This window comes from Dipodomys merriami, unplaced genomic scaffold (genome assembly GCF_024711535.1).
Source record: "Dipodomys merriami isolate MVZ:Mamm:240054 unplaced genomic scaffold, mDipMer1.0.p SCAF_4, whole genome shotgun sequence".
Lineage (NCBI taxonomy): Eukaryota > Metazoa > Chordata > Mammalia > Rodentia > Heteromyidae > Dipodomys > Dipodomys merriami.
Window position 1 is genome coordinate 21,786,755 of NW_027205603.1, and position 72,089 is coordinate 21,858,843.

The following is a 72,089-nucleotide window of genomic DNA, read 5'->3' on the forward strand; positions in this document are numbered from 1 at the left end:
GGCTTCTAGTCTATATGAGAAGGACTGACCACATAGGAGCTTAAGGTAGGGATTTCTTATGTTTTGGGGCTAAAATCCCCTAAAACCAGAAAAAAAGTAAAGACAAATATATAGAAGAATTGTTTAGGATAATGAAGTGAGCATTTGGTGAAGCAAGAATCCTACACACTCATGTCTGTAATCCTAGCTACTCAGGAGGCTGAGGTCTGAGGATGGCTGCCGGAAGCCAGCTGGAGCAGGAAAGTCCAATTAACCTTATCTTAAATTAATCACAGAGAAAGCAGGAAGTGGTGCTATAGCTCTACTGGTAGAATGCTGGCCTTGAGTAAAAGGAGCTTAGAGCAGTGCCCAGGCCCAGCGTTCAAGGCCCAGGACTGAAAAAAAAATCCTACAGAATACACGCTTGAGGATTCATTTGGGGGTTGAATATGAGGACTTGTTTTTACTTACACAACATATTTATTTATTTATTTATCTACTTATTTTCTGTCCATTTTAGAGAGGAACTTATACTTCTTACTCTCTAGGGAATCTGGTCTGTAGTCAAGCTGTTCCTCCTGAAAATTGCAAACTATTAACTCTTCTCTTCCCAAGTAACGTTGGGACAGAAATAATGATGTTTCATAGTTACTAGCCATAACCAGTTAACCCTCATTTCCTGTACTGAATGACCCTGGTTCCCAAAAATAACTCCAGTGCTGTTCAACTGCTTATATTTGGCATAGTCTGTATTCTTATTTGGGAAGGCACATTCCCTTCTGCAGCTGAAGGAACTCAGGGTTTGAAGAGAGCTGCCACCAAACACTGTTCCATGTAGGCTTTTAAAAATGTTCAGCATGTGAGAGCTGGCAAAGAACACTCTCACCCTGTGGAGACAACACCGTGTGGACTGGGTTTGCACAGAAACTGGAATGGGAAGCAGTCTCCTTCCTATGTGACTCATACCGAAGTCATCATCCAGCTACTAACCTCTAGAAAAGGAAAAGACCTAATGCCTCCTCTAATCTATAAAGGAGTCATTGCAAATCAGGTCAGGATGCTCTGGCATTTTCCACTTTTCATTTTCTTTTCTTATTTATTTATTTATCTATTTATTTATTTGTTTATTTTTGTGCCAGTGATTTGACTTGAACTCAGTGCCTGGGTGCTGTCCTGGAGCTTTTTGTTCTAGGATAGCACTCCACTTGAGCCACAGCTCCACTGATGACTTCATTGGTGATTAATTGGCAGTAAGAGTCTCACACACTTTCCTGCATGTACTAGGATTCAAATTGAGATCTTCAGATCTCAGCCTTCTGCGTAGCTAGGATTACTTGTGTAAGCCTTGTGTGTTCAGGGCTATTTTTGCTTTTAAATAAAGGAATCAAACACTGATTACAATCTTAGGATAGTCAGATGTATGCTACATACTCAGTTGGTGGCTGCTTTGTTGCAAACTTAACACTATAGTTCCTTTGGCAGAGTACTTAGGGGTGTTGCTAAATGGAAGCCCCCTCAGTCGAAACTCAAAAGTTGCAATAAAGAGCTTCCAGTTTCTCTATATGACTATTAATATGCTATTTACATATTTGGAGATAGAAAAAGGAGGAACTACAAGGACTGTCTCACCCTTTCTTGTTTTTCAAAATGTCAGTAAATTCCCAGGGCTACTTCTCAGGGAGGCACAGTTCTATGTATGTCTTTGTTTGCTTGAGTGCTGGGCATGGAACATAGGGACTCAAACATTGAGCTATGCCTTATCCAGACATTAGCCCTAGATTTGCATCTATAAAACAGTTTTTAGTTTCATAAGATGCTATCAGTTATTCCTTTTATTGTCCCTTCCCTCCCCTTCCCTTGTCTTCCCCCACTCTCTCCTGTTTAAAGGAGATACACTGAAAGCCACTGCACAGTCATGAGAATTGTTTATCTACGTTATTCAGTAGAAACAGTTTTTGGAAACGTCATCAAAGGCTTACCCAACCTTTATCACCCAGTTTGCACTGGAAGTCATCATACCTAAACTTACAGCATTTGTTATACCCAACTCTTAAAACCTAAGTCCTGTTGAGCTATTTTTGAGACTTTTTCCTTAATTAAATCTAGTAGAGCTTTCTTCATCACACAAAAACTACCTAATTATGCTCATTTTTCTTACTTTATAAATGTTGGAATTGGACTGAACCTATAAACCCCATAATTCATCCCTGTGAATTTGCTTTGATTTTTCTAAAGTCTCTCCTATTGCCCATTTATATGGTGAACATGTAAATCATCCAAACCTGAACATAGTTTTTGTGTGTGTGTGTGTGTATGCCAGTCACTTAGCTTGAGTGCTGTCCCGGAAGCTTTTTTTTTCTTGAGCCCCAGCTTTACTTCGGGTCTTTTTGATACGTAATTGGCGATGAGTCTCATAAACTTTATTGCCGAGGCTGGCTTCGAATTGCCATCCTTGGATCTCAGCTTCCTGAGTGTCTAGGATTATAAGCATGAGCCATCATGCTAGCTCAAACATGGATATAATTTGAGAATGAAAAGGAGTACTACTCATAATTATATTTGAACCACAGACATACTATGGCTATTTTGTGACCTCAGAATGCCAGTTCACTCTGCTTGTTTTTATGGATTGTACCAATTAAGGGAAAAACTTGGTGTTAAGTATACATCTATTATTATAATACAGGTAATTATCCTTAGTTTTAGCCCCATGGGGGGTCTTTCCTTCCAATAGTTTATATTCTTAAATAATTATTTATAAATAAATGTTTAACCTGCATGCCCCCCAAAGTTTATATTATTTCCACTTATAAGACTGAAAAACTAAATAACTACTGTTAGCGAAATAAGTCCCTTCCATAGCTTAGTCCACTCCTTCCCTTCTCCATAGCTTAGCATGCTCCCTTCCTAGGCAACACTAGGCCCAAGTAGTAAAGGCAGTAAATAATCAACTTCCAACCCCCTTTACCTTGGGATGCCACTTCTCTGGGGCAGCTACCACCATATAAGGTAACAAGAGCCCCTTAGAGTGACCTTTAGGTCTGGGCAGTTGCAGGATCCTTATCTACCATTTGGATAGCAGCCATAAATCCTAGTCTGACATGATGAAGCCCCTGGCCTGCAGGTCCAAACTAGGGTCTCTACCTCCTAGCCCCTTCTAGCCCTTCCTAAACCCCCTCGGTTATATAGGTCACCCCAGACAGTGCTTCTTCTCATTCCTCCCTTGTGAGAATGAGTCTTGCCCGCCTCCTTTCCCCAGCAATAAACCTTTCTTTGTTCTCTATACCTGGATGTCTGTGTGGTTCTCTGGCAAAGTCTAATTAATCTTAATTTGCTATCATATGCAATGATTTATGGCGTGCTAAATGGGTCAATATTTGAGGGCCTAAGTTCCAAGAATGCTCAGGCCAGAAGTGACACACAGCTAGCCATTCCTGCAGTCAGCTTTGACTCACCCTCACTCCCAATCCTATCTTCCACAAGCATGAGATTAAATTTAACTCACCACATCTAAGTCAGTAATCAACTGTCATCCAGTCTGAAGGAGATAATCAGTTTCCTATTAAAGTTTTACCCTCTTTTATACCTGATTAAATATTAATAGTTTCTATAAAAAAGTAACTTTCAAGATCCAGGTTGCTCCTCCTTGCCCCAGCATCTTGACCTCACAGGCCAAAACTAGAAGCTAAAGAGACACTGTTTTGGAAAAACTTGTCTCTGCCCCTTCCCTATCCCCTTCTAGTCCTGATAACCTTCCCTGATCCTGGTGAGAGGTTTTGTAGAAGGAACCTCAAAATTAATTCTAACAACCACTCAAAATGTTGTAGGACCCAATCAATAAAGTGTTCTATTCCAAAATACCTAATTACAATAGGGACAACCAATCAAGGCATAGCCTATGGTATAAGAATCCCTAGATTTGGAACCACAGGTGAGCAGAGAAAACTACAGAGATAGAAACAGGTACCTGAAGAGGAGATGGACAAATGGTAGAGGGGAGGCAATGGCCTTCAAATCGGATACTTCTATTCTGAATAAAATTCTTCACATTTGACTACATCTGTAAGCCTAGTTATGCAGGAGGTTGAATTTTTTTTTTAATTTTATTTTATTTTATTTGAGAACATACTGTACAGAGGGGCTACAATTACATGGGCAGAATAATGCATACATTTCTTACCAAGCATTGCAGCCTCCTCCTCTGTTTACCCTTCACCTCCCTTCCCAGCCTCCCCCCTCCCCCCACCCAATTATACTCCCCTCCCCCCCCCACACCGACATTGTAAAGTTGGTTTTGACATGACATTTTGTACTTCTCATTGTTGCAACAGGTCCACCTGAATCCTTAAACGACTTGTTTGAATTTTGAGGATCATGGTTCAAAGCCAGCCAAGGCAGGAAAACTTGAGAGACTCTTATCTCCAATTAAGCACCAAAAAAGTGGGGAGTGGAGCTGTGGCTTGTGAAGCACTAGCCTTGGGCAAAAAAAGCTCAGGAAGAGCTCCCAGGCCTTGAGTTCAAGCCCCAGAACTGGAACAGAAAAATATTATTCACACTTATTCTCCTTTGTCCTCTTGGACTTTATTCCTGAGACATGAACCCAAGGATGCCACAACAGCACTGGCCTTTGTGTTCTGGCCTATGGTCTCTGCCAGCTGCTGAAACAAAAAGTTATGTGGGTTCTTCCCATCCAGAGCAGCAGCAGAAAATTCTGTATCGTTTTCATTATGGAAAACTGTTTATAATTACAAATAGGCATTAAAAGCTAATTGAGACAATCAGGCAGCTGCTGATTGGTGAGCAACTTTGAAAGGTTAAAATAGTAGGTTTGAAGAGTCTTCCACATTTTGAAGAGCAAGCAGTAACACTGTGCAAAAAACTAAAGGTTAACTTTACTTGACATGATGACTTGTGAGCCAGAGACAACAATAACTGGGAACTAGTATAGACAAAGTATGGATTTACCTTGGATACAAGAATACCTGTTCTCTCATGACGATCCAGCAATGTAATCTGTACTATGCCTACTTACTAGGATTTCTCATTGAGCATGGAATGGCTGGCCAACTTTTGTTGGGAGTAGTCATAAATTATATAGTTAGCTAACGGTCTACCTATTAATATTTGTATGAAATCACAAGATAAACATACTGCTCAGGCACAACTTTTCTCAGCAAATATGTCAATCTTTTTCCATACCCCCAGGCAATGTTCTAACCTAGTTTTGGCGAAGCAAGATGACTCATTTGCTCATTTACCAAATCTTAGCTGAGTCCTTATTATGTACTCTGGTAAAGTGTTTGCTACTGGTGTTAAAAACATTCAGTGGTTTCAAAGTCCTTTTAGTTTAAAAGTGGATAAATGTGAACCTAATTAAGGTTCTTGTGGCAACGATTGTTGATGACTCCTCAAATGACAAAGAGGGAAAGAGAGATGGAATAAAGTCAAATACGGATAAATCGGGCTTTTTAATTTACACGGTTTCATGTGCAGTCATCGGGCTAATTCTGAACAACTCTAACAATAACTTTAAAGTCAAGAGTGTTCTGAACTTTACTTGGGCTGTGAATATAGAAACGATTTCCTCAGCTTGGTCCTCTGTTAATTGGGAAAATAATGTTCATTTCCTAAGAAATGAACTTAGCTAACGGAGAAGTTGGATTTTGCTGGAGAGTACCGAGCAAACTTTCCATAGATGGTATTAATTTATTTTCTCTTGTATTTGTTTAAGATTGGCCATCAAAGGGGCATTCGAGTCTCTAAATCTCCCACAACAGAAACATGACTTCTCAGGATGATGAACCTGGAAATCTGAGCTGTCTTCCTGCTTGAGTGCCACAGTTTTTCCGGTGACTGGGAGACAGCATGCCAGCCACGTGCGTTCTGCAGTCCTGGGTTTCATTATGATGTGGTTTGGGGTCGATTGCAATCCTCTAATCCAAACGTGCCCAACCAATCTCATAATGCGTATTTCGGGTCCCTTGGTCTTTTTACAGCCCCCAAGTCCTCCTCCCCCAAAACCAAACCAAACAGCTGAACTCCTTCCTTGTCATCCACAATTGGACTTTCCACGATCACTTGGTCAAAAGCAGCTCCCTAAGTCACTCGTTCCCGTACCCCCTCTTACCCCCCCCCCCCCCCCCCGGCTCCCACTTTCCCCAAGCCTTCATCGCCCTCACAGCCCAAGTCAAGCACTCCTGGGAGACTAAATGGGCTTCCTCTGATTTCCTCCCCTAGGGGCGGCGCGATCTCGGCCCCGGGAAGGCCTGGGTGGTGGGTTACCAGTCCACTCCGCTTGGGGCAAAGCTGGGCTTCCAGGGCCCACGGCGCCACGGGACGCTCCGGGAGGGCAGAACTACGTGGCCCGTCAAAGACGCGCCCTCTGCCGCCCGCGGGTGCCCACGGCCCGCAGGTGCCCTCAGTCCCCGGACTCGCAAAGAACGGAGCCCGGCCCGCCCGGCCCGCCCGGCCCCGCCGGCCGCCCCCGCCAGCTCCGGCCCGACAGCCAGCGCCGCCCCCGCCCGCTCCCGCCGCCCCGGCCCGCCCCGGCCCGCCCCGCCCCGCCTCGAGGGCTCCTTTGTCCCAGTCCAGCTCTTCCGCCCCCAGCTCCTCCTCTGCGCCCCGGGCGCGGCTGACGCGGCCCGGGAGGAATGCGTTTCCGGAGGGAGAGGGAGAGGGCGGCGGCGGCCCGCTCCAGAGCGGGAGCGGCCGCGCTGGGGAGGCGGCGCGCCGGGGTTGTTTCCTGCTGGACGGCGTCACGAGCGGCCCGGGCTCCTCGTCCCGCCCCCGGGAGGAGGAGCCGCCGCCAGCCGCGCCCGAGACCCGGAGGCCGCGCCAGCCCGCGGAGAGGCCCAGCGCGCGGCGGAGCAGTAGGCGCCGCGGGAGAAGGTAGGGGCGGCCGGGGTGCTCCGCAGGCGGGGCGGGAGGTGGGGGTAGGGGGGGACCCCTTCTTCCGCTACGGGCATGTTGGCCGACCTCCCGCCGCGAACCCACGTCCCCTTCCCGGCGCCGCGGCCCCGGGACGCTGAGCCGGCCTCGGCCCGGTCCCCAGTGGGCACTGTCAGGTCCGGCTAGGTTGCGGCGGTCCGCGGCCTGCGCTCCGTGCGGCCTGCGCTCCATGCGGCCTCCGCTGCGGGCCAGGCGCGCCTGGGACCCGCGGGCGCAGCGCGTGCGGAGCCGGCGAGATGGGGCCTCGCCGGGGCGGTCCGGGGCGGCTCGCCGCGCCCCCACCCCCGCCGCGGCCTGGCCGGGACCCAGCCCGGGACCGCCTTCCTAAGTGGGGCACACGCGAGCCGGGCTCCGCTAGTGGGCAGCCCGGGGAGCAGGCCTGGGCAGGCTTATTCCTCCCGTCTGTTCCCTTTCTTAGGCTTCTGAGTAACAGTGTCGGTTGGTCGGAATTCTACATTTAATGCCTTCACAAAGTGTCACTAAATTGTCGTGTCCCAGTAACTCACACTCTTTCCTTTTTCTCATCTACAGTAGGAAAGAGCGCCTACACTAGTGATAATGCTATTAGGTGTGTGTAGGTAGTATATAATACAATACTAGAATAATGTTATTGAGAGCCGCCGGGCTTAGCCTTTGGCCTGAATGTACAAGCGCTATTTCAGTTTAAGTCTGGAGCTGACTCAATCACTTGAGGTGTAGGGACTGTTTTTTAATCCCCTTTTTACAAATGAGGAAACTGAGGTAGAAGGAATGTACATAATTTTCCTGTGGCGATCCAGAGAACTTGAAGATTTCCTGTGGTCAAGCTAGTTCCAGAGCCCACGTTTAAATAACTTTCCTCATTTTTGCACTAGTTTGAAAATTAATTGTGATGTGAGCCGGGCGTGGAAGTGTACTAAAATAAACTGTCAAACAGTTAGCTGTAGGTACTCAGTATTGGCTCACTTTCACCAATCGTTGGCATATCGAAAGATGATAGGAACTTTTCAATATATTTTGGTTGCTAGTAAGATTGGTTTGGGTCACTTTGTGGTTATTTTGTTGCTCTTTTCCACCTATAAAAATAAATGTTACATGAATTTGGATCTCGCTCACCCTCTTGCTCTCTCGCTCTGTGTGTGTGTGTGTGTGTGTGTGTGTGTGTGTGTGTGTGTGTGTGTATGTGTATGTGTGTGTAGGTGTATGTGTTCTGAGCTTGAACTCGAGCTGTGTTGTCTTTGATCTGGGTTCTTTCTGTTGATTGATGACAGTCTACCTCTTGAGATATGCCTGCAGTTCGGTTTTTTGGGCGGTGAATTGGAGATACTCCTTATTGTGATTTCCAGATCTTGACTCCTGAAGAGCTATTATTATGAATTTCTTTCTTGAACACTTTATAGTCCTTTGTATGTATTAGACAACTTTTAGAGGAAACAGGACAGGACTCCCGCTGGTATTTTGTTCTAATTTTGGCTTACTGGTCAATATTAAATAAATGAAGGTCAAGTGTGAGAGAGGGAAGAGATGCAACATCAGTATTTTATTTGGGGAGATGTTATTAGAATGCTAGCTAAAAAGACTTTGTACTGATGTGAACCGAAAGCAAATAAATTCCATCTTAACTCATGGGTGGCTTTTCACAACTACAATTTAATTATCTGATTTTTTTTTCTTTTTCTAAAAGACTGTGAAGTTTTACAAAAATCTTAAGACAGTTAACTTAGAGTCTTCTGTGTAGTTCAGGGGACCTCGAATGCCTCAAAAATGTTTTCAGTCCTCAACATTCTATGCATGAAAATTACTGGATTTAGTAATACTAATGATAATGAAATTAACTTCATCATTCCCTGGTCAACATAATTTAAATCTGCCCCAAATTAACATCACTGAATACAAATCTAGTTCTTCATTGAAATTGATGAAACGCCTAATTCTAGGAGGGACACTGGGTCAGCTCCTGAGATAGTCAAAATTGATCAAGTGCTCATGAGAGTGCTTGCTACTTAATATAGTATCCTTATTGTTTGGTTTCTTGGGACAAGAATTGTGGCTTCTAGGTGAGGAGGAGAAGTGTTAATATTTCTCTGTGTGTGTGTGTGCACGTGCATGTGCATAGGCCAGATAATAGAATTGAACAGTGGCCTCAAGCTCTCATTTGGGTTTCCTGTGCATTCACAGCTGGCACTGTACCAACTTGAGCCCTATCTCTAGTTCGGCATTTTACTGGTTAATTGGAGGTGGATTCTATAGACTTTTCTTTCAGGACTGGCTTTAAATTAAAATTCCCCTACATCTCATTCCTGTGTAGCTAGGATTACAGGGGTGAGCCACAGGCACCAGCCTTGCTAATTCCCTTTTAAAGTGAACTGCCTTGCTCTTAACTATGGTGGTCTTGTGAGCTGAAATAAACATGTTGTAACTGGTAAAAGTTTAAGAGAACTTTTGAGTTCTGAGAATTTAAATTTAAATTTCTGATGTGTAACAAACCAAATTTATCTTAGAAGATTCATTGTGGGTAGAATCCTAGAGGATTGTATAAATATGTGAGAATCTGTATTAGTAAATTAGTAGTGTTCTTTCTGACTTTGGTTGTGTTTTTGAGTGTTCCATGTTGGAAGGGGAGAGAGGGTAGGAAAGAGAGTAAGTCCTAATCCTCTGCACTGAAGGAAAGTAGCAGGCTCCGTAGCTGCAGGTTATAGTTACCAAGGTTAGAAGAGGGGCACTCCATAAAACTCAATACCTGCAGCTTCAAAATAGCTAACTGAGAAGTATGTATCTCGTTTGTTGGGATCAGTACATAAAAAGGGCCAAATTATATTTCATATATCTCTCATTTGTTTAAAAATGACCTTTTACTGATTCAGCTTTTATTTTACAAAATGATGTGGGTTTTTCAGAAGTCAATTGACTTCAAAGTTTATTTTTCGTTTGTGGCTTTAGAAGATAAGGTTAAATATCTTTGGCATTATGCTTACTGTACATACACCATGAAATGTGTATGAGAAAGGAACAGTGTCAGATATAAACAAATGTACAAACATGCATATATATCTGCATATTCACACACACTTCCTACGCACAGGACCTCTCCCATTATACAGGCCTCCAGAACTCATATATCTGATGCCATGGAGGTGGGGAGGTAAACACTTACACTTTGTGATGGTTGTTTTTAGACAAGGGAGAGCAGGAATTTGATTGTAGTAAAGGATTCTTGATTGGAGGTCTTGCCACTGAATGTCTGTGTGGCTTTTGTCAAGACACTCCACCTTTGGTTTTTCAGATCTGTCCTGTAAAATGGTCTACATGTCCCTCATTCTGTGGGCAGAAAGATAGCCACTGTCTGATCTAGGTACTTACGTAGAGTGCATTTCTCTTTCCATCATGAGTAGCTATGGGAGCCAGAATAGTGTCCCACCAATACATTCAGTCAAACTCTTGTCTTGTGGTCTGGATATAGCTCACCTGTACGTTATAGTTTGTTAATATTAATTACAGAAAAAGTATAGACTTTGTTGTTTGAGTCAATTGTCTAATTGGACCAAGTCGTATTCAGTTCAGGAAAATGTAAGAAAAGCCAAAGAAAATCTTAGAGTGGATACTCCTTAATGGTTTTTGAGGAAAAGAACAATGAGCATTATATTTTTCCTTAGCAAGTATAGTTCATTGGAGGGATAAGGGGAATATTTACATTCAAGTCAGATATGTACCATTTGAAGTCTGGAAGGCTCATTTCAGTGTATAAATGTTCATTGAATATATACATATTGAGTAAAGATGTACTCTATGAGATTAGGAATAGTGAATTTTAGTAGTTTCCATTGCATCCAGTATATTATGGCTGATATATGCGCTATTTCCTATTTTGATTTTATTTTTTGAAGAGTAGCAATGGGGTCCTATTTGATTATTGGGATGGCAGTGGTTTAAGTTTGGAAAAGCAGGACATTTCACATTTCATTTGGAAAATAACAAAATTATAGTAGGGAGCAAGTTACACTTATTAGGAGGAATGGCTTATAAAAGATTGCTGAGTTTTTAGTTGTAGCTCAGTGGTAGAACCTTAGAATTCTGTGCTTAGGATCCTGGAGGCTCTGATTTTAGTCCCTAGGACATGTACACGTGTGTGCATGTTTACACCCCCTGCAAATTAGAGACCACTTATTAAACATTCAGGTTCTTATTTTAGAAGTCCATTACCAGCAAACAGCTTGGTGTTACAAAATGAATTCAGGTAAATTTTGTATTGTAGATCATTGTAAAGGTGTTTGTTGCTGAGAACCTTTATATGCTAATGTCATATTTTATTCTGCCAACTACATGAGATACCATTTCCAGTTTACTGATGCAAAGGTTCCCCCCCCCCCCCTTTGGAAGTGGCGCTGTGGCTCAAGTGGTAGAGCGCTTGCCTTGAGCTGAAGAGCGCAGGGACAGTGCCTAGGCCCAGAGTTCAAGCCCCACGACCAACCAAAAAAAAAAAAAAAGAAAGAAAGAAAGAAAAAAGAAATAAACCAAAGGTTTTCCCCCATATTTAATTTGGTTTTAAAGTGTTATGTATTTAAGGTGAGGAGCAGAGGGAGTCGGGACAAAAATCAGTAGTTGTTGTTTAAAATTTGAAATTATTTCTAGAGTGGGTATAATTATTCACTCTAAACAGTGAGTTGATACTTTCTCTACTCCTGAGTTACTATCCAGCCTGGTTTTTGAATCACTATAACCATCTAGTTTTTCTACATTTGAGGAGCATGATAAATTCTGTATATTTTCTTGTATTTTTCAGAGAAAATTCTTCACTGACATTCATTTTTTTATCCTGTTGGTATTTTTCCTAGGTATTACTTTGCATGCATTGGAGCATATGGGTTCTTTATAGTTTTCCCTTGTAGTATAGTACACTGGTTGGTGATGAAGGAGTTTCTCTATGTATTCTCATTTTTCTGGGATTGTGGGTAGAGTAGTCTTTAGTGATAAATTTAACTTTAGCCTGTTTTTATGCAACTTTCTTAAAGTATCCTAAGCTGTGTTGTAAACTGTTCCCAAGTTTAAAAGTATTTTCTGAGTCTACAGCATTGGATCAAACAAGTCTTTGTTGCTGGAGTTAGTAGCCTCAGGCTAATATTATCTTGTATATGAAGTTCCTTCAGCTGGCTTTTTTTTCTTGCTGGGTGAGAGCAGTGAGTTTGGTTAAATGGTTTTCTAGTTCCTAATACTGTTCTGAGTGTGTGTTGAGGGGGAGGTTAGGGTAAGGAGGAGTGGAGGTGATTGAAATTAGGTGTTAGTTACATCTTAGCCTTGGGTTAGAGGCATCTGCATCTTTTTTGGGGGGGGGGTCCCGTCTTAGGGCCTGAACTCTGGGCCTGGGCACTGTCCCTCAGCTCTTCACCTCAAGGCTAGCACTTTACCACTTGAACCACAGCGCCACTTCCGGTTTTTTTTCTTTTTGCTTACGTGGTGCTGAGGAATTGAACCCAGGGCCTCAGGCATGCAAGGCAAGCGCTCTACCACTGAGCCACCTTCCCAGCCCCTCTGCTAAATTTTTAATTTCATTTCATCTTGCTTGTTATTTGAGTCATGACTACCTCCCTAGTTACCACTACCCCTCTTCCTTTTGGATTGAAGCAAAGAAATTTTGAGTTTTTATTTTTCTTCCTGGAAGGTAAAGGTGTTCTTGCCCTGGCACAGCTTTATTCCTGCATCTCACCCTTCAGTGGTATAGATCTCAGTACACCCCTTTTTCCCTTCCTCTTCTCACATTGTATTACTCACTGTGGGAGACAAGTAGAAGCATCCACATGTTGAACTTGGAGATTTCAGTTTCAGTGTTTTCTTTTTCTGGAATATATTGATTTTTTTAATATTCAAATCTCTTATTGGCTACTCATTTTTTTCCTTTAAATTCATATACAAGAAGTACTAATTGAAGAGATTTGGGGGGGGCTGGGAAGTTGACTCAGTGGTAGAGTGCTTGCCTCATATATATGAGGCCCTGGGTTCAATTCTTCAGCACCATATAAGCAGAAAAAGCCAGAAGTGGCGCTGTGGCTCAAGTGGTAAAATGCTCATCTTGAGCTGAATAGCTGAGGGACGGCACCCAGGGCTGAGGGACAGCACCCAGGCCCAGAGCTCAGCCCCCACAACCAAAAAAAAAAAAAGATTTGGGACAGATTTAACCTCATTACATTTTTGGAAGCCATTGTTATTCCTTAATATAGGTATCAGAATCTTCTGTCATCAAGGCAAAAATATTTTAAAATGCTGTGATGGAGAAAATGAAGTATTTGAGTGATGAGAATGTTTAGCTTTTCATTAAGAAACGTAAGCCTGGGCTTTTGACACAGCTGTCACTTATGTGTCTGGCACATGGTAAGTATGCAGTAAATATTTGTTAACTTGAACTTAATAAATGATTTTGTAGAAAAAGCCAAGCATGTATGAGGTGGCTCGTCCTTATAATTCTTGCTACTCAAGAGGATGAGCTCTGAGGTTGAAGTTTCCAGGCCAATCTGGGCAGACAAATCTGCAAGACTCTCTATCTCCAATTAACTAGCAAAGAACCGTAACTAGAGCTGTGACTCCAGTGGTAGAGTGCCAACATTGAGTTCAAACCCTCCTATCCCTCTAAGTATATCCTTCTCTCCCCGCCCCCTGCCCCTCTTTTTTTGGACATGGGGCTTGAATTTAAGACCTGGGCATTGTTCCTAAGTTTCTTCTGCTGAAGTTTAGCACACTTCCACTTGAGCCACAGTGTTACTTCCAACTTCTCAATAGTTTATTTGAGAGGGGAGTCACCCTGACTTTCCTGCCCAGGCTGGCTTTGAACTGCCATCCTTGGCTCTCAGCCTTCCTCAGTAGCTAGGATTACAGGTGTGAGCCACTGGCGCCCAGCTACAAAAAATGTTTTATAGAAAGAAATCTGGTAGCAATTTCTTATGTGAATTGGCTTCGAGGCACCTTATTTTAAAACTGATTTAAATGTAAATTACTAGTTTTTGTTTTTTTGTTGGTCGTGGGGTTTGAACTCTGGGCCTGGGTGCTGTCCCTCAGCTCTTCAACTCAAGGTGAGTGTTCTGCCACTTGAGCCACAGCACCACTTCTGGTTTTCTGGGGTGGTTAATTGGGAGATAAGAGTCTCATGGACTTTCTTTGCAGAGGCTGGCTTTGAACTGCATTCCTCAGATCTCAGCCTCCTGAGTAGCTAGGATTTACAGGCATGAGCCACTGGTGTCTGACCAAATTGCTATTTTTTTAAAATAATTTTTTTCTAAGTATGTTATTAATTTCTTTGAAGATAGTATAGATTGAGAACATCCCTGGTCTGAAAATCTCAACTCCTCACATGTGGAGTGTGCTATCAGTTGAGTCATTTTATACTTGGCCTCACGGGTCAGTCATTTACAGGTGTACTCAAAATTACTTCAGATTTGTCAGTGTGAAACATAAAATGAATTTTATGTTTAAATGTGTGTTCTATGCCTAAACAACCTCATATATGCACATATATTCTAAAGTTAAAGCTCTTTTAGTCTCAAGAGTAAAGATTATTCTTTATATCAAAAGTTTTTAGAGCTTTCATCTGTAAATGCAAAAGGAAATGCAAAAGGAAATGGCACATGAGTTGTTTATAACCTTGTTTAAAAATATTACAGTGATATGTATTTGAAAGTTTGGATAGGATGTAACACCATATTAGTCTTTACAAGCAAAGATAAGCTTACTGTGATGATTCAAACACTGTTTACAATTTTTGACCATGGGAAAGTGCAAATGTACTTGGGTTATTACCAACTAAAATGACATTCTTTTACTTGGAATGAATTATGAATCCTTAGATAAAATGAATATGGTAAAAAATGGCCTTGTTGTGGAATACTTATGTAGGAATAAGCTAAACAGCTTGTATTTCTACTTAGATAACACGATAACAAAATAACTTGTTGATAAAATATGCCAGAGTAACAAAATAACTTTTTGTTTATTCTGTTTATTCTGAATGCCCAATAACTAAACTCATAGAATATTATAAGCCTTTTCTATTTCTGTACTGTGAGTCAATACTAATATTAGATGGATGCTCTTCCTTTAAAACTAGTGTAGGCCTTCAGACTTAAGTAGACCTTCAAAATTTAGTTTCTTGGGGCACAAAGTCAGATCATAGCTTCTCAGTTCAGTTGCCAAGTTATACTTGCTCACCCTTAGTAACTTTCTTTTCCTTCTTGTTCTGTTATTTAACTTCTCTTTAGTTTGCTTCCTCATCTGTAAAACAAAGAATACCATTTCTTACCAGAGTCTTCAGTGTACATTATTATTATTGTCTGGTACTGAGTATTGAACTCAGGCCCTTTCACTTTTCCTTGGCTTTTTTTTTGCTTTACCACTGAGCCACACTTCCGCTTTTGGCTTTTTGCTGATTAATTGGAGGTAAGTCTCCAAAGACTTTCTGTCTGGGCTGGTTTCCATCTGTGATCCTCAGATCTCAGTCTCCTGAGTAGCTAGGATTACAGACATGAGCTACCAGCACCCATCTAAGATGTTATTATTTTTGTCTTTGTTATGATTCAATGGTATTGAAATAAAAGTCTGAATTCTTCTCAGGGCCTCATACCTCTAAGCAAAGCACTGTACTACTAAGCTGCATCGTCAGTCCAAAAGGCTTTTCCCCCTCTTTCCTGTAGTAATGAAATAACTTGGTTGTATATTCTCTTAAATCATCAAAATTCAGTGTAGTCTAGTATTCTTTTTTTTATTATTATTATTATTATTTTTTGTCGGTCGTGGGGCCTGAACTCTGGGCCTGGGCGCTGTCCTTCAGCTCTTCAGCTCAAGGCTAGCGCTCTATCAGTTGAGCCACAGTACCACTTCTGGCTTTTTTCTTTTTGTTTATGTGGTGCTGGGGAATTGAACCCAGGGCCTCATGCATGCAAGGCAAGCACTCTACCACTGAGCCACCTTCCCAGCCCTAGTCTAGTATTCTTGTCTGTGTCTTCTATATGTTCTTCAGTGGTCCACAGTGAGGCAGTCCCTGAATGAAATTAAACAAATAATTTTGTTTGAGAAACCTAACGTTGAACTTTCATTCAAGTTTCTGCTAGTGAAGTGTCTGTCGGGGGGGGGGGGTCCCTCTTAGTTTCTCCTAAGTTTGCTTCCCCTTGATCTAAGAAACTTTAGTCTTAATTTCTGTTCTTACTAGCCGTGTTATCCACCACCCACCGTGATTGTGGGTTTTTTTTTCCTTTGAGGTGATCTCAGTACTTTTTTTGGGGGGGGTCTGGTCGTGGGGCCTGAACTCTGGGCCTGGGCACTGTCCCTCAGCTCTTCAGCTCAAGGCTAGCGCTCTACCACTTGAGCTACAGTGTTGCCACTTCCAGCTTTTTTCTTGTTGCTTATGTGGTACTGAGGAATCAAACCCAAGGCCTCATGCATGCAAGACAAGTGCTCTACCACTGAGCCACCTTCCCAGCCCCCATTCAACTTTTTAAGTCTGCTGTCAGCTCTTCTTTCTTCCTGTATGTGTGTGTTTTGGTGCCAGTCCTAGGGTTGGAACTCAGGTCCTAGGTACTGTCCCTGAGCCTTTTTGCTTACTCTACCAATGGAGACACACCTATACTTCTGGCTTTTTGCTGGTTAATTGGAGAAAAGAGGCTCAAGGACTTTGCTGCCCAAGCTGGCATCTAACTACAATTCTCATATCTCAGCTTCCTGAGTAGCTAGAATTACAGGTGTGTGCCATTGGTGTGCCTGGCTACTTGTTAAATATTCTTTTTCTATACAGTTTTATTTGCTGTCATAATTTCAGTTACAACCTAGATGATGTCATTTCTGTGTCTGTCTGTAAACCTGACCTCTTGCCTGAAATCCATATGTCTTCACCTGGGGCAGGTGTCTGTCCTAGACTTGAAGCAGCCATTTCACATTTCTAAAACAAAATGTATCATTTCCTTCCCTATCACCATTCCCTTTTTAGGACATTTTTGTCTAGGAGGCTCCTAGGAAGGACACACCCTCTTGCACATGCCAATCAAGTGGTCCACCAACCCCGCCCCCTCCCCCCTTGACTTTTTAACTTAAACATTCTAGTTTTTTTCCCCCACTCTTCCTCATCCAAGCAAGTATATAAGGCCAGGTACCTGTCTCTTCTAATCACTTACATATTTGTTATTTTTAAATTGCATAAATGATGACATGTCACTTGCAATCCCCTGGATCCTTGCCTTCTGAGCAGCCTGGATTATAGGCACAAGCCACTTATGTGGCTGGTCCCTTTTTCTCTTCCCTTTGCTCTTCCTTCCTCCTCCTCTCCTTCTCCTCCCCCTTCCTTCCCATTCTCCTCCCCCTTCCCTCCCCTTCCCTCCCCCTTCTCTCCCCCTTCCCTCCTCTTTCCCTCCCCCTTCCCTTTCCCTTTCACCTCCCTACTCCCCCCCCCCCCTTTTTGAGATAGGGTCCTGCCCAAGCTGACTTTGAATGAACAATCTTCCTAAGTGTGATGATTGCCTTTTAAGCTTCTATCTTCCTCTCTATTTTTTTTTTAAGGTCCTGGGGCTTGAACTCAGGGCCTGGGTGCTGTCCCTGAGCCTCTTTGTGCTCAAGGCTAGCGCCCTAGTGCTTGTGCCACAGCACCACTTCTGGCTTTTTCTTTCCGACTAGCTTATTGGTGGTAAGAGTCTCACCAACTTTTCTGCCTGGGATGGCTTTGAACCATGATCATTATATCTCAACCTCCTGAGTAGTTAGAATTACAGGTGTGACCCACTGGTGCCTGGCTCCCTCTAATTTCTTGTTATGTATGTGTGCCATCTTATCCTACTCCAATTTTTATCTGCTTCCTCTAAATTTGTAGGATAGTATTTGAATTCCTTACACTGAAATAGCACCTAACGTCTCTGTAATCTAGCCTCTCCTGCCTGCCTACTGTTGGTTCCTATTATTTCCATTATTTAATTCTCAGAAATTATTTTAGATACTTTTTTTTACTGATTTAAAATATATTTATAATAGACACTTATTAGGATGAAACAATTCATCTCACCAACAACTTACAGCTACGAAACATACTTTTCCTCCTACTCTTTTTCTCTGAAAAGAGAGGAAACATGAGATCAAGAATTCCAACTGTAGATGTATGTGGAGGATGCACCCGGACGTGTATATTTAGATGCAGGATTAGAAAGAAGTTTTATAACTTCTCTCAGTGTTCCATGGTTTGCATATGTAGGCCTAGACATGGAGTGTCTTCTCTTACTTGCCTTCCTGCCTGTCTCCATTTCTGGCTGGTATTTTGCTGTCTCTGAGAAGCTCTTGACTGTCCTGATTTTTATGTCCTCTTTGCACTGTGTTCTGTCTTCATTACAGAAACCATCACATCATATTGTAATTACATGATAATCTTTTTCTTTTCTTTTTATATTTTTGTGCCATTATTGGGGCTTGACCTCAGGTCCTAGGCCTTGGTGCTGTCCCTGAGTTTTTTGTTCTTTTGTTTCTCAAGGCTAGTTCCTTACCAGTTAAGCCACAGCTCCACCTGTTGTTTCTTTTTGGGTAGTTCATTGGAGATTTACTTTCCTGCCTGCCTGAGCTCTGATCCTCAGATCTCAGCCTCCTGAGTAGCTACAATTACAGATATAAGCTACTGACCCTGGCAATTACCTGTATTTTTGTTTTTGAATTAGAAAGTTCCTTCAAGAGCCATGTTTGTATTTACTAGTAAGGCACAGATTGTGACCTAGTTGTCTGGATGAAGCTCCACAGACATAGAGTGAAGTCCAGGGTTGGAAAGGGCCTTAGGAAGGATAGAGTGTGTTAAATACTGCTTTTGTAAATTCTTTGGTAGTAAAGAATTCCCTCAAGATGCATTATATTCATAAACTGCTTTGTTAAATGGCAACTCCTTTTTTTTTAAATTAAGTTTTTTATTGTGAAAATACTGTGCAAAGGGGTTCTAAACCTTCCCTTTGCTTCTTGTAGCCTCCTTTGCACCCATCCTTCCCTGAGCTTTGGACTTGGCCTCATGCTTTCCAGAGAGATGCTTTATCATTTGAGACAGACTTGTAGCTATTGCTTTGCTTTAGATGTTTTTAAGGTAGGGAGTCAACTTTTTTTCCCCCTTTTTTGGCAGTATTGGAAATTCGCCGTAGGACCTTGTACTTGAGATGCAGGTTCACTACCACTTGAGACACACCCACAGCTTCTTTTTGTGTTGGTTATTTTTGAGGTAGGATCTGTGGACTGTGATCCTTCAGATTGTGTTTTGCTGTGTTGTTAGGGAGAACAGTATTCACCACTGTGCTCCATCATTATAATTCAATTGTAGCTTGGATTATAGGTATAGACCAACACCACTGAACCCAGCCACTGGTTGAGATGTTAATTTCTTTTTGCCTAGGCTGTCCTTAAACTATGATCCTCCATCTCTGCCTCCCAAGTAGCTAGGCTTACAGGCTTGAGCCACCTTCTTTATACTTAATCAATGTCATCTTCATTGTCCCTAGATTTCTTCTTTATTCTTAACTGCTGTCATCTTTTTTGCTTCTTCATATCCCTGAAACCTGGCCATTTACAAACACCATCAGCCAGCAACAGCCTCTTTGTTGCTAGTGTGCTTAGTAGTCACTGGAGAGTTGAGGGCTGTCCTTAAGCTGTTTCCAGAACCATCCCTGTGCGCTCAGCTGTTCTTTAACATTGGAGTCTTGTTTTGCTTGCTCCTGGGCTTGGCACTCTTCCAGAGGAGTAGGGTTTCAGAAGGTTGTTATTTGCCTTGTTGAGATCTATAGAAGGAAAAAGTGTCCATCACACTTACTTTATGCTTTATATTCAGGTAACCTTTGAATATTTGAAAACATTTTGTTATCTAGTAGCTTTTTTCCTAAATTAGAAGATTTGGAAGATTGCTCAAGGCAGTCCAGTGGTTACTAAAGTAGCCTGAAGAAACAAGTATCAGTCCTTATATGGGACAAATATTCATGCCATCCACTTTGGAAGCTTTCCAGAAGCTCCACTCCTCGCAATGATGAGTTTTATTTTTCTCAGGAGTTGTATGTTCCACCTCTCTTTAGTCAGAACCTTCAGAACGGAATGCATTATTTGAGTTGCTTAGAACTGTAGACTCTGGATGTACTGCATTGAATCTTTTAGGTAGGCCTTGAAAGGTGAATTGTTAAGACAGCTTTGGTTGACGGCTGGGCAACTGGCACTGTAAACTGTAGCAAAACTGTCAGCTTCAGGCACCGCAGAACTGGTGTGAGCCCTGTGGATGACTGTGCAGATTATTCTTAGCCTTTGTCTCTGGGAAGCCAGCATTGAGCAGGGGAAGCACAGGATCCCAGTGTTACTTTGACAAAATTTAAAGTGCTCTGTCTGACCAACTGAATAGCTTCTTAGGATGTACTCCTCCGGAGGTAGAGATTTTTAAAAGAAATATTCAGTGTTATTGTGGAGATTGTAGGTACTGATCCAAGATACCAAAGAGTGGGTTAGCGGTCTGTTGCATAGCAGTCCTTGAGCAAATTTGGTAAGGTATAAATTGTAAAATCCAAAAACACTGATTCTGAGAAAATAGTTGCATATTTAATATCTGGAAGTTTGACAGATGGAGTGTTAACTTTTTCTGTAGAGATTTTGAAAGACACTTGGCAGTCTCATACTTTATTTATTTGAGCTTGGTGGGTACTAAACTCAGATACATACTCTCTCCTCTTGAGCCACCTTCCTCCTTCCCCCTAGTCCTTTTGCTTTTTAGTTCATTTTTCAAACTAGGGTCTTTGTAATGCCCCATCTTCCAGGTAGCAGGGACCACAAACATGTACCAGCACGTCTGGATTGGATTTAAAGATAGCTTTCTTGTATTGGGGGAGTACTTGATACTGACATTCTTTTGGAGCTCATTAAATTAATACTTTTGATATTTTACTACATGTGAAAACCATTTGATTTTGAGAATGGCAAGAATGGATTCTGAGGCTCTGGCTTGGAACTTATTTGCACGAAAGAGATAGCCTACTGGGGAAGAACAGTATGTAAGATTTGTAGAAAAATGGTTTGAGATGTATTACATTTATCATATCAACAGGAAATAAATCGGGCAGAGCATCTTTTTATTTTATTTCCTTATAATGATGCACATTTTCTATTTCAGATGAATTTACAATTTATTGTTTGGATTGGACTGATCAGTTCAACTTGCTGTGTGTTTGGCCAAACAGGTAAAAAAGAATATTTTCCCAATCTCTCTTTCCTTTTTCTTCAGTATCTTACATTACTCTTGGTTAAGTTAGGTTCCTGGAAATGGTAAATCAGTTGATTTTGCTTCTTCTGAAAGCCCTGCAGTACCCCTGTCTGATCCCAGGTGGAAAGTATCCTCCTTCCAAGAGGATAATGAAGCCTGTGCCTTGACTTCCACCATCCCTGCTGTCTAAAATGAGGATAGTAAAATACAGAGGGATTCGTGTAGAATAGACTATACACAAATATTTTTGAGAATTATAAAGAATTGAAGTGAGTAGAGGGAAAGTGATAGCATGAAATATGTCTATTAGCGACTAAAGTAAATGTGAAGTTGTGGATTATGTATTGTCTGTTGTTGTATAAATACAACCCAGGAGCAATTGACTTTTTAGAAGATGGTCTTGCTCTTTAATCAAAAACTCTTTGCAAATTGTGAAATGTTGGCACATGTAGAAGAGCAATGAGAATAAAGCCAGAAATCTCTGTAAACTATGGTGTATCCACATGTGGAATCACGGGTACTCAGTTCTTTCCACATCTCAAAAAGTACACTTAATTAGAATTAAGTGTGCTGAGCATGGGGGGATTAGTACATGCAGAAGTGAAGGAAGAAACAGTAAATGGAACTCTTAATAAATTTGAACAACCCAGTATCAGTATCAGAATACCACAAACAAGGTAAGAAACTAAGCAGAGTATAATTTCTTCAGTATGTACAGAAATCTAATGTAAACCAATATAGATATGGTATCATGAATAATGTAAAAAGAAACTACTTTGCTCAGGTGTAGTTAAACTCATGATATGTGTAGCCTTTTGGAATGATAGATTGTGACATTATACCGTTGAAAAATACAGAGTATCGTGTACCAATAGTACCTAGTCATTGGTACAAAAGATAGGACAACTGTCCCTTTATAACTTTTCAAGGTGATTCAAAATCAAGGTGATTTGAAATCATTAAGGTCCCTCTGAGGTAGGTCTAGTTTAGCTCGATTAACTAGGTTAGACTGTTTATATTTAGCTTACATGTATTGTGTTATTTGCCAATGTGATCTCAATTTTAAAATTTTCTTCTTTTTTTTTTTTGGTGAAAGTTCAAGTAAAGTGATCTTTCTTTTTTCAGATAAAAATAGATGTTTAAAAGCAAATGCCAAGTCATGTGGAGAATGTATACAAGCAGGGCCAAATTGTGGATGGTGCACAAATTCAGTAAGTAAAATTGTTTTCATTCATTCTGTTCTTTAATTATTGAATGTGGCCCATTGCTGTATCCTTGGGAAGACTAGATATGAAGTTTTACTTAAATCTGTGTTTGTTTATTGGCCAAGATACTCCAGTCTAGAGCTATGCTATTAATCACAGTGGCCAGCATGGCTGTTGAACCCTTGAAATATGAGTGTTAGAAAATAAAGAGTCTCAGCCGGGCTCTGGTGGCTCACGCCTGTAATCCTAGCTACTCAGGAGGCTGAGATCTGAGGATCGCGGTTCAAAGCCAGCCCGGGCAGGAGAGACCGTGAGACTCCTATCTCCAATAAACCACCAGAAAACCGGAAGTGGCGCTGTAGCTCAAGTGGTAGAGCGCTTGCCTTGAACTGAAGAGCTGAGGGACAGCGCCCAGGCCCAGAGTTCAAGCCCCACGACCGACCAAAAAAAAAAAAAAAATTAAAGAGTCTCCTAAGTCTCAAATAGTGGGGGCCTGAACTCTGGGCCTGGGTGCTGTCCCTCAGCTCTTCAGCTCAAGGCTAGCGTTCTACCACTTGAGCCACAGCACCACTTCTGGCTTTTTTCTTTTTGCTTATGTGGTGCTGAGGAATTGAACCCAGGGCCTCATGCATGCAAGGCAAGCGCGCTCTACCACTGAGCCACCTTCCCAGCCCTAGGTGAAGATTTTGAAACTTAAATATTAAAAGAAAATGTTTACATGATAGTAAATTTATGTAAATATTTTGTGAATGTTGCTATTTTCTGTTTTTGCTTTTACTTTTTTAAAATTTGGAAACAGGGTTTTGTTGTATAATGATCTTCCTGTCTTAGCTTCCTAAGTACTAAGATTTTTACAGGTGTATACCTCCAAGTCTGCCTCCAACTTTCTCCCCTCCTATATCTTCTCTTCACCCTCCTTGTAGGTCTGTAGTGCAAGAGATCAAACCTAGGGCCTCCTACCTACTAGGTCCTGCTCCCTCTTCTCCCTTCCCCTCCTAGCATGGCTGCTAGATAATTGAAAACTACCTGCATGTGTAGCTTACCTCATTTCTAGGAAAAACTAGACATTTAGTTTATTTTAGACTTTTTGATGGGGGGGATGTTAAATTAACTTTTAAAAATCACACACACACACACACACACACACACACTAAATTAACTTTTAAAAATCACACACACACACACACACACACACACACACACACACACACACACACACACACACACACACACACACACACACACACACACACACACACACACACACACACACACACACACACACACACACACACACACACACACACACACACACGTCCAGTAAAAACCCCATTGAAGTTAGCGTTCAAATTTTACTCTTACTCAAGTTTTTTTTTTTTTTTGGTCCGGTCATGGGCCTGAACTCTGGGCCTGGGCGCTGTCGCTCAGCTCTTCAGCTCAAGGCTAGGGCTGTATCACTTGAGCCACAATGCCACTTCCAGCTTTTTTTTTTTTTTTCTGCTTATGTGGTGCTGAGGAATCGAACCCAGGGCCTCATGCATGCAAGGCAAACTCTTTACCACTGAGCCACCTTCCCAGCCCTCTTACTCAAGTTTTTGCCCTTCCTTCTTTCCCTCCCTCCCTCCCTCCCTCCCTCGTTCTCTCCCTTCCTCCCTCTCTCCCTCTCTCCCTCTCTCCCCCTCCCCCTCCCCTCCCCCTCCCCTTCTCCCTCTCCCTCTCCCTCCCCCTCCCTTCTTTCCTCCCCTCCCCTCCCTAGGAGCGAGCTTGCTCTTTCTTTCTTTCTTTCTTCCTTCCTTCCTTCCTTTCTTCCTTTCTTCCTTTCTTCCTTTCTTCCTTTCTCTTTCTTTCTTTCTTTCTTTCTTTCTTTCTTTCTTTCTTTCTTTCTTTCTTTCTTTCTTTCTTTCTTTCTTTCCTTCTCTCTTTCTCTGTCTCTCTCTTTCTCTACCTCCTTCCCTGCCTCCCCCCCCCTTTCTTCCCAGTTGTAGGGCTTGAACGCTAGGCCTAGGCACTGTCCCTGAGCTTCTTTTGCTCAAGCACTTGAGCCACAGCATCACTTCTGGCTTTTTCTCTGTATGTGGTACTGAGGAATTGAACCCAGGGGTCTTCGTACATGCTAGGCAAGTACTCTACCACTAAGCCACATTCCCAGCCTAAGTTTTTGTTTTCTTTAGGAAAGTAGAACTTCTATACTTTGTCTCTCGTGTCCTATAGCAGACTAAGTTTTCAATGAGTAGATGAATGGGTACTTACAACAGGAACTGAGTCATTTTGAGGTCATAATTAACTCACAAGCTAATGCAAGAAGCAATGAAGATTATGTCTCACTCAGACATATGGGCCCATATTGCACATGCCTATCTTTAACATAAGTGAGGAGGTAGCAGATGGTTGGACCATCTGAAAGATAAAAATGAGAGCATTTTATTTCTTATGACTCTTTCTGTTCTACAAAAAATGGTATATTGAGTTTAAGTTGGAAGTAGTGGAGAGGATAGGAGTGCTGTAGATTTGTCTTAGGCTATTTTCTCTGGAAAGTGAGGATTATAATTTTTGTATGATCTGTTTTGAATAGAATTGGTGAACTTTAGTAAAGTAGTTTCATGTAGAAGGTTTAAGTAAGTGGTAGCTACTCTTATCTATATCCGTTTTATAGAGGCTATAGTTGATCTGTAATTAGAGGCTGTGTGGCCAGTTGCTCTTAAAAAATTGAGCCTTTTGAGTTTTGGGACCTAATTCCTTAATTATTAAAAGCTCTTTTGGAATATGTTCAGTCAAATTTTTATATTCTTTTTTTTTTTTTTCCTGTTTGTGTGTTTCTGTATGGGCTTGAACCCAGGGCCTTGAACAATCTTGTCTTTTTCACTCAAACCGGTATTGTACCACTTGAGACATACCTCTAATTTTGGCTCTTTACATAAAATATTTTGCTTTTGTCTGACCAGGCTAGCTACTGACTGTCATGATCAGATCTTAGCTTTCTTGAGTAGCTGGAATTATAGGCATGAGCCACCAGTGTCCAACTCCTCTGGATATTCTAAAGTTTCCTAGATTGGCCCTTATTTGGTAATGTTTAATCTGGTAGAATCTTATGCTTTGGTAGTATTTATAACCTTGTTATTAAATGAAAGTACTGCAATTTTGATCCATCTGGCCCTCCGTTGGCTTTTTTTTCTAGTTGTTTGTCTAATGTACAGATGCTCATGTTACTATTGCATTTGCCTTAGAAAATAATTTATAAAAGCCATTGAGTATTCTTTTTTTTTTTTTTTTTTGGTTGGTTGTGGGACTTGAACTCTGGTCCTGGGTGCTGTCCCTCAGCTCTTCAGCTCAAGGCGAGCGCTCTACCACTTGAGCTACAATGCCACTTTCGGTTTTCTGGTGGTTTATTGGAGATAGGAGTCTCACAGTCTCTCCTGCCCGGGCTGGCTTTGAACCACGATCCTCAGATCTCAGCCTCCTGAGTAGCTAGGATTACAGGCGTGAGCCACCAGCGCCTGGCGTCCATTGAGTATTCTTTAAATACTGTTTACCCTCACTGTTATATCACATAATACCAAGAAATTGGTGAGAAAAAACAATGTCACCATGTTCTTTGTGCAATCCCACATTTCATGAACTGCTTTTATTTAAGATTTTTTATATCTATTAACAGAAATATATTTGTCTTTCCTATGATCAGTTGTGTAAAATTTTTATTTCTAGAGTGTTTGAAGTATATGTAACACATTACAAATGTAGGCCATTAATGGGAATTCTGTGCCACATATGTACTAAGATGTTAAAAATTTTAAGATAAAATTTAAAAACCTTTTTTTTCTTACAATAGTAGCAAGGATTTACATTTTTTGTGTGCTAGATTTCTTTAAAAAATGCCACCATTAATTGAGATGCATTTAGTCTAATATGCTTTTCCTAAACATTGATAATGCTCAAAATATTATGAGGGAGTGTACTGTATAGCACAACAGACTTATGTATAGATAGTACTGATGCTTTAACTTGTGCTTGCTAGTAGGCAGATGCTCTACCACTTGGGCCACACTCCCAGACTTTTAAGGATTTTTTTTCTGAGGGCAGTTTTTTTAGAAAAAAAAAATCATATATGCTATTTGGACATGCATATTACTAGTTATAGTTAAAGATTAGATAACTCTGAACCTGAATGTGAGATATTTGAAGTAGATATTTAGGACAGTTCTGGGAAAGGTATTCTTTCTTAGAATTGACTTTTCTTGTTTATAAATAAGAGCATGTATTACAGTTTGAATAAATGGAACATTATGTTTAAAAGCCAAAGACTGAATACCTTAAAATTGTTAATTATATTGGAATAATTTGACTTTTGTAATTAGTGTTTGTAATTAGAATTATGTAAAAAGATTTGATTTTTACACTTTATGATACGGATACTTTATGTATCATTTAGACGTTTCTACAAGAAGGAATGCCTACTTCTGCACGATGTGATGATTTAGAAGCCTTAAAAAAGAAGGGATGCCATCCAGATGACATAGAAAATCCCAGAGGTTCCAAAAATATAAAGAAAAATAAAAATGTCACCAACCGGAGCAAAGGAACAGCAGAGAAGCTCCAGCCAGAAGATATTACGCAGATCCAACCACAGCAGTTGGATCTGCACTTACGATCAGGTACAGAAATGCACCCAGATTTCTTAAGTTCTTGACACCACTTTTATATGATATGTATATATGTTGGCTCATAGTTTTGGAAGTTTCAGCCCAGGATTGAGTGGGTTCTGTTTTTTTGGGCCATGACAGGAGGCACATCATCAAAGGACTTGATGGGATACATTGTACACTTCACAGTTTGGGAAGTGAGAGAACATGATACTTTGTAGAGTTATGTCTTAAGTAACTTGAAACTTCCCTATAGGCCCCTTCTCTTGATTTCCCACACCCCCATTGTGCCAGCCAGGGGACCTAGTCTTTAACACAGGTACTTTTAGGGCATATTCCAGATCCGGATTGTAGCAGAATTGACTTTATGTCTTGTCTTGTTGGTTGGGATGTTAGCCTTGTCCTCTTTGTCTTCTTAAAGGCTGTTAGAAGATTTTTCTTTTTTTAAATACAATTGAAGGCATACCTGAGTTATTTATAGGATTCCCAGTATGTTTTACAAAACATATACACATGATCTACTTCATTTTATGTTGTTTACTATGTATTGATTTGCTGGCAAGCTAATTTCACTTGTTAATTTGTTTAATTAGGGGAGCCACAGACGTTTACATTAAAATTCAAGAGGGCTGAAGACTATCCCATTGATCTCTACTACCTTATGGACCTTTCTTACTCCATGAAAGATGATCTGGAGAATGTAAAAAATCTTGGAACAGATCTGATGAATGAAATGAGGAGGATCACTTCAGACTTCCGGATTGGTAGGTGTCTTTTCTTTTCTTTTCTTTTCTTTTCTTTTCTTTTCTTTTCTTTTCTTTTCTTTTCTTTTCTTTTCTTTCGGTGTGGGGCTTGAACTCTGGGCCTGGGCACTGTCCCTCAGCTCTTTAGCTTAAGGCGAGCACTCTACCACTTGAGCTACAGTGCCACTTCCGGTTTTCTGGTGGTTTATTGGAGATAGGGGGTCTCACAGTCTTTCCTGCCTGGGCTGGCTTTGAACCGCAATCCTCAGATCTCAGCCTCCTGAGTAGCTAGGATTACAGGCGTGAGCCACCAGCGCCCAGCTACTTTTCTTATTATAAATCTTGGCACTTCTAAAAACTCTCTTGTATTTTCTTCTTTTGCCCTTCCAAACTATTTGTGAGATATATAAGCCAGTTTTCTTTCTGAGAGGAAACTGATATTCCTGTCATATCTAATAGTCTTTCTGTCTCCTCTTCCTCTGCTGCTGGGTGCTGCTATGCAATTTGACACTGATTGTGCCTCACAAATAAAGAAGGGCATGATTGTTGTCACAGGGATTAATCCATTCTTCTGCTTATTTATTTTACAAACCAGTGTCAAGTACCTCCAGGTTCTATTTCATTATTAATTAGCATGACCATTACTAATTTGTATGCCTCTACACTCTAATTCACTACATATGTTTTGTTTTGTTTTGTTTTTGGTATTTTGACATGGGATATTGCTCTGTAGCTCACCCTGAACACAAAATCCTCTGGCCTCAGCTTCTCAAGTGCTGGGGTTGCTGGTGTACCTCATCATTCCCAGTGAAAGATTTTTCCCTTTCAACCCTATTTCCTACCTCATGTATGCCTAACTAACCTCTTTCCTGCTTGCTGCTGCTTTGGCCCTCTAAAATATTGGAGGAATTTCATATACTTGGGTAGGCCTTTAAACATTTTGCTGCATTTTAGCCAGGTGCCAGGTTTCACACCTGTAATCTTGGTCCTTAGGAGGCTGAGATCCAAAGTCAATGTTTAAAGTCAGCCTGGGCAGAAAAATTCATGAAACCCCTTCTCCATAATTACCAGCAAAAAACAAGGCTGGAGGCATGGCTCAGGTGCTACAGCGACAGCTAAACAAACAAGCCACGCAAACATGAGGCCCTCAGTTCAAACCAGAGTCTTGGCAAGAAAGCAAGCAGCCATATTTTTAAATAACTCTTGCTTAAAATATTCTTTTATTTAGGAACATAACTGACTTTGGAAATAGGTAGCTCTAAGTTGTTTTGGGGGTTTGAACTTAGACTTGAGCCATGACTCTAGCCTTAGTCTTTTTTAAAGTAGTCAGAAAACCATAATGTGTATCATTGCATTCTGCCGTTATTGGGCGCTTACATGCTAAGAAAATGAAGGTGAGTTATTTTAAAGTGGGTAGGCTCAGACTGGATGTGGTTGGCATGTTCCTATAATCTCAGTGTTCAGGAGGCTGAAGCAGGAGAATCTTTAGTTTGCAGTCACCCTGGGCTTTTTAGATTTTACTATTGTTAAATAGTAAAACCCTGTCTCAGAAACATTATGTGTATTTGTGTATAAATGTTGGGTAGCGTTATTAGGCTATTACAATACTGTGAACAGGTAACTTACTTAAACAACAGGAATTTATTGACAGCTATTCTAGAAGCTGAGAAAACTTAGGATCAAGATTCATTCTCTGCCTTTTGTTGGATAGGTGATGCCTTCTAGCTACGTTCTTATATGGTGGAGAGCAAAAAAGGAGGTCACAGAACCCTGATGCTTTTCCAGTCATGATCTCACATCTTCCCAGTTGCTTTATTTCCTGATAGCATCAAATTGTGGATCAGGTTTTTAGCATGTGCACTTTTTAAGAAGTGGGGATAGAGACATTCAGTATGCAGCCAGTAATGTCATAGATTTTTTTTTTTTAATGTGAGTTTTATCTGTACATTGATCTATTCTTACGCTTTTTTCTTGCCAGGTTTTGGCTCATTTGTGGAGAAAACTGTGATGCCTTATATTAGTACAACACCAGCAAAGCTCAGGAATCCTTGCACAAGTGAACAGAACTGCACTAGCCCATTTAGCTACAAAAATGTTCTCAGCCTCACTGATAAAGGAGAGGTATTTAACAAGCTTGTTGGGAAACAGCGCATATCTGGAAACTTGGACTCTCCTGAGGGTGGATTTGATGCCATCATGCAGGTTGCTGTGTGTGGAGTAAGTGAATTCACTTCCTACATTTTTGTGCATTGTAAATGCGATTTAATCAAAGTTAGTAAAAATATGGCTATAGATGTGGTAGTTAAGAATTTTCCTATGGTAGGAGGAGGACACAGAATCAGAGGGAGACGGGAAAACATATAATAGAGGGGCCCATCAGCTGCATTGGACATTGATGAAAATGAACTAAGCAATGCAAAGACAGTGATGGGAGGGGAGGAATAAGAGGGAAAGAGGAAACAGCTTACACTAAGCAAAGGGAAAGAAATGTAACTATCACCTGATGTGGAAGAAGTAGTTGTATTGTCAAAGCTCATAGAAGTCACAAACTTAAAAAGACCATGATAATGACTGTTTGCCTTGTGAAGGTTAAAATGTGTTTGTGACTTTGAGTATCACTATCTCACAATACTGTGAAATATGTGAAATTTATGTAATCACCTAATCTCAATTAAAAAAAAAAGAATTTTCCTATTTTTCTTGATCCTGGGCAGTTGACTTATTATAAATACAATCTTTTATTTTTGAGTTTTCACTATAATGTTTGCAATCCCAGGTTTCAGCTTTTAAGCTGAAGAAAGAGTAGAATTCAAGGTAGTACTTTGGCTGATAGCTCTTTTCTTTGGACTTTGTGGGGACAATACCCTCTGGGCTGCCTTTATCCATGCCTTATTCCATATGATCAGACTACATTTGACAGTTTGTCATGCTTTACTTCTCTAGAGCTGACAAAGATAACCCACTTTTGAAAGACCATTAGTATTAATAATAAACCTAATTTAAAGTTTATTGTTAGGAGGAGATAAACAGTTGAATTAAAGCAATTTACATTTAGACAAATACAATTATGTATAGAAAAAGTATTTTACCACTTCTGTAAATTCTTCTACCATTTCTGTAAAGTCCTGGTTGATAGGTTAGATTGGATTGATTTATGCTGGGATAAATGTTTGATCATTCTTTCTATTAAAAAAATGTGCTGAGCACCAGTGGCTCATGGCTGAGATCTGAGGATCACAATTTAAAGCCAGTCTAGACAGACATAATTGAGTGACTCCTATCTCTAATTAACTAACAAAATGCTAAAAGTGGAGGTATGGCTCAATTGATAGAATGCCAGTGTTGAGCATAAGAGCTTAGCAAAAGCTTACGGTGGTGGGTGGTGGAGAACAAGACCTGAAGCAGAGTGAAGGAAGAAGTAAACTTGAGATACTCAACAGATACTATACCACCTACAGAAAGACAGGGCACCATGGCTTCTGTTGCTGAGTAAAACCAGAAAAACAACTTTTAGAAGGAGCTGAGATGTACATGTAGACAACTAGAAAGAAAGCCAAACAGTGGAATAGAGCAGCTTCAGTCTGTGGGATCTTCATTTATTAGAGGATTGTGAGAATTGTGTAAAGAAAAGATAAAGAGTAGAATCAGGTGAAAAATATAATAATAGTGTGTATGAAAAGTAACAGGTGATGGTGTTATTGAGAGTAGCATTTTAAAATTGACATCCTTTCATTTGAAGTCACTGATTGGCTGGAGGAACGTCACCCGGCTGCTGGTGTTTTCCACGGATGCCGGCTTTCACTTTGCTGGTGATGGGAAGCTTGGTGGCATTGTTTTACCAAATGATGGACGGTGTCATCTGGAAAATAATGTCTACACAATGAGCCATTACTATGTAAGTGCTAAGGTCTTACCTAAGTGAGTAGGTTAATGTTGCAGTTTGAATCTGTGTTTTATCCTAAGGGCTGTGTGAGGGTTTCAGGGATTCAGGTTTTGTCATGCTAGCAAGTATGGTCCATAACGCAATGTCCAGGGAAGTCTCTTATTGCTGTTTGTGAAAGTATGCATACTCCTTGTGCTTGACAGGGGCCTAACCTGGCTGTAAGGGGTGCTTCTCACTTTGAGAGCGGGGAATCTCTGGCTCTAAGAGATACTTCTCACACTTAGACAAGTGCTTTGCTGGGGGTAAGGGACCACTTTATTCCTGAATCAATTTAACTGACTCTTCACTTCATGCAGCATCTGGTAGTCACATTGGCATTATTATTCTTAACAATTTATCTAGGTTTACACACTTTTTTTTTTATCTAGGTTTACACACTAGGTTTACACACTTACATTTTATATGACTTTTAAAAAGTGGCCATCATGTCTTATAAATATTAGAAGTTATTCAAGGTCTAGAACAATACAAATCATTTTATTTCCTTAAGTGATAGATAATAGAACTTTTAATATGAGCTTTAATTATAACTTTTAATTATAGAACTTTTAATTTTATTGTCCTCACATTTAGTATATGTGCTGCTCAAGTGAGCACTGTCCTTACACTTAAAGTCCATAGATTATATTACTGTTTAAGATCTATTAAGATGATATGTGTGTGTATATACATTTGTATGTATACAGACATACATTTATGTGCATATATATGTGTATGAGAAGAGGATTTGAAATTCAAATACATACTACCAATTTAGCAATTGTTTGCTTTTGATATTCTTATTTGAAAGCCATCTTGCCCAAGGAAATCTGTTATATATGTAAGTTTATATATAGTTCAAAAAATACTGAAAAATCAAAATACTGGTGACAGGAGGATTACAGGCTATAGCCAGTCTGGTTTACATAGTAAGACTGTCTCACAATAACAGGTGGGCACCAGTGGCTCATGCTTTTAATCCTAGGTATTCAGGAGGCTAAGATCTGAGGATCATGGTTTGAAGCCAGCCTGGCCAGCAAAGTCCATGAGATTCTTACTCCAATAAACCACACAAAGCTGGAAATGAAGCTGTGGCTCAAATGGTAGAGTGCTAGCCTTGAGCAAAATAGCTTGGTGCACACACAAAAACAGCAAAGACAAACAAGAAAAAGTGAACTACATTAGAAGCATATTTTTACATACTAAAACATATTGCTTCTCCCCTTAGGATTATCCGTCTATTGCTCACCTTGTCCAGAAACTCAGCGAAAATAATATTCAGACAATTTTTGCAGTTACTGAAGAATTTCAACCTGTTTATAAGGTAAATATAATTGAGATAAAAAGTTCTTTTGTTTTTGTCCATTTATGTTTAACAAAAGTTGAGGCATAATTATGTCTTCATTGAAGACCACTATATAGGCAGACTGAATTTAACAAAAGGAATTTAATCCAATTTTAGTCACAAACTGTGAAGCTAGTTACCTTTTCCAAGATGTGATACCTGAAGCTACTTAAGAACTAATAGGAAATGTTATTTCAAGATAAATATTACTTGTTTAATAGATTTTTTAAATAATGTAAGTAATACTGATATTTTGCATGTTTTATCTTTCCATCGCAGGAACTAAAAAATTTGATCCCTAAGTCAGCAGTGGGAACATTATCTGGTAATTCTAGCAATGTAATTCAGTTGATCATTGATGCCTACAATGTAAGTAGATTTTAAGTAAGATCAACTTTGAACAATACCCCATTAAGGATACTTTGTTTTAGGAAAGTAAATATTCACTTAACGATTTTCCAAGCTAAGAGAGCAGTAACAAAAACAAAGACATAAAACTTGAGTTCTGTATCTGGGGAAAAAAGTTTCTATTGTCTTCCAAAAGCATTGTCTAAACAAAAGACAAAATATGATAAAGGAATGTGTGGAACTTTCTGAACATCTGTTTATATGTCATTAAGCAAAGATCTCATTGCAAACAGGTATAAAATTTGTATTTAGATATATTATTTATTCAACCATTTTCCCCCTAAGTATGCTTAGTGGTTTTGTCTATTTTGATGAATTGTGCTAGGAAAACTTTTGTGCTAGGAAAACTTTTCTTTTTTTGCACTAATTCAGAGAGTGTTTTCTATTTTCAGTAAGTATATACATACACTCAGATATGAACATGTGAGAGTACCATTAAGGTTATAGCACTATGAAGCAGTACACATATGTCTATAATTTAAGCTGCTATTTATACTTGCCTTATAAAGAGGTCTGGTATTGTGTTTTCTTCACATATGGAAAGGAGTTGAAACTGAAAAGAAATTATAGCTGAGGTAATACTTTATTTGACCACTAATGATACTTATTAAGCATTGGCCAAAAATCATTTCTATGTAATCTGAAGGCATTTAGTGTGATTGTGTGTGACATACACCCTCTCCCAGCCTCCCCAATTCTGTGGTTGCATTTTCGATATTTTTTAACTCATACCATTGGTGTTCCAGAGATGTTTGATATTTTAAGTAAGGACTGACTTTCAGCCTCTCAGGGTGGTCTTTTTGTGTTTTTTTTTTTTTTGGTGGGCTTGAGGGCAGTGTTGACAGTCAAACCCAGCACTCACGCATGCTAGGCAAGTGTTCTACCACTGAGCTACCTGCATCTATCCCTCACAAGCCACTTAAGGTTTACATTTTTCTGCCAGGACCACAGACATTCTAACAAATTTGTTCCCAGTTTGTAGAGTAGATCATTTACGGTGCTCCTTAGCTTGAAGAGGAAATATAAATGTTCATCGGGGAAAGAAAACATCTCTTCTCTGTTTCTAATAATTAATGTCAGGCCTCTGTGCTATATAATCATTAATGTTGTAATTGAACTAAAAACACTCCTATTATACACATTATTTTGAAGATTGGACTCTTAATTAGAAGTTATTACTCTGTGTTTTCTAATCCTTCAGGCAGGCTTAGATTAAATTTTTTTTTGTTGTTGTTATTACAGTTCATTGTACTCATGTGTTTTACATTTGGGTAGTATTTTATTTGACTTCCTTATTGACCATCAACTTACCTTTTAGTCCCTTTCCTCAGAAGTCATTTTGGAAAACAGCAAATTGCCAGAGGGAGTAATGATAAATTACAAATCCTACTGCAAGAATGGGGTGAATGGAACAGGGGAAAATGGAAGGAAGTGTTCCAATATCTCCATAGGAGATGAGGTACATCCTATAACCATTTTCTATAGAAAAGAAAAAAAATGCTCATTTATAAATACATTTACAAAAAAAATTCAGCTTTATTGATAGCTTAATTTAGTTTCCTTTTCCTCTTCCAGGTTCAATTTGAAATCAGCATGACTGCAAATAAGTGTCCAGAAAAAGTTTCTGGAAACAGTAAGAATTCTGAAACCATTAAAATTAAGCCTCTGGGCTTTACTGAAGAAGTAGAGATTATTCTTCACTTCATCTGTGAATGTGAATGCCAAAATGAAGGCATTCCTGAAAGTCCCAAGTGTCATGAAGGGAATGGGACATTTGAGTGTGGAGCTTGTAGGTAAGCTGGGGACTGGAAGGACAGAGGGCATGGTGCCTTTGAAAATTGTAGGCAGTGTCTTAATACTGTTATACGCATATGAAACCTCAGTTTGGACAAATCATTTGTTCCAATCACCATTGCAGTTCCATTAGATGAATTTAAGGATCTTTCCTGTCTTCCTTTTTTTTTTTTTGTCATGGGGCCTGAACTCTGGGCTTGGGTTCTGTCCCTTAGCTCTTCAGCTCAAGGCTGGTTCTCTACCACTTGAGCCACAGCTGCACTTCTGGCTTTTCCTGCTTATGTGGTGCTGAGGAATCGAACCAGGGCCTTGCACATGCAAGGCAAGCACTCTACCTCTGAGCCACCTTCCCACACCTATACAGAAACTTTTAATTTAATCTAGCCTCATTCATCCATTCTTGTTCTATTTTTGTTTGGCAATTAGGATTCTATTCAAAAAGCCATTCTGTGCCTATAGTTTCCAGAGTTTTCCCGAAGTAGTTTCAGAGGGGGCAAAGCTTACATTTAAAGCTTTCATCCAATTGTAGTTGATTTCTGTACAGAGTAAGCAGTATCAGACTCCTGGTATAGATAATCAGTTTCTTAGCACCTTTTTTTTTTTTTTTTAAGAGGCCATCTTTTCCCCCATGTGTTTTTGGCTCCTTTATCAGAGATTAAATGGCTCTAGTGTGGGTGTATTTGCTGGTCAATTGGAGATGAAGACTCAAATATATTTGACTGGCTTGACTTTGAATCACAATCATCAGATTTCACAGCTGCCCGAGTGAGAGTTATAGGCTTGAGCCACTGGTGCCTGGCTGAAATAGTCTTTTGATTGGAGAGTGTAAACAATTAACATTCAGGGTTAATGTTGAGATCTGTGTCATATTTCTTGTCTTTTTTGGGGGGGGAGGGTTAGTCATGGGGCTGAACTCTGGGCCTGAGCACTGTGCCTCAGCTCTTCAGCTCAAGGCTAGCACTCTACCACTTGAGCTACAGCGCCACTTGCGGTTTTCTAGTGGTTTCTTGGAGATAAGAGTTTCACAGACTTTCCTGCCTGGGCTGGCTTTGAACCAAGATCCTCAGATCTCAGCCTCCTGAGTAGCTAGGATTACAGGTGTGAGCCACCCGTGCCCAGCTCATTTTTTTTTTTTTTATAGTGCTTGCTTTTTCCTATTTTGCTAATCTCATTAAATGGGATTTATTCTTTCCTGTGTTTCTCTGTTTTTATTTGTCTTTTTGTATGTAGTATTCCTTTAATTATCTTCTGCAGTGCAGCTTAGTAGTCATGAATTCATTGTACTTTTGTGTATCATGGAGGATTTTTATTTCTTCTTTAATTATGAGAGAGAATTATGAGCTGAGAAATTATGAAAAAATAAAAGGGCACCAAGGTTCCCCCCCATTTTTTCAACTGGTTTTTGTTGTTGTCTTCTTTCCAGCAGGTGGCAGCATAGTTATAGTTCCCAGCCAGTGGCAGAGAAAAAATTAAAGATCTTACTGATCTCACTTACCTTTTAACTTGAGGCTTTCCTGTTTCCTACATTGTGTAAACTCAGTCTGTTGTGATCAGCTGTTTCTCTTGGTGTTTTCCTAGTCCACCTGCTGCTGTTCACCTTACTGTGCAGCTTCTTATGTGGAGCTGAGACTAAAAGCTCTGTGCATTCATACTTCAGTGCTCCATGTTTTGTCTTCCTGGGGTTTCTCTGATATAGATGCTGTGTGAGTTAACAGAATTTCCTGCAGCTTCTATCAGAATGAACTTCAAGTCCCTCGGGAGGGCCCCTCTCAGACTCATCACAAAGCTAGAAACTTTGGGGGTATTGTTGGAGTTCAGATCACTGTCTGACCTGCTCTAATTTCCTTAGCCACTCTTTCTCAGAAGCAGTTTTATATCCACCCCACCCCCCTCCCCCTTATACTGCTGCATAGTTGGGAATTGCTGCCACTTCTAAATTGACATTTTTATTCCTGGAATTTTTAGCTTTAGGCCTTATAAAATATGTATTTATAGAACAGTGTTGGGGGGAATATATCAAACTGATCAGGGTGATTTTTTTTCCTTTTTCTTTTTTTTTGGTGCTGTTCTTGGGTGCTGTCCCTGAGCTTCTGTGCTCAAGGGTAGCACTCTACCACTTCATTGGCAGTGCCACTTCACTTGTGGCTTTTTGGCAGTTAATTGGAGATAAGAATCTCATGGACTTTTCTCCCTGGGCTGGCTTAAACTGCAATCAGCTGCAGTCCTCAGATCTCAGCCTTTTGAGTAGCTAGGATTACCACTGTGAGAAATCACACCTATATAGCCTGCCCTAGCAATAATGATGACTTTATCTGAGAAATAGAATTAGGAAGTAAAAAGGAATGTTTACACTGCACTTCATTAAGTTTGCATTTCTTAAATAATTTATTTTAGCAATTTTACATGTAAAATTAAAAAAAGGAAATGGTGTTATTGTAGAATGTAGACCCTAACTTAAATTTTATAGCTATTTTTCTTTTTGTTATTGAGATTTATACTCAAGTCCTCCTGCTTGCATGACTGGTGTCCTGCCACTTGAACTGGGGTATATCTGAGGTGGTAGAGCACTTGCCTAGCAAGCACAAGGCCCAAAGGTCAAAATCCTCATACTGCAAGAATAATTTATAAACAAATGACTATGTTTATTTTTTGTATAGATTTTTATCATGAACATTCCCGCATACTATGTTAGTAGTTCAAGAGATTGTTCAGTTTTGTTTCTTCTTCATAACTTTGTGGCATTGCAACTGGAAATCTTTCTTCAGGTGTAATGAGGGCCGTGTTGGCAGACATTGTGAATGCAGTACAGATGAAGTTAACAGTGAAGACATGGATGCTTACTGCAGGAAAGAGAACAGCTCAGAAATCTGTAGTAATAATGGAGAATGTGTCTGTGGACAATGTGTGTGTCGGAAGAGGGATAATACAAATGAAATTTATTCTGGCAAATTCTGCGAGTGTGATAATTTCAACTGTGATAGATCCAATGGCTTAATCTGTGGAGGTAAGAAAAAGCAGTGTAAATTGTTACAGACTGATTTCCCCAATATGGTAAAAATATTAGGAGTTACTCAATAGTCCAATGCAAAGGGACAGCATTTGGGGTCAGTCCATCCTTAGATACACTTTCCTATGTGTTGTTGGTTACTTTTGCTTTTTAAGTAAATGCTGTGATATTTTATGCTTATGATTATTTTGAGAAATGGTCTTTATAATTGCAGGAAATGGAATTTGTAGATGCCGTGTGTGTGAGTGCTACCCCAACTACACTGGGAGCGCATGTGACTGCTCTTTGGATACTGGTCCATGCACGGCAGTAAATGGACAGATCTGCAATGGCCGGGGCATCTGTGAGTGTGGTGTCTGCAAGTGTACAGACCCAAAGTTTCAAGGTCAAACTTGTGAGACGTGTCAGACCTGCCTTGGTGTTTGTGCTGAGCATAAGTAAGCATTTCCTAATTACTTGAAATTGTATTTGTCTTTGTTCACCTAATATGTATTAGAGTTATCACTAAAGCCAGGACAAGTGCTGGAATGTTGTACTATAAATAAATGCCCCAAAAATGTCTTCCTCATTAGCTAGTGTATGTTTGTCATCTGAGAACTGTGCTATTATTTTGATAGGAAATTGCTATATAATTGAATCTGTGTGGTTACTTTTATTAAATTATCATTGCTACCATTTTTTTTTTAATGGTGCTGGGGATTAAACCAGGTGAGGGCCTTTTGTTCTACTGCTGAGGAATATTTCTGGCCCACTTACAATGTTAACTCAGCAAAATTAAAGGTTTTACCCTTGATTGATTATAATTGATCCAATAATAATACTTTTAAGTTCTGGTTTATGCTATCATTTTAATATATTATAGACCTTGTTTATGATCTGTTTATTGAATTTATTTTTATTATTTATTTAATTGGAATTCTATTAAAATTTCATTTGTGGAAGTATAGTTTTTTTTTTAGAAACAAGCAATTTTTATTAGTCAAAAAATATGTAATTGCTGGTATTGTCTAACAAGATTGATTATTGGTATTAAAATTTAACTTATTTTTTTCTATGCCACTCATGGGGCTATAACTCCATTATCATTTGAGCCATCTTCCCACTTCTAGCATCTTGCTGTTTTACTGGAAATAGGAATCTTTAAGATTTATCTGCCCAGATTGGTTCAGAACCAAAATACTTAGATCTCAGGCTAATTTTAAGGAGGAGGTGAAAGGTACAATAAAAAGTGCAGGTTCGGGCTGGGAAGGTGGCTCAGGGGTAGAGCACTTGCCTTGCATGCAGGAGGCCCTGGGTTCGATTCTTCAGCACCACATAAGCAAAAAGGAAAAAGCCAGAAGTGGCGCTGTGGCTCAAGTGGTAGAGTGCTAGCCTTGAGCTGAAGAGCTGAAGGACAGCACCCAGGCCCAGAGTCAGGCCCCACGACTGGACCCTCTTCTTCCCCCCCCCCCCAAAAAAAAGTGCAGGTTCTTTCACCCTTACAAAGAGAGCATATTCATATGGTCAGCAAAGGCAGCCCATTTGCCTAAGTCAGCTTTGTTGGAGGCAGAATGCAGAGAGAGACCTCATGTACCCTTTCTGCTTAGGCTGTAGCTTTTCCAGCCACCTCATTGATATTAGCTGTATTCATGCAGATTACTGATGGAAGCTGGAATCTACATTTCCCATCCAAAAATGTACTCTGCCTCCATGTTTATTCAAATCTTCTTTCATTCTTCTTGGTTCATTAATGTCACGGGGTTAGCATGCAAAATGGTTCTTAAATAGTACATTTAAATATCCTTTGTTTTGACAGAGAATGTGTTCAGTGCAGAGCCTTCAATAAGGGAGAAAAGAAAGACACGTGTGCACAGGAGTGTTCACATTTCAACCTGACTAAGGTAGAAAATCGGGACAAGTTGCCCCAGCCTGTCCAGGTGTATCCTGTGACCCACTGTAAGGAGAAGGATGTGGATGACTGCTGGTTCTACTTTACCTACTCAGTGAATGAGAATAATGAAGCCATTGTTCATGTTGTAGAGACTCCAGGTAGAACCCAATAATTATATACATTCATTTTCTTTTATATGTTGTTTTGACTATCCATCTTCTTGTCAGATTCCCTAATATCTGCAAACAAACTCCAACTCTGTAAGGTACAATTTAGGGAATTTTTCTTTTTTCAAAACTTAAAATACTTTTTAACCAGGAAATAAGGAATCAAGAGTCAAGTTTAAGTTTTCTGATAGGAATGTTTAGATATTAGATAAGTAGTCTATTTAGTCTGGTCAATGTTTAGTCTGTTCAAGGCACTTAGAATCAAGCCTGACAATCAGTCCTCAATTGATGATACTTAAATTTGAACTTGGTTTAAAACATAATTTGCTAGACGATATTGTGGGTTTTTTCCCCCCTCAAATCTTAAAATTTTTATTATGATAACAGATTCTCCACCAGCTACTGTTTACTTTTCAACTTTTTTGCCTAATTCCTTCTTTTTTTCTTTTAAAATTTATTGTAAAGGCGATAAACAGAGGAGTTAGGAGTTATGTAAGTAAGGTAATGAGTATATTACATTGTGAACACTGTTACCCTGAGGATATTGTTTTTCTTTTTAATGTTTTTTATTGTGAAAATACTGTACGGAGGGGTTACAATTACATGAGCAAGATAATGAGTACATATCTTATCAAGCACTGTTGCCTCCTCCTTTTGCTTTTCCCCTACCATCCCTTCCCTCCCATCTCTACAACTACACTCCCCCCTCATCCCCCCCCCCCCACCGCCCCGCGCCCCACTCCTACCTAAATTGTAAAGTTAGTTTTTCAACATAGCAATGGGTCAACCTGTATCCCTATTTAAACAATTTGTTTTTTCCCTTCCCCTCCGCAAATTATACCAACGTTAAATACAGTGAAAACAGATTATACCATGGGGGAGGACCCCGAGGATATTGTTAAGTGTAGAATTGGTTCAACTGCTCAGGAAATGAAACATGTTTATATCTTGATTTATTAGCTTTTTCTAGTAGATTTTTCTAAAGTTTCTATATTAGCAGATAGCTTTTGTGAGCATATTGGAAAAGGTGATAGACTTAATTAATGGGAAACTGCTAAACTTTGTAAAGGTCCTGTTTTCTTAGTCCTGTCTTTGAACATCACAAGTTCTCCCCTCCCTTCCCCCAGTATTAATATTGAATCGAGGTCCATGGGAGTGATCCACTGAGTTATACTACCAGCCCAGGAAGTTTTGTGTGCTATTCTTTTTTTTGTTGTTATTTTTTTAATTTCATTTTTTCCATAAATGCCAGTAAGAATGTTGGATCATTTGGCACTTCTACTTTTATTCATTTATTTTTTTTGATGGTTGTGGGGCTTGAACTCTGGGCTTGGATGCTATCTCTCAGCTCTTCAGCTCAAGGCGAGTGCTCTACCACTTGAGCTACAGTGCCACTTCCAGCCTTTTCTGGTTATGTGGTGCTGAGGAATTGAACCCAGGTCCTCATGCATGCTGAGGCAGGCACTCTACCTCTGAGCCCCCTCACTTTTTCTTCATGGAGGTTGCTTATAATTAAGAACTTCATTTCCTAACTGGAGCTTGTAAATGTTTAAAGTTTGATATTTCCCGGATTTACAGTTTAGAACCTGTAAGCTATATGAGTTCATCTTTGAATTTGGAGTAAGGTTTGGTTGTTTTATGTATGATTGGCTAATATTTTCAATACCACTTCCTTTTTCTATTTTTGTGTAAATTGAGTGATCTTCTTTAATCTATCACTTAAATAATTTCTTAACTGATACAAAAAACAGTTTTTACAGATTAATGTAATGTGATGTTTTGGTATGTGCACATACTTTATAATGTTTAAATCATGGTCAGTATAGCTACTCAAACATTGTTTCTTTAGTGAAAACTTTCAGTGTACTTGTATTTATTGTGGGGCTACAGTTTGAAGATAAGGCTTGTATTTGCTAGGCAGGCACTTTGCCACTTGATCCACAACCCCAGTGTTCTTTTTTGTTGTGCTTTTTGGGTAGCATTTCACATTTTTCTCCGCCCAGGTCCAAAGCTCAGACTGATCCTCCTAGCTATGACTCTGGTAGCTTTGATGACAGCATGATCTACCACACTCAGATTGTTGGTTGAGATGGTGTGTCAACTATTTGCCTGGGTTGGCCTGCTGTTATTGCCCATCATCCATTCTCCACTACCCTACCCTTCTAGTACAGCTTACTTGCTGTTGATGCTTTTGAGTTTTTTGTGTTCTGTTAAATGTATAGTTTGTTTAACATTTTATTCCATCTTATAGATTGTCTCAATTCCTTCTTTATCTTTTAACTTATTTTGTTATGCAAAAACTTTGAAATTTAACCTAGTTTTGTCTAGTTTTGCTTTTATTTCCTATGTTTTTATGGTCTTTTCCAAAAAGACCTTGCTTATTACAGTGTCCTGAATTACGGCCCATGTATTTTCTTCTGAAAGTTCCATCACGTAGGTCTTACCTTTAAGTCTTGAATTCATAGTGACTTGATTTTTATTTCTATTATTCTACATTTGGACGTCTGATTTTTCCTAGCACCATTTAAGACTGTCATTTTTTTTCAGTGTGTGTTCTTAACACTTGTTTAACCTCATTTGGCCATAGATGTGGGTTCCATCAGCCCATCTGTTTCTAGGCCATCATTTATCCATTTCTCTACTCCCCATATGTATTTTAGAATTGACATGTTGATTCCTGCAAAATCTCTTCCAGGATTTTGATTGGGACTGGTTTGAGTTCCAAAGTAGGGATAGTTGACTTTGTGAAAGCAGGATATCTTCTAATTTGTGAACATGGAACGTTCTCCATATTCCAGATCTTTTTGAATTGTTTTAGCTTTGTTTAAGAGTTTTTAGTGGAAAATCTTGATACTTTACTATGATTATACATAAACTTTGGAGGATTTTGACATGATTTTAAGTGATATTTTAAAGTCTAAATTTGCACTCTTTTTTTTTTTTGTTTTTTGGTCGTGGGGGCTTGAACTCTGGGCCTGGGCACTGTCCCTCAGCTCTTCAGCTCAAGGCGAGCACTCTACCACTTGAGCCACAGCGCCACTTCCAGTTTTCTAGTGATTTATTGGAAATAAGAGTTTCACGGACTTTCCTGCCCTGGCTGGCTTTGAACCACCATCCTCAGATCTCAGCTTCCTGAGTAGCTAGGATTACAGGCGTGAGCCACTGGCACCCGGCATAAATTTGCACTCTTTTAGAAATAAATGTTTTGCATGTATTAGGAAATACCTGGATTTTTCTGACCACCTATTGGTGGCATGTGCTTGTTATTCCAGCTCGGTCAGGAAATTATATAAATAGCAAGATGATAGTGTAGGCCTTCTTGGGCAAAAAGCAAGATTCTGTGTCAAAAAACAGCAAGAAGGACTGGAGGCCTGGGTAAGGGGGTAGAGGGACTGCCCAGTCAAATGCAAAGCCCGAATTGTACAAAAACAGAATCCAAACAAGTACCACTCCCATGATTTTTATTGATCTCATATCCTACAATGTTGTAAAGTCACTTGTTAGCTTCTTAACAGTTTGAGATAGTATGTTCTCACTTACCTTGAGTTTTAAGCACTATTTATTATATAAGACTGTTCAGCCTTTTGTGTTTGTGGTTGGACTTTGTACTTACCCACAGCCTTTCATGGTTATCATCCTTCTCCTTCTCTCTTAGATTGCCCCACTGGTCCAGACATCATTCCAATCGTAGCTGGTGTGGTTGCTGGAATTGTGCTGATTGGCCTTGCCTTACTGCTGATTTGGAAGCTTTTAATGATAATTCATGACAGACGGGAATTTGCTAAATTTGAAAAGGAGAAAATGAATGCTAAATGGGACACGGTAAGTTGCAAAGCAACTAAAAATTAAGGTGACTTAAAAAGTAAATGTGCCTCTTATTGCTAAGATTGTTTATTAAAGCCCTCTTTAAATAACTCATTCCCTAATGAATTTGAACTGGAACATTTTTAATAGATTTAAACTAAATCTGCTGATCTACTCTTTTAATAAAGTGGAGTGGAGTCTCAACTCTCATTACCAGTAGCAAACAAATCAGTGAGTCCCCCACCCTCCACCCCTGAACCTAAAGAAGAAAGTACCATATTTAAAAAGCTACATAAAACTGGGTGCCAGTGACTCTCACTTACAATCCTGGCTACTCAGGAGGCTCAGATCTGGAGCATCATGATGAGAAATCAGCTCAGCCACAGAATCTGTTAAATTCCATTTCCAGAATAATCAGCAGAAAACAAGTCAGGTCAAGGGTTGCTTGGGCAGGAGGGAGCAAAGAATTGAACAGAGAAGAGGACACCACAATTTTCTTGACATGATCTCTGTCTGTATGCATTTGAAACTCAAGGAACTCTGAACTTGCAGTATAATTTATTCTGTGTAAATTAAATCTTATTAAACATTGCTGTTTGAAAGCAGTTTACAAAATTTGACTGGAAAGTTTGTGCTAGCATTTAGTGGATTCTGGTATGGATTCAGAGTTGGGCATATGGCCCTCCTGTATTCATCTTTTGATACAAGAAGGCATGGAGAATCCTCAGTCTCTTTAATCCTAGGTGCTAAACACTGAACATCCAGTATCATATGTAATTTATTGTATCATTAGGTCTAGACTGTAAAGATAGGTCACTACTATTTCTCAAGTATTTGCATTTCAGGAATTGTAGAAATAATAAAAAGTTCTGTTTTTAGTGTTTAAACACTTAATTTTCTTTCTGATGAAATCATTAGAAACTATTTCTTTTACTTTAGCAAGAAAACCCGATTTACAAGAGTCCTATAAATAATTTCAAGAATCCAAACTATGGACGTAAAGCTGGTCTCTAAGTTGCCGTTCGTATTTCTTTTCCCTTTGTGTCTTTGCATGTTAACTTTTTTATCTTTTCCTTACTGCACTGTGTGTCTCTCTTACCACTGTTGCTACTTTTTAAAAAGCTGTCTGGATTATAGCTATCTTGTGGCTTTTCTTATTGCTTGTTGACTTGGTGCTTAGAAAGATTTCGGATAATTGAGAAGAGGTAGAAGCAGCAGCTTTGTAATCAGACAGGCCTAGGGTAATATTCCACTTAGTAATATTCCACTTACCTCCTGAGGTTCAGTTCCTACACCTGTGTCAGGATTGGGTTGGGTGGCTATAATATTCCCAACAGTATGAGGTAATCTTGTCTTTATATCACAAATGATTTGTTACACTTTAGGGTTGAATACTAAAAATTAGATTTGAAATTATAAAAATGGAACATACTGTAATTTCTGCATAGTTTATAACTACAATATTATTGTTACTAGTTCTGGAAAGATTTTGAGTTTTTTTTTTATTTTTTTTAAAGTTCTCAATCATAACTTAAAATTCAGCTGCTGAGGAGTGGAGATAAAGGGATCCCATTTCAAGACCAGTTTGGGCAAAGTAGCATGAGAAACTATCCCCCCAAAAATGAACTAAAGATGGATTAGGAGCTCACCTCATAGCACCAGGCCTTGAGTTCAGTGGTGTTCCTGTACACACTTGGGAGCTGTGAGGCACGCGCGCGTGTGCGTGTGTGTGTGTGTGTGTCTTCAATTGAATGATTCTGGTTTTCAAATCTAAGATGGGAATTTTTTTTTGGGGGGGGGGGTCCAGTCGTGGGGCCTGAACTCTGGGCCTGGGCGCTGTCCCTCAGCTTCTCAGCTCAAGGCTAGCACTCTACCACTTGAGCCAAAGCGCCATTTCCGGCTTTTTTCTATTTGCTTATGTGGTGCTAGGGAATCGAACCCAGGGCCTTAGGCATGCAAGGCAAGTGCTCTACCACTGAGCCACCTTCCCAGCCCCTAAGATGGGAATTTTTTTACAAAATAACTTTGTCAGTACAGGAATTTTAACTTAGGGCATTGTGTTTGATAGGCTAACAAATCAGTTGAGCAATGATTCCAGTGGTATATTTTGCTGGTTAATTTTGGGAATGGAGTCTTAGCAAACTTTCTTTTCTGCCTGGTCTGACTTTTAGCTTCTAGAGCTTAGTCTCATAAGTAGCAAGGATTCTAGATATGAGTCACTGGTGCTTGGTTAACACAAAGACTTGGAAAGAGAAACAAAGCACAGTCTTCGCTGAAAGTTCCATTGTTCTTCCTAGGTAGGATGGTGCACTCCTGTTATCCTAGTACTTAGGAGTCTAGGAGGAAAGATCCCAAGTTCTAGGATAGCTTGGGAGGAGGCCTAGTATTCATTATCTCAAAAAAAAAAATGAATTCCACAGTTACATCCTGTTCTCCAAGCTTAAGTGGATGATTTTATGTTTCCCTTCTATAGTTAGTGGACCACATTCTTCCTTACATCATTTCAAACTGCTTTACATATGAAATTTTGTGAAAAGCCTTCTAAAACTCATAAAAAAATTGTACTTAGAACGAAATTCTCCAAACTAGTAACAGAACCCTGCTTTTGTTCTCCAGCTGATTTCATTGTGATAGGCCCATGGAGAATTCAGCTTTCCTCATCAACACCATACTTTGTAGAACATGAAGGTATTGGTAGTGTAGTTTATGGTAATACTAGCTAATACTGCTGGGTGCTGGTAGCTCATGCCTGTCATTCTTTCTACCTGCTCATGAGGCTGAGATCTAAGGATCACAATTCAAAACTAGCCTGGACAGGAAAGTCCATGGGACTCTTAAATCTCCAATTAAATCACAGAAAAAGGTAGAAGTGGAGCTGTAGCCCAAGTGGTAGAGCACTTAACCTTGAGCAAAAAAGAGCTCAAAGACAGTGCCCAGGTCCAGAGTTCCAGCCCCAACACCAGCAAAAAAATTAAAAAACTGATAACTAATACTCGCTGTTATTAATGAAAGTAGGAGCTACTTTTATTCCTGCCTCACACATAGAAAACAAGCACAGAAGGATTAGCTAACTGGACTAAGTTCACATAACTGGGCAGTGGGAGAAGTAAAATGCAGATCCAGGCAGTTGGACTCCAGGGTCCACGCTCCTAGGCTTTGCCGTATAAGTTCGGAGTCTCATACTTAGAAGCTGCCATTTTCTGGTTGAGGAAAGGTAGGTCATCACTCACTGTATTATATAAGTTCTGGCAGTTTGTTGTAACTCAGGGAAACAGTACTTCCTGTGGCAGAAGGCATGAGGAATCATTTTATTACACTTTTATTACATGGAACTCGACACTGCAGCTACACTTATTTATTTACTGCTGGAGCTCAGCAGTAGAGCTGATGAAGTAGAAGGATGAAGGAGGCTCTGGGTTTGATACTCCACACTGAAAACCAATCAAAAATCAAGAAAGGGAGGGGTGAGTGGAGGGTCAAAGAAAGGAGGGACGGAGGGAAAAAAGGAAGGAAGGAAGGAAGGAAGGAAAGAAGGAAGGAAGGAAGGATCAAATAAAAGCCAAAACACGGTTTGATATTTTACAGGATAAAGGAATGACCAATAACACAAGGAATCCTAATTTGCCACATCTTATTTTTATTATTAAGCAATCATAAAACTTCACCAAGTTAAATTAATTTAAGACTAATTTATCTGATACTTTGTAGAAAGTCATATTTAAGAGATACATTGGTTACTGGGATTTTTTTTCTTTATCAGAAGCAGTTAAATGCTAACAAGTCATAAGGTATTTCTCACAAGACCCTTCCTGTATGTTAAGGATAGTTTGCAGGAAATCATTAAATTATTATTATTCATGCCTGGTAGTCATATCATTCACTTAGATTTTAACTGAAGTGTTTCTTTTTCATCCATAATAAGCATTTCCTATAATTCAAGCGGCAGATGTTTGGTAAAAATTTTGTTATGTGTTATTGTGTAACAAAACTTCATGCAAGTTCATGGCTACATATTATCTCAGGTTATCTTTTCTCAAAACCCATTAAGTAGAAATTAAGAATTTATAAAACTGGATGCTAGTGTTTATACCTGTAATCTAGAGCCATTCTCAAGGCTGTGATCTGAAAGATCATAGTTTAAGGTATCCTGGACAGAAAAGTTCACTAGACTTCATCGCCTAAAATTACTAGCTAAAAGCAGGGTTGGAGATGTGGATCAAATTGTAGAGTGCCAGCGTGAGAGACGGAGTTCAAACTCCAGTATCACCACTTTCCCCCCCCAAAAAAGAAGAGTACATCCTGGCTTAAAACACTTTTCTAATGTAGAACAAAGTTTTCCAGTCATTAATAGACACTGCATTCTCATTAATAGGCACTGTAGTTATTTTAGCATGTGAGACTCATGTAGACACATTAGAAAAATTAGTCCTTTATCTCTTGCTGTTACATAAACTTAAATGCAGATCTTAAATCTCATAGTTTGCATTGTGAACAGAAGGTAAGAGAGTAGAAATGGTTTAAAGTCACCACTGTCAAGAATGTTTTTTTGAGTAGAGGTCCTTATCAGAGAATACAACCCTGCCTTCTAGATTTGAATACTTTTTTTTTTTTTTTGTGGGGTAGGATTGCATTCTGAATGATGGAAACTAATCTAAATTATGTTAGTTTACCTCCATTGAAGCTGCTGCCTAATATAGACAGTGTAATTTTACCTCTAACCTTGCATGTTAAACTTTTGTTTGGATGGTCTTTGAAATAATAAACATAAGTTTTTGTGTATGGCAAACCAAAGTTCTCCAAAGGTAAGTTCTTGCATATAAAATCATATTTTGTACTCATGCTGGGTTCTTCTTCATATTTGCTTTTTTGGGGGGTCATTTCCTTAAAATTCTTAAAGCTCAAAATAAGGATACAGCCGGGCACCAATTAGCTTATGTCTGTAATCCTAGCTACTCAGGGAGGCTGAGATTTGAAGATTATGGTTTGAAGCCAGCCCAGGCAGGAAAGTCGGTTGGATTCTTACTTCCATTTAACCAGCCAAAAGCCAGAAGCAGAGCTGTGGTTCAAGTGGAAGACCTCCAACCTTGAATGAAAAAGCTAAGGGATAGTGCTTGGGCCCTTTCTTCAAGTCCTAGTAGCAACTAGAGAAGAGGAAGGCTGGGAAGATGCCAAAAATAATTCCATTTATCCAATGAATTTTTGAAAGAAGCTTAATTAACTGATACTTTATGGATCCCACCATTTGAAAGAATAGCAAGCAATACTAGATTCAGGTGGAAATAGAAGGGTGGAAATAATGAGTCTGTTGTGTGTGCACTCTAACTTTCTAAGAAGGTGTTAGGATCTGGTTTGTTGACTCATATTTTAAAATGTATAGCAGGTATTAGCTTCAGGTAAAATTAGAGCTTACAATAACGTTCTGATGACTTTGTCATCTAGATGATAGATTATTTGTCTGAGGGTTTCTGATTTCTTTCATGTTCAGAAACAACTAGTTAGGTTGTGTTTTGAGGAGTGAAGGACTGGAGGCTAGGGCAAGGGGATAATCTTGGTCTAAGTTGTGTTCACACAGCTGCTGAGCTGAAACCCCAGTGGCTCATTTGGTGCCTTACAGGATCCAGCCTTAGCTGCTGTACAGACCTTCTTTGTTGTCTTTCCATTCTAGAAACTTCAAAACATACCCCTCCCCATGTATTGCACATACTTAAAACTTGTGAACTGCATGCATTTCTCCATTGATGTGCATTCTATCAGTGTGCCATTCTTTTCCCTCATCTTGACTTTGTGTATATAACTATTTACCTTTCAATAATTTATCTGTAGTTGATTTCACTATGAAAATACACCTAATCTTATTTTTCTTTCCTATGATTAGTCCCATATTCTATTTTCCCCTTTTCATATCTGTCATTCATCAAACTTTGTTGTCTATGAGGGCAGAAGTAAGGTCTGTGGCTAAATTTATGCTTAAAGCATCACTGTCAGTGCATTTTTGGTTCTTGAAATAATCTTGTATTGATGGCTTAGAGTCACTTCTGGGCCTACAGTTCTTATTATGATGTAATATGGTGCTGAACACCATTATCATCTTTGTCATTTGAGGAAGAATGGTAATTTAACATTTTCAGCAATTTGGGAACTGGTGGAGGTACTCGCACTCTGGCACTGACTGGGCTAAGCGGAGCTCTGCACCAGTAACTTCTGTACAAGAGCTCAAAAGCTTCATTCTCCAGAGCAGGGCCCAGGATTCTAGTTTGGTTAAGCATCTTACATGTAGATTTAGAGTATTTCTGTTAGGCGGAGTTAATGCATCTCAAACCCAGGCATGTCTGGTGGGCAGTGCCTATAAGCTCATCTACTTGGGAGGTGGTGACACAATGACCTTGGTCTGAGACTCTGCTGGACAAAAAATGTGAGACCCTAATTTGAAAGAAAGAAAAAAAAGCACAACAAGACAAAGAATGTTGGTTCAGGTGGTAGAGAGCTTTCCTAGCAAGCAAGTGGTCCTGGGTGCAGTCAGTCCCAGTGAAGCAGAATAGAATACCAGCAAACAAAAGATTGGCCTTCAAATACGTGCAAAGGAGGCTCTCTGGTGGCAGCAGTGTCTTACCATCTATAGAGGACACTCTTAGAACAACCCTTCGGTGGAGAAAGGAGCCAAGAAAGAAGTCCTGTCAGATACAGGGTTAGCAGCAGATGTCCAGAGCTTATCCTCTTTATATGAGCCATTATTATTAATGTCGTTTAGAAATTAATTCTAGTGGCACTGTAGCTCAAGTGGTAGAGCGCTTGCCTTGAGCTGAAGAGCTGAGGGACAGCGCACAGGCCCAGAGTTCAAGCCCCACGACCGACAAAAAAAAAAAAAAAAAAAAAAAAAAAAAATTCTTACATGACTTCATTAAATGATTGTAATGTTTAACTTTATGATGTAATAATATAGGATTTTAATAGGGTAAATGATTAAGCTTTTTTTTTTTTTTTTTTTTTTTTTAGGGTGAAAATCCTATTTACAAGAGTGCTGTGACAACTGTGGTCAATCCGAAGTACGAGGGAAAATGAGTCCTACCTGTCAGATTTCACAACACTGAATGCAAAGTAGCAATTTTCATAGTCACAGTAAGGTAGCTTTAGGGCACTGTTGCCATGGTTTTATTCATATGCAGGTTTTGAAAATGTATAATATGTATAATTTTAATGTTTTTTTTTTTAATTTTGAAAATGATGTGTTAAAATCCATGCCAGGGACTGACAAAGACTTGAGACAGGATTGTTATCCTTGTCAGCTAAGGTCACAGTGTGCCTTTTTGACCTCTTCTTCCTGGATGGTGAAATCCAACTACCATTGGATTACTGACATTTCTAGCGTGATGGAAAGGCCAAGAGTTGAAGGAGCACCATAAGTTTCCGCTAATAGGATGTATGATTAGCCTCTCCTAATGATGCATTAAGACTGATTTTCATATTTTCAGATATGCCAGTTTTCAATTACACCAAATTGGAAGTACAACTCCTGTTAGCTAGTGTTGGCTTGTTTTCAATCTATTCCACTAACTGCCTATTTGGACATGACTGCTTGACATATCTAAAACACAGTATGTTAAGAATTTTTGGTAAAATAACTATAATAGTTGATGTACAAAAAGCCATAGGAAGAAATCAGAGTTAGGAAGGAAAAACAGATAGCTTTAAAACCTGTGTGCCATTTTAAGAGTTACTTAATCTTGGTAACTTTTATGCCTTCTTTTTTATAAATTCAAACCTTGGATAAAAATCCTGGGAACTTTTCTGCTCGAGTACTTGATTTAGCACTATTTACATTAAGGCCATAACTTATATAGCATTTGCTGACTGGGGACCTTTTAGATTTTTTTATTTTTTAGTTTAATTTGGTGCTTTTAATCACCTCTCCTAATCTTCAAATGTATCTGTTTGCAATTTAGGGGTAAGCCTTTTTTTTTTATCAGTACTTTCTCTTCGAAGTTTTAGCTGTAATTTTGCGTTTTCATGAAGATGTGAAGTTGAACATATGATGCTGCTTATCCAGCAGCAATCACCTAGGCAGGTCTTACCTTCAGCTGTGCTGCAGCAGACTGCCATGCTTCCCACTCACTCTGCCAGTTGCTGGTCTGTTTCTTATTGTTCATGTTCTCGTTTTAAGTGCCTTTTAATTTTAACTCACTTTTTACAACGCTATTTACTGAAGTTATTTATTAAATAAAATGGCTAAAATACTTTAATTGGATGTTGGATGTTTTGACTCTTTAGTGCATTTCATCAGACTATGGACATTCAAAGGCATATGAGTTAAAGAAGTTGATAAAAGCTGGGGCACTGGTGGCTCACATCTGAAATCCTAGCTGCTCATGCTGAGATCTGAGAAAACAGTTTTCCTAACTGTAGAAATCCATTTGTTGGAAGCTGAAAGAACTGAATTAATTCCTTAATGCTGTCTGTCATAATACTGACTTGTGAATGTATTGAGGAGTGAAACAGAGATAAGTATCTTTATAATACCCACAGAGGTTCTTTGAAGACACATGGAACCAATAGAACAACTGAACAATTCCTTGGCCTCTTACAATTTTTTCTGTTCTTTGACTGTTACTACAGATTCCCTTGATAAAGATATTTCCATAAGACCTTGACCCCATGACAGTTCACAGTACTATTTAAAAGCTCACTAATAGATATTATAACAGAATAATTGACATTTTCCCCCTCTGTTGTCTAGTTGTTGAGGTAATTTTCAGTAGAGGCCATTTGCCGGAAGCTCAAAGCTAGGTCTTTGAAGATTTCTAACCTAGTACTCTCAAAGATATTCAGAAGAGTATCTCTAAGACTCTTTCATTCTATAGATATATATTTTGTCCTTAGAATTTTTTATTTCCAGGTTTCTTCTGAGAATCCAATGATAAAAGAGGCTTCTGAGTGATTAGTGGGAACAAGTACTCAAGCTGACTTTAGATCAAGATTGAGTAGCTCATCGGTCTATTGCAGAGAAGGTGATACATTAAACTAGAACCTTGGGAGTACAAAAACATTAGAAGGAAGGTTGAGACAAATGACTCAGTTCTATTTGGTTAAAGATTCATATATATCACACACATACACACAAATATGCACAAAAAGAAACTGATACATTGGTCTTGATCAAAATTGAGAAAGTTTATATGCCAGGCTCTTCTCTAGTGACAAGAATGGGAGAACATACTTATTTGATAAGGGATCAATACCTAGAATGTATAAAGCACTACAACTTAATGGAGATGAACAAGCCAGTTAAAAAATGAGTAGACTAGGGGCTGGGAAGATGGCTCAGTGGTAGAGTGCTTGCCTTGCATGCCTGAGGCCCTGGGTTCGGTTCCTCAGCACCACATAAGTAAAATGAAATAAGCTGGAAGTGGCACTGTGGCTCAAGTGGTAGAGTGCTAGCCTTGAGCTGAAGAGCTGAGGGACAGTGCCCAGGCCCAGAGTTCAGGCCCCACAACCGCCCCCCCCCCCAAATGAGTAGACTATTTGAATAGACATTTCTGTAAAAAGATGGCCAACAACCACATGAAAAGGTTCGCCATCATTTGTCCCCAGGAAGTACAAATTAAAATGATACTGAGATAGCACTTTGTACCCATTAGGTTGTATATCACTTTTCAAAAGGTAGGAGATAATTGTTGAAGATGCAGAGAAATTGAGGTCTTCTGCATTACTGATAGAAATGTAAAATAGTAAAGACACTCTTCCTCCGGAAGTAAACAATGACTGTAGGACTCAGCAGGTTTACTCTTGGATATATACAAAAGATTTGAAAGCAGAGACTCAAAAATCATGTCAATATTAATTTCAGGGTCACTGGCAGTACCCCCAAAGTGAAAGTAGTCCCCTGACAAATGTATATATAAAGACAGTGGGATATCATGTGACCATTAAGAGAATGAAGTTCTTAGGCTATGTTCAACATTGAGTGACTTTGGAGATGTTATGCTAAAGTAGGTAAGCCAGACACAGAAAGACAAATACGGTATTACTACGTACATGAAATACCTTAAATAAGTTCCTAGATGCAAAGCCAACTAGGATATTGGAGAGATATAAGGGAGGGATTGTGCTAATGGCCGGAGTTCTGTTTGGGATGATTTTCTGTTTAGAAATGGTGGTGGCACTTAAAAATGATAGCAGCAAAAAACAAAACCAGAAAATATATAAAGACTACCCACATAGTGGGGAAAACATTTGCAAATCATTCACCCAGTCAAGGTCAAGGTCTTTTTATCCAGAATACATAAAGAACAAAATAAGTGAAGAAGATTAAAAATTAAATTGGACAAATGATTTGAGGACCCTTCACTCAAGGTAGTAGATGGACAAAAAGCCACATGGGAATGTAATATCTGATCAAATTTTAGAATGGCTAAAATTTTAAGTGGCTAAAAATACTACATGTTGGTGGATGTGGCACAACTGGAGGTCTGATATAGTTTAGTGAGAATGAAAAGTTGACAACACAAGACTGAGCCATTCTTTTTGGTGTCTTCTGAAGAGATAAAGATTAGTGTGCTGCACTGAAAGTATTACACTAGTGTAAATAGCCATTATCTGGGAATTGTTAACTATGCCTCAGGATTCTCGGGTGTCCCATAGGAATAAGGACATCAACTCACAGGAACTCTGCAAGGCAACGTTTACTTCTGCAGACGTGTGTACCATCACCTAAAATCTGGTAAGTAAGCACACAGGCTAGTTCCCTGTATTCCTAACCAGTGAAATACTTGCTCCTTGGCTGGGAAAAAAAAAACAAAGCTAATCCTCATATAGAATACTAGCACAAAGAAACTGAGGTGATAGATGTCTTCCATATGTTGATTTAGTTAGTATTTACATAGTACGTTTGTCAAAACTTAATTGAGGTGTTTAACACATTGTATTGACTATAAACATCAAGAAGATAGAAAAAACGTTGCTGTCAGTCAGCAAAGTGCACCCTCCCAGGCCCAAGCTTTGCGCTCAATGACTGTACCCCTTCAGGTAAGGCCCTTCCCACCTCCTGCCTCATCACTGTATGAGTTCTCTTGAAAGACACACTGGAGCCTTTTTCCTCTTCCCTTTGTGGGAACATGGCCTTATCAATTTTGCTGGCAGTAAACCTCTTTGCTCGTCCACGTGGTTTTTTGGGGTAATTTTCTTTCATTGGTGCACGTGACTCAGGTTTCCTGGTAGATTTGCCCCTCCCAGTTTGGTTGGAGGGCTGACCAGCTGCCCCGAAACCTAGCCTGCAGTCCTGTGCTGCAGTCCTGTGCTGACCCAGAAGACTGCTGAGTTGGCTTCCTTCTAACGGAACGCCACCTATCCACCCAACACCGGTTAATTTGTTTTTACTCCCAGGGTAAGTGATTACTTAAGTTGGAGGTTCCAGTTTCCATTAGGGCAGGCCACTGGGCCACACAGAGGACAAAATCTTGGCAGCCAGGTTCCGAGTATTACTTCAGGGGGCTGGGAAGGCCTCAGGGACTCAGACTTTTCTTTCTCACCCTCCGAAGTGGACCCAGTTGGTATGGGACACTCACAGCTCTTCTGATACAAAGCATCAGCATCATGGCCCGCCATTCACATCTCCCTGAGGGACCCCTGACACTTCCCTTCACAGCCCCAGTATCCTCTCCCTCACTGCAGTCCTGAGACTGCAACTGATTGTTCAAAACTTAAGAAAAGGGCTGGGAGGGGGACCAAGATGGTGACAGGGCAGTAGGGAAACGCCACAGCTCTCTCCAACCAAAAAGAGAGTTCGAGTTCCAACGCTTAACCTCCCCAAGAGACCGACAACAACAAAAAGACGAACACTCAGAGAAAAACCAGAGGCGGAGAATAACAAAAAAAGAAAGAGAGGAAAAGAATTTCAGAACAGAGAAAAGCGAAGACCCCTCCCCCAACCTTTACTGGCCGCGCGGCAGTGCGCCAAGCCGCCGGCCAGCCGGCCCAGCGGGGGCTGGGGGAGTCCCAGAGACACAGCAGAGACACAGGGGGGCGCTTTCAGAACATCAGGTACTGGTTTGCAGAACAGCAGATCGCCAGGAACAGAGAAACCTACCAGCCGGGAGTCTCCACGAGGATCCCACCCCCACCCCTCACTCTCCACCCGAGCAGAGAGGCTCCATCCCGCCAAAGCCCGGCATCAGCAGAGTGACAAAAGGACCTGTCGGCAGACCACCCAGCCCGCCTGATCGCGATCGCAACGATCCAGCACTCTCCACCCAAGCAGAGAGGTTCCATCCCGCCAAAGCCGCTCGGCGCCAGCAGCGTGACAAAGGGACCTGTCAGCAGACCACCCGCCCGCCCGATCACGATCGCAACGACCCGGCGGGGTCACTTGGGCCCCAGAGGTACCGCGAAGAAGCTGCCTGAGCGTGGACACTCCTGACCCGACAGCTTCGACAGAGGCAGAGACAGAAAAGAATCACACAGAGCCACCACCGCCCAACCCAGCCTGGATTGCAACAACAACTGACGACCTACACCACACAGAAACAACCAGCTCCAGGGTGAGTACCCCACAGGGGAAGTGTATCCCTCAAGGGAGACCAGAGCTGGAGGGAATCCCCAGACCCTGACCTAGACTCCCTACCCCAACACCCGGACCACAGGACCCACTAAAACTGGGAACTGTTTGAGAGCTCCACCAGCCCGTGGAGCACACTCAGCTGGCCAGGCTAGAGCAAGAGCACCCCTGGAAGGGAGCTTAAATGCCCAAGCCAGGAACAGCGCCCCTGGGTCAAGACTACCAACAGTAGAAGAAATTTGAACTGTGTCCCCCAGGCTGTATAACCTAGGTGGTATACACATCAGCACAGGCCTAACGAGTGCGCTCCAGGCTGCATAACCTAGGTGGTATACACATCAGCACAGGCCTAACAAGCGCGCTCCAGGCTGGGGCCAGAACCAGACCCGGGGATCCGGCGCCTGAACAACACAACCAACTCCTCCCAATTGAAGTAAAAAGCTGAGCATATGCCTCAACAGAGGGGAGAAAACCAGGAAACAACACTCCCCCAGGAAGCATGCCTGTGACAACAAAAGACCTGGAGGCCCAGACAAGAGAAGCCCAAACCCCACCAAAACTCCACCCATATACCCTAGACTGGGAATTGGGCAACACAGGCTGCCAGCACCTGATAGTAAGCAGGAGCTCAGACTGTTAAGGCGGCTCAGCAATAGAGTGATAGTCTTGGATGTATGAGGCCCTGGATCTGATTCCTCAGCATCACAAAAGCAAAAAGGGTCAGAAGTGGTGCTGTGGCTCAAACGGTAGGGTGCCAGCCTTGAGCTGAAAAGCTGAGGGACAGCACCCAAACCTAGAGTTCAAGCCCACAACCAGCCCAAAACAAATAAACAAAAACACATCAGGAGTCCATAGCAGACTCCAGCATTTGGGAGAGTGCATCCAGAGCATCTGTTCTTCACAAGAGCACCCGTAGGAGCAAACACAAGCAGTCTAGGCTGCTCAACCCTTCCAAAGGCGGGAACTGCCAGCAATCTACAGCAGAGAGCTGAGAATCCTAAGTAAGTCAGAATAGCAGCTGGAAATAGGCTCCCAACAGAACCCAGATCAGGCACAGACTCTCTACCAATACAGAATCAGCAACCAAGCAAAGACAGACACACCAAAACAAAATTGAAGAGCAGTCTCCTGAACCTCCATGCGAAAATCACAGAGAAAAATCACAAGGTTTACTACCACCCAGGACAGCAAGCTCACCTCAAAAGCCAGCAGCCACACAGGGGAGAGCCCCAGTGGGAGCAAAGCAGGAATGGAAGACAAAGGCTACTTCCAAGGGTTGCTGGAGGCAATGACTCAAGAAATAAAGCGAGAAATTGATCAGAAATTGAAAGAGCACAAGGATGAACTATCCAAAGAGACACAGGGTATCAAACAAGAGATGCATGCAAAAATAGAAGCTGCACAAACCTCAGTAAGAAGTGAGATAAACGCCAAATTAGAGGTAATGCATACCTCATTGAGAGGTGAGATCAGTACTCTGAGAACCAACATTGAATCCATAAAGGGATCCATTTCCTCCATGCAAACCACAATAGAAGCCACTGTCAACAGAGTGAATGAAATGGAAGGTAGAGTGTCAGATACAGAAGACAGAATACACCAACTGGACCAAAAAGTGACAGATATGGAAAAATCACTCAAATTAAACCAAAGGGATATTCAAGAGCAAGCAGATAATGCTAAAAAATTTAACCTTCGCATAATTGGAGTGGACGAAGGTGAGGAATTCCAGAGCAAGGGAATGCAACACCTATTTAACAATATAATCAATGAAAATTTTCCCCACCTCAAAAACGACCATCTTAACTACATCACAAAAGCTTATCGAACACCCAACAAGCAAGACCCCAGGAGAAACACTTCTAGACACATTATAGTAAAAATGATAGATCTGAATAATAAGGAAACAATCCTGCATGCAGCAAAAATGAAGAAGGAGCTATACTACAATGGGAAAAAAAATAAGAATTACTGCAGATCTCTCCACACAAACAATGAATGCAAGAAAAGCCTGGGAAAGCACCATACGAGCCCTGAGAGCCAATAACTGCCAACCCAGACTGATCTACCCGGCAAAGCTAGCATTCACATTTGATGGAGAACTGAAAACTTTTAATAGCAAAGAAAAACTAAATGAATACATAAACATTAAGCCAGCATTACAAAGAATTCTAAGAGGGAGGACACAACGTGAAGAAAGCAGCCAGGAACTGGGGCCTGCCCCAAACAGGCGTTACTCAAAGTCTAACTGAGCAAGCACAGGAGGAAAGGAAAAAAGAAAAACTTAGGAAAACGGAATGGCAGGGACAACAATGCATCTCTCTATACTTTCTCTTAATATAAATGGGCTGAATTCGCCAATTAAAAGAAAACGAACTGAGGACTGGATAAGAAAACAAGACCCATCCATCTGTTGCCTTCAGGAGACCCACCTCTCAGCCAAACATACAAACAAACTCAGAGTGAAGGGGTGGAAAAGGATCTACCAATCAAACGCCCCCAGTAAGAAAGCAGGTGTAGCTATCCTGATATCTGACAAAATAAACTTTTCATTAAAATCAGTACAGAAAGACAAGGACGGACACTACATATTAATAAAGGGAACAATCCAAGAGGAGGATATAACCATCATCAACTTATATGCCCCAAATATTGGTGCACCCAGATATGTCAAACAAATGCTCTCAAACTTACAGAATAAAATAGATCCCAATACGATAATACTAGGAGACTTTAACACACCACTCTCACCAAAGGACAGGTCTACCAACCAGAGGATTGGCAAAGAAGCTACCGAATTAAGAGAGGCCATACTTCAAGCGGAATTAACTGACATCTATGGAGTATTTCACCCTAAAACAACACAGTACACATTCTTCTCAGCAGCTCACGGAACTTTCTCCAAAATAGACCATATCATAGTACATGCAAGGAACTTAAGCAAATACAAAGGGATCGACATAATCCCCTGTATCCTGTCTGACCACAGTGGAATCAAGCTAGCTCTCAATAACAAAGCATACCGCAGAAATTACTCTAATACATGGAAATTGAACAGCACACTCCTTAACAATGCCTGGATAACAGAAGAGATCAGAGAAGAAATAAAGCATTTCCTACAACTCAATGAAAATGAAAACACCTCACAAAGAAACTTGTGGGACACAGCAAAAGCAGTCCTGAGGGGCAAATTTATTGCCCTCAGTGCCCACATCAAGAGAATGGAGACAGACCAAGTAAATAATCTCATGTTGCAATTAAAACAGCTAGAAAAACAAGAAAAAATGGGACCTAAAGCTACTAGACGAAGCCAGATAACCAAATTAAAAGCAGAGATTAACCAATTAGAAAATCAGAAAACCATAACCAAAATAAACCAAACAAAAAGCTGGTTCTTTGAAAAAATAAACAAAATTGATGGCCCTTTGGCTAGATTAATTAAAAAAAGAAGAGAGGAAACCCATATTAATAGGATTAGGGATGCCACGGGAAACATCACCACACATACCCAAGATATCCAAACAATTCTAACAGACTACTTTCAAAAGCTATACTCTCTAAAGGAAGAAAATCGGGCAGAAATGGATGCATTTTTAGAGAAATTCAAGTTGCCCAAACTGAGCAAAGAAGAAGTTAACCAATTAAATAAGCCAATATCCTATAATGAGATACAGGAAGCTATCAAAAGTCTTCCAACAAAAAAAAGCCCAGGACCAGATGAATTCACAGCAGAATTCTATAAGACCTTTAAACAAGAACTAATACCCATACTCCTCAAGCTCTTCAGAGAAACAGAGAAGGAAGGAGCTATCTCAAACTCATTCTACGAAGCCAATATCACACTCATCCCCAAACCAGGCAAAGACCCAACCAAAAAGGAGAATTACAGGCCAATCTCCTTGATGAACACAGATGCAAAGATCCTTAACAAGATTCTAGCTAACAGAATCCAGAAACACATAAAAAAAAATAATTCACTATGACCAGGTAGGCTTCATCCCAGAGACACAGGGATGGTTTAACATACGTAAGTCAATAAATGTAATCCAACATATCAACAGAGCCAAGGTCAAGAATCACATGATTATCGCTACAGATGCAGAAAAGGCCTTTGACAAAATTCAACATTCATTCATGCTAAAAGCTCTGGAGAAAATAAATAGGAATAGAAGGAACATTTCTAAAAACAATAAAAGCCATTTATGATGGACCAATAGCCAATATTATACTTAATGGGGAAAAGCTACAACCAATTCTCCTAAAATCAGGAACAAGGCAAGGATGCCCACTGTCTCCACTCCTCTTCAATATAGTCCTAGAACCCTTAGCCAGGGCAATAAGGCAAGAAAAAGACATTAAAGGGATCCGCATAGGGAAAGAAGAAGTTAAACTATCCCTTTTTGCAGACGACATGATACTATACCTCCACGATCCCATAAACTCCATCCCCAAACTCTTAGAAATCATAAATCACTTCGGCAAAATAGCAGGATACAAAATAAACCCACATAAATCAGTTGCCTTCCTATACACTGATAATGTACAGGAAGAGAGGGAAATAAAGGGAGCAACCCCATTCACAATAACCTCCCGAAAAATAAAATATTTAGGAATTAACCTAACCAAAGATGTAAAAGACCTATTTAATGAGAACTATAAAAAGTTAAAGAAAGAAATTGCAGAAGACACTAGGAAATGGAAAGACCTCCCATGCTCCTGGATAGGCCGACTTAATATAGTAAAGATGTTAATACTTCCAAAACTAATATACAAATTCAACGCAATTCCTATTAAAATCCCAATGACGTACATCACTGAAATACAGAAAACAGTCCAAAAATTCATATGGAACAACAAAAGACCTAGAATAGCCAAAACAATTCTAGGGGATAAAGACAATATGGGAGGGCTATCCATGCCGAACTTCAAACTCTACTACAGAGCTATAATAACAAAGACAGCATGGTACTGGCACAAAAACAGACCCGAAGACCAATGGAACAGAATAGAAGATCCAGAAATAAATCCACAGGCCTACAGCCAGCTGATATTCGACAAAGGAGCCAAAGACATACAATGGAAGAAACACAGCCTCTTCAACCGCTGGTGCTGGGAAAACTGGGCAGCCACATGCAGAAAACTAAAAGTGGACCCCAGCCTATCACCATGCACCAACATCAACTCAAAATGGATTAAAGACCTTAACATTAAACCTGAATCTCTGAAACTACTGCAGGACAGAGTAGGAGAGACACTTGAACTAATAGGCACAGGAAGGAACTTCCTGAACAGAGTCCCAGGGTCACAACAAATTGGAGAGAGACTCGACAAATGGGACTACCTTAAAATAAAAAGCTTCTGCACAGATAAAGCTATCGCAACCAAGCTAGAAAGACAACCAACTAATTGGGAAAAAATATTTACCAGCAATATATCAGACAAGGGGTTAACATCCTGTATATACAGGGAACTCAAGAAACTAATCCCTCCCAAACCCAACAAACCAATTACTAAATGGGCAAGGGAACTAAAGAGGGACTTCTCAAATGAAGAAATAAAAATGGCAAAGAAACACATGAGGAAATGTTCATCATCCCTGGTGGTGAAGGAAATGCAAATAAAGACAACCCTGAGATACCACCTTACCCCAGTCAGAATGTCCCACATCCACAAATCAGCCAACGACAAATGCTGGAGGGGATGTGGAGAACGAGGAACGCTATTACACTGCTGGTGGGAATGTACACTCATACAACCACTTTGGAAAGCAGTCTGGAGGGTCCTTAGAAAGCTAAAGATTGACCTCCCTTACGACCCAGTCATACCACTTCTAGGCATCTACCCTGAACAACAGGAACCAATATACAAGGACACGTGCACCTCCATGTTTATTGCAGCACTGTTCGCAATAGCTAGGATATGGAAACAACCTAGATGCCCCACCACAGATGAATGGATCCAAAAATTGTGGTATCTATACACAATGGAATATTATGCAGCCATTAGAAACGACAAAATAATGGCATTTGCAGGGAAATGGATGGAGCTAGAAGGAATCATGTTGAGCGAGGTAAGCCAAGAACGAAGAGACAAACAGTACATGGTCTCCCTGATAAGTGGATGATGAATCCAAAATGTTAGGTGATATGACAAAACTAACAGGACTTAAGAAACAAAGAACTCCCACTCATCTGGTTGAACCACTACTAAATATCCCCATGCTGCTGATCACATATATGGTATATAACATATGAGCACCGTTATATATTACAGACTGTGATAGACAATTTGCTCCAGGAAAGTTAGAATGAACTTGTGACTTTAAATGAGCATCATTATTCCACAATACTGTGAATTTCTGGAAATTAAGTAATCACTTAATCACAATCAAAAAAAAAAAAAAAAGAACCTTGGGGAAGGGAGGGAGGGAGGGGATGGTAGGGGGAAAACAATGGAGGGGGTAACAATGTTCAAGAGGAAGTGTACTCATTACCTCACTCATGTAACTGTAACCCTCTGTATAGTATCTTTACAATAAAAAAATAAAAAAATAAAATAAAAAAAAAAAGAAAAGGGCTGTTACATCCCACTAATTCTCCTTATAATACCCCCATCTTAGCAGTAACTAGGCCTAATGGCTTGTTTCGCCTTGTGCAGGACCTTCACCTTGTAAATGTGGCTGTTATTCCCTTGTATCCCATCGTGCCCAACCCTTATAGGATACTTTCCACAATCCCTGCAACGGTTGCCTTTTACTTAGTGTTGGACTTAAAAGATGCCTTTTTTTATTTTTTAAACTATCCCTTTGTTTCTCTCTTCCCAGGATTTGTCTTTATGTGGACGGATCCAATTACCCACACCTCAACTCAGCTTACCTGGACTGTGTTGCCATAGGGGTTCTGGGATAGTCCCCAAAGTTTAGCAAGGGACTTAAGAGACCTAAATTTAGAACCATTCATCCTTATCCAATACATGGATGATATTCTCCAATGTAGTCCCACCAAGCTATTGTGTTAAAACCATCCAGTAACATTTCTTAACTTTCTGGTCTTCCAGGGGTACTGAGTCTCACCAGTAAAATACAGGTCATCCAGCAGTCTGTGACTTATTTGGGAGTTCAGCCTACTCCCAAGCACAGGGCTATTACTACCCCCAGGAAATAGCTGATTACTAATTGCCCTATCCTCTCCACTAAATCTGAGCTTCTCTCCTTCTTGGGCCTAGCCAGCTATCTTATGTCCTGGATCTCCAACTACTCCCTCCTAACTCGTCCCTTATATGAAGCAGCTAGAGGGTCACCCGAGGAACCCCTTTTATCCCCCTCTTCTCTTATTTCTCCCTTTAGGAGGCTTCAACAGGCCTTATTACAGGCCTCTGCCTTCAGGCTGCCAGATCTTTGATGCCCATTCTCTCTGTAACTGAAAATCAAGGTTTTGCATTGGGAGTTTTAGGTCAACAGATCGGATCTTCATTTGTGCTGGTTGCTTACTTGTCAAAATGGCTAGACCCCACCATTAGGGGCTCGGCTCCTTGTCTTAATACAGGAGTCAAAGAAGCTAACCTTTGGCGCATCCCTTACCATCCTTTCCCATCATCACCTCTGAGTTATTAACTAACAAGGGGTTCTTCTCTCTGTTTACTGCTGTGAGTCAGTCATTGATGCTTCCTTTCCTCTGCTCCATTCTGTAGAAATACACCCCAATCTTATAAAGGAGATTTCAAAGTTTTTTTCTGAAATATAGACATTTCCTGGGTCCCTTTCTTTGTCTCTGATGGACCATTTTCCATTGAAGACATTTTCCTATATAAGCTTTACAACTGGTTCCTTTTAGAGCAAAGCATTTTAAGAAAGTTTTATTGTGTTTATGGCAGGTTTCAGGAAAAAAAAAAGATTGGACCCAGTCTTCTTCCAGTCATCGGAACCAGAGGACCCTGCTCTGGACAAGTAACATCTTCATAACAGTCACGACCTTGGTTTACTTCTTGTACAGTACCTGGTCTCCCCTATTGACTTCTTTGTCCCCTCTTAGCAGGAAGTAGTTTTAGAAGAAGCTACCTCTGCCCATATGCCCTGCCCCTACTGTACATATTAAACAACAAATGGGGGAAGGTGAGTCAGCAAAACACTCCCTCCCAGACCAAAGCTCAGCCTTCCATGACTGTACACGAGGGGCAGGTGAGTCACCTCCAACCTCCTGCCTTATCACTGTATAGGGTTCTCTTGAAAGACAGACTGGGGCCATTTTCTTCTTCCCCTTGTGGGAACTTGGCCTTGTCAGCTCTGCTGGCAATAAACTTCTTTGCTCTATGTGACTTTGTCTGTGTGGTCTTCTGGGTTAATTTCCTTTCAGTTGGCCTTATGTCTGACCCCTCATAACATTTTGGCTGGTCATAGGTCTGGAACTCAGGGCCTAGCCACTGTCCCTGAGCCTCTGTGTTCAAGCTGGTGCTTTACAACTTGAGCCACAGCATCATTTCTACCCTTTTCTGAGTAGTTTATTGGAAATAAGAGTCTCAGACTTTCCAGGCTGGCTTTGAACTGTGATCCTCAGATCTCAGCCTCCTGAGTAGCTAGGATTACAGGTGTGAGCCACTGGCACCCAGCTTCCTTTCTCATCACTTTTGAACTTGAAGTCCCTGACACCCTATCATAATTGCTTTCTAAAGTTGTATCTCTGTGTTAATTCCAATGAAAAAATTTTGTTTGCTTAGCAGCATTTAATATATTTGGTAACCTTGAAATACTTCCTTGGCTTGAGTCAAGAACATATGTTCCTGGTTTCCTTTCACCCTACATATTGATTTTCTCAAATCTCAGGCCATACCATCCCAAATGCGCCCAATCTTGTCTAAATCTCTTGATTTACCTTTGTACGTCTAATCTGAAGGTGGTAGACAGAGTGAGCCCTGTGTTTTGGGTTACTTCTCAGCGAATCTAACTCCCTTAACAATCTAGTCTCCAGTAACTCTTCTCTAAGCTGAAAATTCTCCAATTAATATTCCGGCTTTTCTCTTTTTGCTTATGTGGTGCTGAGGAATCGAACCCAGGGCCTCGAGCATGCAAGGCAAGCACTCTACCACTGAGCCACCTTCCCAGCCCCCTATTTTTTAATGCACCTTTCTTTGAAGTCCTGGATCTCTTTTGATAATTTGTTTCTTTATTCTTTTCTTTAAATTTCTGATCCATTTCTTGCTTTAATTCTTGAATTATTGCCTCTATCAGCTCTTGGATATAGCATTTATCTTCCATTTCTTTTTCGCTTTCACTGGAGTTCTTCCCTGGGTGGCTGCTGGCCTTTGGGGATGGTTTTCTGTCTTGGCTGTTGGTGAATCTTGTAATTCTTTGGTATGATTTTTGCATGAGGATTCAGGGATTGTTGGAGACAAATCCTGAACTCTGTTTTGGTCAATAGGTGGCTACCTTTGCCTGGTTCTTGGTTGATTCCTGGGTCAATTGTTGAAGCTTGCTCTCAGCCCTGGGCTGGCTGAGAGAGACTTTATCTGGTCCTGGTTTTGTTGGAGGAAGGGTTGAACTTCAGCTGCTAGTCTGACCCACATAGGGATCACTCTTGTTAGATTCTTTTTTTTTTTTAATAAGATTTTTATTGTGAAAATATCATACAGAGGGGTTACATTTACATGAGCAAGGTAATACATACATTTCTTATCAAGCATTGTTGCCTCCTCCTTTGTTTTTCCCCTACCATCCCTGCCCCCCCTTGTTAGATTATTGTGGGCAGACACACTCCACCCCCTGCTGAGGTATGCACTCAGTTCCTGACTTCAGTCAGGCTCAATAGCTAGGTGCATATGATCATATAAAATAATTTTTTATGGAATGAATTCCAAGAAAAGGAAACGAGTTTTTTTTAGTAGTTGTTGTGTTTTTCTTTCATTTCCTTTTGTCTTGTTTATTTAGTTTGTCTTTGGGAGGGCAAGGGGTGGCCCAGGAAAGGTGGAACAATGGTACTTATTAGACACTATGTAGAAGATGAGCTGTACATCTTGTGGGTGGGGATTGGAGGTGAAAACTGGGAGAGAGGAAGGGAAGGGGAGACATCATTCAAAAAGAATTGTACTCATTAACTGACTTGTGTAACTGTAACTAAAGAGAGTTTTTACTCAAGGCTTCTGCACTGCTACTTGAGGCACAGTTCAACCTGCAGCTGTTTGGTGGTTAGCTAGAGATAAGAGTCATGGACTTGCCTTCTCTGTGTTGGCTTTGAACATCAGCCCTCAAATCTCAGCCTTCTGAGAAGCTAGGATTACAGGCAGAAGCTTGTAAGAGCACCTGGCTTTTATCAATTGTTGAATGGATTTCATTATCCTATTTTTTATGTGCCTACAACATACTTCACACACATTCTCCTCATCTACTTCCCCCCACCTCCCAGCTCTCACTAGTGCCCATTAAAGATCAAAATTCAGCATTTGAGCAAAATCGTGGTATTTGTTCATGTGAGTCTGTCACATTTCACTTAGCTCGATCACCAGTTCCATCAGTTTTCCTATAAAAAACACACTTTCATTCTCCTTTATGGCTAATACTCATAGTAAACATATATTTCATGGTTCTATATTCATTCATTGGTTGATGAGAACTGAGACAGATACTTTGACTTGACTAACCTGGGTATGCATGTAGCCTTATTGCGCCTTGAATAGTATTCTTTCCAAAGAAAGCCCAAGTTTTATATCAGGAAATAATGAGTGTTCAAGTTCAGGTGTTTGCAGAACCTGCGTACTGGTTTCTAAAGCAGGGGTTACATTCTGACCAACAGTCTAGAAGGGTCCCTTTGTTCCTGAAATCCTCCTAACATTAAAAAAAATTAATGATAGCCATTCTGGCTTGTTTTTAAGAACTTCTTAAAAATGGCAAAAGGAAGACAAACAAACATGGAAATGGAAAATTCTATTCTCATGGAGAATTAAGAGTAAGCCAATTGGAGTAGAACATGTGATTAATATACTAAGACACATGGTAATTTTTCATCAGCTTGGCAAAGACTAATGTAGTTCTTGGCAATATAAATCTTCCAATGATTTCAGTAGTATTTTGAAGAGGTTAGGAATTTTTGCTGTGCACTCTGGATCACAACTGTTAGCTTCTTAGGACTAAGATATTAAAATTGTGGTTAAAAGTGAGCATGGGAAAGGAAAGTGTTTGAAGCTATCTCTAATAAACCTGCAAAATCCAAAAATGGAGGTGTGGCTCAAGTGGTAAGATGCCAGCCTTGAGCAAATTAATTAAGGAAGAGGCACTGAACTTAAGTTCCAGTACAGGTATACATACATACATATATAAACAACACACAGACATAGACACAAACATAAATACACACACACACACACACACACACACACACACACATACACACACACACACACACACACACACACACACACACACACACACACACACACACACACACACACAGAGGAAAAGGCCCAAATAAACAAAATGTAAGACCAGAGCACTTTTGTCCACTTTTGTTAGGGGTGTCTGAGATTTCCAGATAATCTCATCTCATGAGGTCTTATGCCATAAGTTCTCTGGTTTAAGATACCTGATATGCACCAATTTGATATGGAATTCTTTGGGTATGGAAGCAGAGATAGCTCTAGCTGTCTCCAGCATTGGCAGTATAATGGAGCAGTCATCTAAAATGAAATTGACAACCAATCTCCAATTAGGTCATGTCTCTATAGAGAAGGGAACTATTGCCAAGTAAAGTGAAGAAATAAAAATGCCAATTCTCTCCTGAAGAAATGAGACTCTCACTCTTGCAAGGACATGTCTTGCATTGATGAAGGCAAGCCAATGTATGGTGGGGGGACCCTTGTGTACCCCTGCACTTAGCAAATTTTATTGCACTCTATGTAATCACAACAGGTTTTGCAGTAAAATGCATGAGCTTAGCTATACACAGAAGTGATCTACACTAATGAATGACTTCTGAAGTTGTACATGAGGAATGACCTGCAAGGAAGACATAAATGTATAGATGACTTTGGCAAAGGGTCCAGAGCTGGTGTATGTGTTAGGCTATTTTCAGATTTCAGGAACTTGAAGTGTATTTTTATATAAAATAATGAAGTGCACTGGGTGCCGGTGGCTCACGCTTGTAATCCTAGCTACTCAGGAGGCTGAGATCTGAGGATTTCAGTTCAAAGCCAGCCCAATCAGGAAAGTCCATGAGACTCTTATCTCCAATCTACCATCAGAAAACCAAAAAAGGAACTGTGGCTCAAAGTTATAGAGGGCTAGACTTGAGCTAAAGAGCTCAGGGACAGCACCCAGGCCCAGAGTTCAAGCCCCAATGACTAACAAAAAAAAATTGTGCTAGAGAGCAGAGGGGAGGGTTGGGCACTGTCAGCACTTGTTGCTGAGAAGTAAAGTAGGACAAAAGAGGACAAGTGAAACTTCACTGCATGACTCTGAAAACTTTCTCATGTTTGTCACCTTGGAAACCAGATTTTATTGCAAAAGAAGATATTATATATGCAAAATAGATTAATAGTGGAAAACTAAAGGTCCAAAACAATGAAAACCATTGTGGCAAGAATCGCCAGACAAAAGTAATGTTTTTGTGTATTATAGAGGAGATTAGAATTTTAATATGAATCAGTTAATATTAAAACAGAAGTTGAAAGTTTTGGCAGAATGCTTCTTGAGGATAAGGTGGTTTTTTGTCAAGTCAAAGTCAGGTGAGGTAAAAATAATGGGAAAAGATGAGAATCAAAAATAGATGTTTATTTATTTATTTATTTATTTTAAATTTTCTGCTTATGTGGTGCTGAGGAATTGAACCCAGGGCCTCATGCATGCAAGGCAAGCACTCTACCACTGAGCCACCTTCCCAGCCCTAAAAATAGATGGTTTTTACAGTATCTTAACAATAAAAAATTAAAATTAAATAAAAAAGCTAAAAATAGATGGTTTTAGCTAAATATGAATTTAAAACCCTAGAATGTCTTTTACTAAGAAATGATTCTTGAGTTTCTTTTGAAGCCTAAATGCAAATATAACTACCTTTAATTTTTTTACCTTTAATTTTTTTATCATTAACAGAACATGAAAATTAGAAATTTAACTTGTAGTAATGGAAAAACTAATAACCAGTTGGTGCTGTTTTAAAAACAGCCACTATTTTTTGAAATCTGGTGTCAGGCATATAAATTGTATTTTGTTAACTCATTAAGCATGTATTAGTCTACCTATGATTGAGTCCAGATTTTTTAAATTGTGAAAATACGGTACAGATTTTAAAACTTCATTCCTTTAATTTTTTCAGTGTATGATATTATCATGATAGAACTGAAGAAAATGACTGACACAATCTATTGTTACAAAATGCCCCCAAGCAAGAAGACATAGGTGCTGAATTAGAAAATAAGATAGGTAAGATTTGAATGTTTTATCTAGATCTGATTGTATGGCTCAGAGTACCTGCCCAACAAGTTCAAGATCCTTAGCACAAACTTTAGAACACACAAAAATTCAAGCATTCATTCATTGACTAAACTGTAATTTGATTAAATCCAAACTTAAATAAATCATTCTGTTTTCAAATGTAGTTCAGAAACCCACAGCCAAACCTGAAATCCATTTTGAAAGCCAAAGTATTGCATTTTTTCTATAAAAGTTTTTACATATATTGTTTATTAGACTCTCTTTGACCTTGATTTAACTTGTAAAAGTATTTTTTTCTCCTTTTACCTCTTTTGGTATTAACCTTCACTTCAGCATTCCAACTTTTAATAACTAAATGCCCAAAATGTCTCTTTTTAACTACTATAAAGAATTATGTTGTGGGTTGGGAATGTGGCTTAGTGGTAGAGTGCTTGCCTAGCAAGTATGAAGCCCTGGGTTCGATTCCTCAGTACCACATGAACAGAAAAGGCTCCAAGTGGCACTGTGGCTCAAGTGGCAGAGTGCTAAGCTTGAGCAAAAGAAGCTCAGGGACAGTGCTCAGGCCCAGAGTTCAAGCTCCAGGACTGGTTAAAAAAATGCTGATTTAGCTTACATTTCCTTTACTTCTGTAGTTAACAAAATGAATTAAAGAGGTATACTTATTTTATGTCTTTCTCCCTAGTTTACATAACATATACATGTTGTTTAATTTCTGTTTGCTTTCACAATCACACATACCTGCATATGAAGAAACTCAGGTGACATACAGTCACCTTTGGAAACTTCACCTTTTAGAGAAAAAAAAATCTACGTATGTTTTCATGCTTTATACAATATGGATATTACAAACTCATAACATCCTTTAAGCCATCTGTAGATGATATACAACTCCTGACATAATGTAACTAATTGTTATAGTATATGGTTTAGAAAGAGTTTGCATGGACGAAAGTCTGTATGTACTGTGTACAGTTGCAATTTTCCATCACTATTGGTTAAATTCTTGAGTGCACAACTCAGAGATAAGAAAGGCTGACATGTACACATAAAAAGTAAATATATGGGGGCTGGGAAGGTGGCTCAGTGGTAGAGCGCTTGCTTTGCATACATGAGGCCCTGGGTTCGATACCTCAGCACCCCATAAGCAAAAAGAAAAAAGCCAGAAGTGGTGCTGTGGCTCAAGTGGTAGAGCGCTAGCCTTGAGCTGAAGAGCTGAGGGACAGCACCCAGGCCCAGAGTTCAGGCCCAAGACCAGACCTCCACCCCCCACAAAAAAGTAAATTTATGAATAACATATATTGAATGAAATGAATAGCTAAATTTCTTTCACCAGATTTTTAAACATGAAATATTTTCTGATGGCTTTTGATGCCTTTGACAAGGCTTCTTTTCAACATATTTGCTGAATACTTGGGCTTATTTGATGACCTAATCATTATCTTTCTCTCACTTAATTTTCATTCTGAACATGCCTTAGGTTTTGCATTTTGTCAACATTGTGCTAGAAACAATCTCTATATTTCTTCAGCATCTAATACTTGGCCCATTTTTCTATATTGCTTTACTTTCTTCTAATGCTTTGCCTGTGCTGTCTTTTCTCCATCAACACAGACACCAGAATTTTTTCCTTCTCTTTTTGTATTTGAATGATTTCCTTGATAGTTTGTGTGCATTTGTGTGTTTTAATTGATCTAAGAGTGCCTTGATGCAAACACATTCTGTGCCACTGACCTACATTCCCCAAACTGAGCTGCTTGTTTTCTTCCTGTGGACTATTCAAGCTGTGAGAAAAATATGTGTATCTCTTTGAAACAATCATTTATAAGCACATCTTTCTTTTGCATGTTTGTTGCTGAACTATGAGTTACAATTGATTAATAATAAGCTGTGGTCTCCTGTTAGCTTAATAGAATTGATGTTATTTTAGAAGTTCTGTGTATGTTGTCACTATTCCTTATTTGTCATACATGCTACTCATTTTTCCAAAAGAGAGTTTCAACTGAATACACTCAAATAATATTGGCTTGAAACAAAATGGAAATAAAATCCACAAATTTGTGCCTTTTATATGAGAATGTTATGCTGGTTTAAACAGTTATTAAGTT

At 40.0% G+C, this 72,089-nt stretch overlaps 1 protein-coding gene across 2 annotated transcripts; it reads left to right on the forward strand.

Moving 5' to 3' along the window:
• The first annotated feature begins 6,765 nt into the window (after positions 1–6,765).
• Positions 6,766–52,260, forward strand: Itgb1 (integrin subunit beta 1). Of its 2 annotated transcripts, none has more exons than XM_069990673.1 (16): positions 6,766–6,867; positions 21,032–21,098; positions 22,247–22,332; positions 26,753–26,975; positions 27,557–27,727; positions 29,685–29,923; positions 31,446–31,601; positions 32,857–32,952; positions 33,253–33,342; positions 34,700–34,840; positions 34,957–35,174; positions 37,941–38,179; positions 38,397–38,619; positions 39,978–40,210; positions 43,875–44,041; positions 51,017–52,260. In XM_069990673.1, the coding sequence occupies exons 2-16, from the start codon at positions 21,032–21,034 to the stop codon at positions 51,080–51,082; spliced, it is 2,415 nt and encodes an 804-aa protein (XP_069846774.1). In that variant the 5' UTR covers positions 6,766–6,867; the 3' UTR covers positions 51,083–52,260. The 2 variants fall into 2 exon arrangements, with proteins under 2 accessions (XP_069846774.1, XP_069846773.1); XM_069990672.1 differs by lacking the exon at positions 6,766–6,867 and adding an exon at positions 13,172–13,269.
• Positions 52,261–72,089: the final 19,829 nt, after the last annotated feature.

Excerpts from the sequence above, each read along its gene's own strand:
- Itgb1 (XM_069990672.1), top strand. Across the intron at positions 31,602-32,856 it reads ACACAATGAGCCATTACTAT|GATTATCCGTCTATTGCTCA; the intron begins GTAAGTGCTAAG and ends TTCTCCCCTTAG. Across the intron at positions 38,620-39,977 it reads GGTGTTTGTGCTGAGCATAA|AGAATGTGTTCAGTGCAGAG; the intron begins GTAAGCATTTCC and ends TTGTTTTGACAG.